The following is a 72,089-nucleotide window of genomic DNA, read 5'->3' on the forward strand; positions in this document are numbered from 1 at the left end:
AAGCAGTTTCTCAGAAAGCTTCTTTCCAGAGTTCATCTGGGATATTTCCTTTTTCACCATAGCCCTCTATGGGCTTCCAAATATCACTTTGCCAATTCCACAAGAACTGTCTTAGCGAAAGGCTTCTTGAGGGGAAAGCTGTAACTCTGTGAGATGATTTCACAGAACACAAAGAAGTTTCTCAGAAAGCTTCTTTTTCTTTGTTATCGGAGGATATTTTCTTTGGCCCTATAGTCTTCAAAGGGATCCGAAATATCTGTTCTCAGATTCCACAGAAATAAGGCTAGCAAAGAGATCCACGAAATACAGATGTAACTCTGTGAGATGAATTAACAGAACACTTAGCAGTTTCTCAGAAAGCTTCTTTCCAGATTTCATCTGAGGATATTTCCTTTTTCACCATAGCGCTCTATGAGCTTCCAAATATCACTTTGCCAATTCCACAAGAACTGTCTTAGCGAAACGCTTCTTGAGGGGAAACCTGTAACTCTGTGAGATGAATTCACAGAACACAAAGAAGTTTCTCAGAAAGCTTCTTTCTCTTAGTTATCGGAGGATATTTCCTTTGGCCCTATAGTCTTCAAAGGGATCCGAATTATCTGTTCTCAGATTCCACAGAAATAAGGCTACCAAAGAGATCCACGAAATACAGATGTAACTCTGTGAGATGAATTAACAGAACACTAAGCAGTTTCTCAGAAAGCTTCTTTCCAGATTTCATCTGAGGATATTTCCTTTTTCACCATAGCCCTCTATGGGGTTCCAAATATCACTTTGCCAATTCCACAAGAACTGTCTTACCGAAAGGCTTCTTGAGGGGAAAGCTGTAACTCTGTGAGATGATTTCACAGAACACAAAGAAGTTTCTCAGAAAGCTTCTTTCTCTTTGTTATCGGAGGATATTTCCTTTGGCCCTATAGTCTTCAAAGGGATCCGAAATATCTGTTCTCAGATTCCACAGAAATAAGGCTAGCAAAGAGATCCACGAAATATAGAAGTAACTCTGTGAGATGAATTAACAGAACACTAAGCAGTTTCTCAGAAAGCTTCTTTCCAGATTTCATCGGAGGATATTTCCTTTTTCACCATAACCCTCTATGAGCTTCCAAATATCACTTTGCCAATTCCACAAGAACTGTCTTAGCGAAAGGCTTCTTGAGGGGAAAGCTGTAACTCTGTGAGATGATTTCACAGAACACAAAGAAGTTTCTCAGAAAGCTTCTTTCTCTTTGTTATCGGAGGATATTTCCTTTGGCCCTATAGTCTTCAAAGGGATCCGAAATATCTGTTCTCAGATTCCACAGAAATAAGGCTAGCAAAGAGATCCACGAAATATAGAAGTAACTCTGTGAGATGAATTAACAGAACACTAAGCAGTTTCTCAGAAAGCTTCTTTCCAGATTTCATCGGAGGATATTTCCTTTTTCAACATAACCCTCTATGGGCTTCCAAATATCACTTTGCCAATTCCACAAGAACTGTCTTAGCGAAAGGCTTCTTGAGGGGAAAGCTGTAACTCTGTGAGATGATTTCACAGAACACAAAGAAGTTTCTCAGAAAGCTTCTTTCTCTTAGTTATCGGAGGATATATCCTTTGGCCCTATAGTCTTCAAAGGGATCCGAAATATCTGTTCTCAGATTCCACAGAAATAAGGCTAGCAAAGAGATCCACGATATATAGATGTAACTCTGTGAGATGAATTAACAGAACACTAAGCAGTTTCTCAGAAAGCTTCTTTCAAGATTTCATCTGGGATATTTCCTTTTTCACCATAGCCCTCTATGGGCTTCCAAATATCACTTTGCCAATTCCACAAGAACTGTCTTAGCGAAAGGCTTCTTCAGGGGAAAGCTGTAACTCTGTGAGATGATTTCACAGAACACAAAGAAGTTTCTCAGAAAGCTTCATTTTCTTTGTTATCGGAGGATATTTTCTTTGGCCCTATAGTCTTCAAAGGGATCCGAAATATCTGTTCTCAGATTCCACAGAAATAAGGCTAGCAAAGAGATCCACGAAATACAGATGTAACTCTGTGAGATGAATTAACAGAACACTTAGCAGTTTCTCAGAAAGCTTCTTTCCAGAATTCATCTGAGGATATTTCCTTTTTCACCATTGCGCTCTATGAGCTTCCAAATATCACTTTGCCAATTCCACAAGAACTGTCTTAGCGAAACGCTTCTTGAGGGGAAACCTGTAACTCTGTGCGATGATTTCACAGAACACAAAGAAGTTTCTCAGAAAGCTTCTTTCTCTTAGTTATCGGAGGATATTTCCTTTGGCCCTATAGTCTTCAAAGGGATCCGAATTATCTGTTCTCAGATTCCACAGAAATAAGGCTACCAAAGAGATCCACGAAACACAGATGTAACTCTGTGAGATGAATTAACAGAACACTAAGCAGTTTCTCAGAAAGCTTCTTCCCAGATTTCATCTGAGGATATTTCCTTTTTCACCATAGCCCTCTATGGGCTTCCAAATATCACTTTGCCAATTCCACAAGAACTGTCTTAGCGAAAGGCTTCTTGAGGGGAAAGCTGTAACTCTGTGAGATGATTTCACAGAACACAAAGAAGTTTCTCAGAAAGCTTCTTTCTCTTAGTTTTCGGAGGATATTTCCTTTGGCCCTATAGTCTTCAAAGGGATACGAAATATCTGTTCTCAGATTCCACAGAAATAAGGCTAGCAAAGAGATCCACGAAATATAGATGTAACTCTGTGAGATGAATTAACAGAACACTAAGCAGTTTCTCAGAAAGCTTCTTTCCAGATTTCATCTGAGGATATTTCCTTTTTCACCATAGCCCTCTATGGGCTTCCAAATATCACTTTGCCAATTCCACAAGAACTGTCTTAGCGAAAGGCTTCTTGAGGGGAAAGCTGTAACTCTGTGAGATGATTTCACAGAACACAAAGAAGTTTCTCAGAAAGCTTCTTTCTCTTAGTTATCGGAGGATATTTCCTTTGGCCCTATAGTCTTCAAAGGTATCCGAAATATCTGTTCTCAGTTTCCACAGAAATAAGGCTAGCAAAGAGATCCACGAAATATAGAAGTAACTCTGTGAGATGAATTAACAGAACACTAAGCAGTTTCTCAGAAAGCTTCTTTCCAGATTTCATCGGAGGATATTTAGTTCTTGACCGTAGCCCTCTATGGGCTTCCTAATATCACTTTGCCAATTCCACAAGAACTGTCCTAGCGAAAGGCTTCTTGAGGGGAAAGCTGTAACTCTGTGAGATGATTTCACAGAACACAAAGAAGTTTCTCAGAAAGCTTCTTTCTCTTAGTTTTCGGAGGATATTTCCTTTGGCCCTATAGTCTTCAAAGGGTTCCGAAATATCTGTTCTCAGATTCCACAGAAATAAGGCTAGCAAAGAGATCCACGAAATATAGAAGTAACTCTGTGAGATGAATTAACAGAACACTAAGCAGTTTCTCAGAAAGCTTCTTTCCAGATTTCATCTGAGGATATTTCCTTTTTCACCATAGCCCTCTATGGGCTTCCAAATATCACTTTGCCAAATCCACAAGAACTGTCTTACCGAAAGGCTTCTTGAGGGGAAAGCTGTAACTCTGTGAGATGATTTCACAGAACACAAAGAAGTTTCTCAGAAAGCTTCTTTCTCTTTCTTATCGGAGGATATTTCCTTTGGCCCTATAGTCTTCAAAGGGATCCGAAATATCTGTTCTCAGATTCCACAGAAATAAGGCTAGCAAAGAGATCCACGAAATATAGAAGTAACTCTGTGAGATGAATTAACAGAACACTAAGCAGTTTCTCAGAAAGCTTCTTTCCAGATTTCATCGGAGGATATTTCCTTTTTCAACATAACCCTCTATGGGCTTCCAAATATCACTTTGCCAATTCCACAAGAACTGTCTTGGTGAAAGGCTTCTTGAGGGGAAAGCTGTAACTCTGTGAGATGATTTCACAGAACACAAAGAAGTTTCTCAGAAAGCTTCTTTCTCTTAGTTATCGGAGGATATTTCCTTTGGCCCTATAGTCTTCAAAGGGATCCGAAATATCTGTTGTCAGATTCCACAGAAATAAGCCTAGCAAAGAGATCCACGAAATACAGATGTAACTCTGTGAGATGAATTAACAGAACACTAAGCAGTTTCTCAGAAAGCTTCTTTCCAGATTTCATCTGGGATATTTCCTTTTTCACCATAGCCCTCTATGGGCTTCCAAATATCACTTTGCGAATTCCTCAAGAACTGTCTTAGCGAAAGGCTTCTTGAGGGGAAAGCTGTAACTCTGTGAGATGATTACACAGAACACAAAGAAGTTTCTCAGAAAGCTTCTTTCTCTTTGTTATCGGAGGATATTTCCTTTGGCCCTATAGTCTTCAAAGGGATCCGAAATATCTGTTCTCAGATTCCACAGAAATAAGGCTAGCAAAGAGATCCACGAAATATAGAAGTAACTCTGTGAGATGAATTAACAGAACACTAAGCAGTTTCTCAGAAAGCTTCTTTCCAGATTTCATCGGAGGATATTTCCTTTTTCACCATAACCCTCTATGGGCTTCCAAATATCACTTTGCCAATTCCACAAGAACTGTCTTAGCGAACGGCTTCTTGAGGGGAAAGCTGTAACTCTGTGAGATGATTTCACAGAACACAAAGAAGTTTCTCAGAAAGCTTCTTTTTCTTTGTTATCGGAGGATATTTTCTTTGGCCCTATAGTCTTCAAAGGGATCCGAAATATCTGTTCTCAGATTCCACAGAAATAAGCCTAGCAAAGAGATCCACGAAATACAGATGTAACTCTGTGAGATGAATTAACAGAACACTTAGCAGTTTCTCAGAAAGCTTCTTTCCAGATTTTATCTGAGGATATTTCCTTTTTCACTATAGCGCTCTATGAGCTTCCAAATATCACTTTGCCAATTCCACAAGAACTGTCTTAGCGAAACGCTTCTTGAGGGGAAACCTGTAACTCTGTGAGATGATTTCACAGAACACAAAGAAGTTTCTCAGAAAGCTTCTTTCTCTTAGTTATCGGAGGATATTTCCTTTGGCCCTATAGTCTTCAAAGGGATCCGAATTATCTGTTCTCGGATTCCACAGAAATAAGGCTACCAAAGAGATCCACGAAATACAGATGTAACTCTGTGAGATGAATTAAGAGAACACTAAGCAGTTTCTCAGAAAGCTTCTTTCCAGATTTCATCTGAGGATATTTCCTTTTTCACCATAGCCCTCTATGGGCTTCCAAATATCACTTTGCCAATTCCACAAGAACTGTCTTACCGAAAGACTTCTTGAGGGGAAAGCTGTAACTCTGTGAGATGATTTCACAGAACACAAAGAAGTTTCTCAGAAAGCTTCTTTCTCTTTGTTATCGGAGGATATTTCCTTTGGCCCTATAGTCTTCAAAGGGATCCGAAATATCTGTTCTCAGATTCCACAGAAATAAGGCTAGCAAAGAGATCCACGAAATATAGAAGTAACTCTGTGAGATGAATTAACAGAACACTCAGCAGTTTCTCAGAAAGCTTCTTTCCAGATTTCATCTGAGGATATTTCCTTTTTCACCATAACCCTCTATGGGCTTCCAAATATCACTTTGCCAATTCCACAAGAACTGTCTTAGCGAAAGGCTTCTTGAGGGGAAAGCTGTAACTCTGTGAGATGATTTCACAGAACACAAAGAAGTTTCTCAGAAAGCTTCTTTCTCTTAGTTACCGGAGGATATTTCCTTTGGCCCTATAGTCTTCAAAGGGATCCGAAATATCTGTTCTCAGATTCCACAGAAATAAGGCTAGCAAAGAGATCCACGAAATACAGATGTAACTCTGTGAGATGAATTAACAGAACACTAAGCAGTTTCTCAGAAAGTTTCTTTCCAGATTTCATCTGAGGATATTTCCTTTTTCACCATAGCCCTCTATGGGCTTCCAAATATCACTTTGCCAATTCCACAAGAACTGTCTTAGCGAAAGGCTTCTTGAGGGGAAAGCTGTAACTCTGTGAGCTGATTTCACAGAACACAAAGAAGTTTTTCAGAAAGCTTCTTTCTCTTAGTTTTCGGAGGATATTTCCTTTGGCCCTATAGTCTTCAAAGGGATACGAAATATCTGTTCTCAGATTCCACAGAAATAAGGCTAGCAAAGAGATCCACGAAATATAGATGTAACTCTGTGGGATGAATTAACAGAACACTCAGCAGTTTCTCAGAAAGCTTCTTTCCAGATTTCATCTGAGGATATTTCCTTTTTCACCATAGCCCTCTATGGGCTTCCAAATATCACTTTGCCAATTCCACAAGAACTGTCTTAGCGAAAGGCTTCTTGAGGGGAAAGCTGTAACTCTGTGAGATGATTTCACAGAACACAAAGAAGTTTCTCAGAAAGCTTCTTTCTCTTAGTTATCGGAGGATATTTCCTTTGGCCCTATAGTCTTCAAAGGTATCCGAAATATCTGTTCTCAGATTCCACAGAAATAAGGCTAGCAAAGAGATCCACGAAATATAGAAGTAACTCTGTGAGATGAATTAACAGAACACTAAGCAGTTTCTCAGAAAGCTTCTTTCCAGATTTCATCGGAGGATATTTAGTTCTTGACCGTAGCCCTCTATGAGCTTCCAAATATCACTTTGCCAATTCCACAAGAACTGTCTTAGCGAAAGGCTTCTTGAGGGGAAAGCTGTAATTCTGTGAGATGATTTCACAGAACACAAAGAAGTTTCTCAGAAAGCTTCTTTCTCTTAGTTTTCGGAGGATATTTCCTTTGGCCCTATAGTCTTCAAAGGGTTCCGAAATATCTGTTCTCAGATTCCACAGAAATAAGGCTAGCAAAGAGATCCACGAAATATAGATGTAACTCTGTGAGATGAATTAACAGAACACTAAGCAGTTTCTCAGAAAGCTTCTTTCCAGATTTCATCGGAGGTTATTTCCTTTTTCACCATAGCCCTCTATGGGCTTCCAAATATCACTTTGCCAATTCCACAAGACCTGTCTTAGCGAAAGGCTTCTTGAGGGGAAAGCTGTAACTCTGTGAGATGATTTCACAGAACACAAAGAAGTTTCTCAGAAAGTTTCTTTCTCTTAGTTATCGGAGGATATTTCCTTTGGCCCTATAGTCTTCAAAGGATCCGAAATATCTGTTTTCAGATTCCACAGAAATAAGGCTAGCAAAGAGATCCACGAAATACAGATGTAACTCTGTGAGATGAATTAACAGAACACTAAGCAGTTTCTCAGAAAGCTTCTTTCCAGATTTCATCGGAGGATATTTCCTTTTTCACCATAGCCCTCTATGGGCTTCCAAATATCACTTTGCCAATTCCACAAGAACTGTCTTAGCGAAATGCTTCTTGAGGGGAAAGCTGTAACTCTGTGAGATGATTTCACAGAACACAAAGAAGTTTCTCAGAAAGCTTCTTTCTCTTAGTTATCGGAGGATATTTCCTTTGGCCCTATAGTCTTCAAAGGGATCCGAAATATCTGCTGTCAGATTCCACAGAAATAAGCCTAGCAAAGAGATCCACGAAATACAGATGTAACTCTGTGAGATGAATTAACAGAACACTAAGCAGTTTCTCAGAAAGCTTCTTTCCAGATTTCATCTGAGGGTATTTACTTTTTCACCATAGCCCTCTATGGGCTTCCAAATATCACTTTGCCAATTCCACCAGAACTGTCTTAGCGAAAGGCTTCTTGAGGGGAAAGCTGTAACTGTGAGCTGATTTCACAGAACACAAAGAAGTTTCTCAGAAAGCTTCTTTCTCTTAGTTTTCGGAGGATATTTCCTTTGGCCCTATAGTCTTCAAAGGGATACGAAATATCTGTTCTCAGATTCCACAGAAATAAGGCTAGCAAAGAGATCCACGAAATATAGATGTAACTCTGTGAGATGAATTAACAGAACACTCAGCAGTTTCTCAGAAAGCTTCTTTCCAGATTTCATCTGAGGATATTTCCTTTTTCACCATAGCCCTCTATGGGCTTCCAAATATCACTTTGCCAATTCCACAAGAACTGTCTTAGCGAAAGGCTTCTTGAGGGGAAAGCTGTAACTCTGTGAGATGATTTCACAGAACACAAAGAAGTTTCTCAGAAAGCTTCTTTCTCTTAGTTATCGGAGGATATTTCCTTTGGCCCTATAGTCTTCAAAGGGATCCGAAATATCTGTTCTCAGATTCCACAGAAATAAGGCTAGCAAAGAGATCCATGAAATATAGAAGTAACTCTGTGAGATGAATTAACAGAACACTAAGCAGTTTCTCAGAAAGCTTCTTTCCAGATTTCATCGGAGGATATTTAGTTCTTGACCGTAGCCCTCTATGGGCTTCCAAAGATCACTTTGCCAATTCCACAAGAAATGTCATAGCGAAAGGCTTCTTGAGGGGAAAGCTGTAACTCTGTGAGATGATTTCACAGAACACAAAGAAGTTTCTCAGAAAGCTTCTTTCTCTTAGTTTTCGGAGGATATTTCCTTTGGCCCTATAGTCTTCAAAGGGATCCGAAATATCTGTTCTCAGATTCCACAGAAATAAGGCTAGCAAAGAGATCCACGAAATATAAATGTAACTCTGTGAGATGAATTAACAGAACACTAAGCAGTTTCTCAGAAAGCTTCTTTCCAGATTACATCGGAGGATATTTCCTTTTTCAACATAGCCCTCTATGGGCTTCCAAATATCACTTTGCCAATTCCACAAGACCTGTCTTAGCGAAAGGCTTCTTGAGGGGAAAGCTGTAACTCTGTGAGATGATTTCACAGAACACAAAGAAGTTTCTCAGAAAGTTTCTTTCTCTTAGTTATCGGAGGATATTTCCTTTGGCCCTATAGTCTTCAAAGGATCCGAAATATCTGTTTTCAGATTCCACAGAAATAAGGCTAGCAAAGAGATCCACGAAATACAGATGTAACTCTGTCAGATGAATTAACAGAACACTAAGCAGTTTCTCAGAAAGCTTCTTTCCAGATTTCATCGATGGATATTTCCTTTTTCACCATAGCCCTATATGGGCTTCCAAATATCACTTTGCCAATTCCACAAGAACTGTCTTAGCGAAAGGCTTCTTGAGGGGAAAGCTGTAACTCTGTGAGATGATTTCACAGAACACAAAGAAGTTTCTCAGAAAGCTTCTTTCTCTTATTTATCGGAGGATATTTCCTTTGGCCCTATAGTCTTCAAAGGGATCCGAAATATCTGTTCTCAGATTCCACAGAAATAAGCCTAGCAAAGAGATCCACGAAATACAGATATAACTCTGTGAGATGAATTAACAGAACACTAAGCAGTTTCTCAGAAAGCTTCTTTCCAGATTTCATCGGAGGATATTTCCTTTTTGACCATAGCCCTCTATGGGCTTCCAAATATCACTTTGCCAATTCCACAAGAACTGTCTTAGCGAAAGGCTTCTTGAGGGGAAAGCTGTAACTCTGTGAGATGATTTCACAGAACACAAAGAAGTTTCTCAGAAAGCTTCTTTCTCTTAGTTATCGGAGGATATTTCCTTTGGCCCTATAGTCTTCAAAGGGATCCGAAATATCTGTTTTCAGATTCCACAGAAATAAGGCTAGCAAAGAGATCCACGAAATACAGATGTAACTCTGTGAGATGAATTAACAGAACACTGAGCAGTTTCTCAGAAAGCTTCTTTCCAGATTTCATCTGAGGATATTTCCTTTTTCACCATAGCGCTCTATGAGCTTCCAAATATCACTTTGCCAATTCCACAAGAACTGTCTTAGCGAAAGGCTTCTTGAGGGGAAAGCTGTAACTCTGTGAGATGATTTCACAGAACACAAAGAAGTTTCTCAGAAAGCTTCTTTCTCTTAGTTATCGGAGGATATTTCCTTTGGCCCTATACTCTTCAAAGGGATCCGAAATATCTGTTCTCAGATTCCACAGAAATAAGGCTAGCAAGGAGATACACGAAATATAGAAGTAACACTGTGAGATGAATTAACAGAACACTAAGCAGTTTCTCAGAAAGCTTCTTTCCAGATTTCATCGGAGGATATTTCCTTTTTCACCATAACCCTCTATGGGCTTCCAAATATCACTTTGCCAATTCCACAAGAACTGTCTTAGCGAAAGGCTTCTTGAGGGGAAAGCTGTAACTCTGTGAGATGATTTCACAGAACACAAAGAAGTTTCTCAGAAAGCTTCTTTCTCTTAGTTATCGGAGGATATTTCCTTTGGCCCTATAGTCTTCAAAGGGATCCGAAATATCTGTTGTCAGATTCCACAGAAATAAGGCTAGCAAAGAGATCCACGAAATACAGATGTAACTCTGTGAGATGAATTAACAGAACACTAAGCAGTTTCTCAGAAAGCTTCTTTCCAGATTTCATCTGAGGATATTTCCTTTTTCACCATAGGCCTCTATGGGCTTCCAAATATCACTTTGCCAATTCCACAAGAACTGTCTTAGCGAAAGGCTTCTTGAGGGGAAAGCTGTAACTCTGTGAGCTGATTTCACAGAACACAAAGTAGTTTCTCAGAAAGCTTCTTTCTCTTAGTTTTCGAAGGATATTTCCTTTGGCCCTATAGTCTTCAAAGGGATCCGAAATATCTGTTCTCAGATTCCACAGAAATAAGGCTAGCAAAGAGATCCACGAAATATAGAAGTAACTCTGTGAGATGAATTAACAGAACACTAAGCAGTTTCTCAGAAAGCTTCTTTCCAGATTTCATCTGAGGATATTTCCTTTTTGACCGTAGCCCTCTATGGGCTTCCAAATATCACTTTTCCAATTCCACAAGAAATGTCTTAGCGAAAGGCTTCTTGAGGGGAAAGCTGTAACTCTGTGAGATGATTTCACAGAACACAAAGAAGTTTCTCAGAAAGCTTCTTTCTCTTAGTTATCGGAGGATATTTCCTTTGGCCCTATAGTCTTCAAAGGGATCCGAAATATCTGTTCTCAGATTCCACAGAAATAAGCCTAGCAAAGAGATCCACGAAATACAGATGTAACTCTGTGAGATGAATTAACAGAACACTAAGCAGTTTCTCAGAAAGCTTCTTTCCAGATTTCATCGGAGGATATTTCCTTTTTCACCATAGACCTCTTTGGGCTTCCAAATGTCACTTTGCCAATTCCACAAGAACTGTCTTAGCGAAAGGCTTCTTGAGGGGAAAGCTGTAACTCTGTGAGCTCATTTCACAGAACACAAAGAAGTTTCTCAGAAAGCTTCTTTCTCTTTGTTATCGGAGGATATTTCCTTTGGCCCTGTAGTCTTCAAAGGGATCCGAAATATCTGTTCTCAGATTCCACAGAAATAAGGCTAGCAAAGAGATCCACGAAATATAGAAGTAACTCTGTGAGATGAATTAACAGAACACTAAGCAGTTTCTCAGAAAGCTTCTTTCCAGATTTCATCTGAGGATATTTCCTTTTTGACCGTAGCCCTCTATGGGCTTCCAAATATCACTTTTCCAATTCCACAAGAAATGTCTTACCGAAAGGCTTCTTGAGGGGAAAGCTGTAACTCTGTGAGATGATTTCACAGAACACAAAGAAGTTTCTCAGAAAGCTTCTTTCTCTTAGTTATCGGAGGATATTTCCTTTGGCCCTATAGTCTTCAAAGGGATCCGAAATATCTGTTCTCAGATTCCACAGAAATAAGCCTAGCAAAGAGATCCACGAAATACAGATGTAACTCTGTGAGATGAATTAACAGAACACTAAGCAGTTTCTCAGAAAGCTTCTTTCCAGATTTCATCGGAGGATATTTCCTTTTTCACCATAGACCTCTATGGGCTTCCAAATGTCACTTTGCCAATTCCACAAGAACTGTCTTAGCGAAAGGCTTCTTGAGGGGAAAGCTGTAACTCTGTGAGCTGATTTCACAGAACACAAAGAAGTTTCTCAGAAAGCTTCTTTCTCTTTGTTATCGGAGGATATTTCCTTTGGCCCTATAGTCTTCAAAGGGATCCGAAATATCTGTTCTCAGATTCCACAGAAATAAGGCTAGCAAAGAGATCCACGAAATATAGAAGTAACTCTGTGAGATGAATTAACAGAACACTAAGCATTTTCTCAGAAAGCTTCTTTCCAGATTTCATCGGAGGATATTTAGTTCTTGACCGTAGCCCTCTATGGGCTTCCAAATATCACTTTGCAAATTCCACAAGAACTGTCTTAGCGAAAGGCTTCTTGAGGGGAAAGCTGTAACTCTGTGAGATGATTTCACAGAACACAAAGAAGTTTCTCAGAAAGCTTCTTTCTCTTTGTTATCGGAGGATATTTCCTTTGGCCCTATAGTCTTCAAAGGGATCCGAAATATCTGTTCTCAGATTCCACAGAAATAAGGCTAGCAAAGAGATCCACGAAATATAGAAGTAACTCTGTGAGATGAATTAACAGAACACTAAGCAGTTTCTCAGAAAGCTTCTTTCCAGATTTCATCGGAGGATATTTAGTTCTTGACCGTAGCCCTCTATGGGCTTCCAAATATCACTTTGCCAATTCCACAAGAACTGTCTTAGCGAAAGGCTTCTTGAGGGGAAAGCTGTAACTCTGTGAGATGATTTCACAGAACACAAAGAAGTTTCTCAGAAAGCTTCTTTCTCTTTGTTATCGGAGGATATTTCCTTTGGCCCTATAGTCTTCAAAGGGATCCGAAATATCTGTTCTCAGATTCCACAGAAATAAGGCTAGCAAAGAGATCCACGAAATATAGAAGTAACTCTGTGAGATGAATTAACAGAACACTAAGCAGTTTCTCAGAAAGCTTCTTTCCAGATTTCATCGGAGGATATTTCCTTTTTCACCATAACCCTCTATGGGCTTCCAAATATCACTTTGCCAATTCCACAAGAACTGTCTTAGCGAAAGGCTTCTTGAGGGGAAAGCTGTAACTCTGTGAGATGATTTCACAGAACACAAAGAAGTTTCTCAGAAAGCTTCTTTCTCTTAGTTATCGGAGGATATTTCCTTTGGCCCTATAGTCTTCAAAGGGATCCGAAATATCTGTTGTCAGATTCCACAGAAATAAGGCTAGCAAAGAGATCCACGAAATACAGATGTAACTCTGTGAGATGAATTAACAGAACACTAAGCAGTTTCTCAGAAAGCTTCTTTCCAGATTTCATCGGAGGATATTTCCTTTTTCACCATAGCCCTCTATGGGCTTCCAAATATCACTTTGCCAATTCCACAAGAACTGTCTTAGCGAAAGGCTTCTTGAGGGGAAAGCTGTAACTCTGTGAGCTGATTTCACAAAACACAAAGTAGTTTCTCAGAAAGCTTCTTTCTCTTAGTTTTCGAAGGATATTTCCTTTGGCCCTATAGTCTTCAAAGGGATCCGAAATATCTGTTCTCAGATTCCACAGAAATAAGGCTAGCAAAGAGACCCAAGAAATATAGAAGTAACTCTGTGAGATGAATTAACAGAACACTAAGCAGTTTCTCAGAAAGCTTCTTTCCAGATTTCATCTGAGGATATTTCCTTTTTGACCGTAGCCCTCTATGGGCTTCCAAATATCACTTTTCCAATTCCACAAGAAATGTCTTAGCGAAAGGCTTCTTGAGGGGAAAGCTGTAACTCTGTGAGATGATTTCACAGAACACAAAGAAGTTTCTCAGAAAGCTTCTTTCTCTTAGTTATCGGAGGATATTTCCTTTGGCCCTATAGTCTTCAAAGGGATCCGAAATATCTGTTCTCAGATTCCACAGAAATAAGCCTAGCAAAGAGATCCACGAAATACAGATGTAACTCTGTGAGATGAATTAACAGAACACTAAGCAGTTTCTCAGAAAGCTTCTTTCCAGATTTCATCGGAGGATATTTCCTTTTTCACCATAGACCTCTATGGGCTTCCAAATGTCACTTTGCCAATTCCACAAGAACTGTCTTAGCGAAAGGCTTCTTGAGGGGAAAGCTGTAACTCTGTGAGCTGATTTCACAGAACACAAAGAAGTTTCTCAGAAAGCTTCTTTCTCTTTGTTATCGGAGGATATTTCCTTTGGCCCTATAGTCTTCAAAGGGATCCGAAATATCTGTTCTCAGATTCCACAGAAATAAGGCTAGCAAAGAGATCCACGAAATATAGAAGTAACTCTGTGAGACGAATTAACAGAACACTAAGCAGTTTCTCAGAAAGCTTCTTTCCAGATTTCATCGGAGGATATTTAGTTCTTGACCGTAGCCCTCTATGGGCTTCCAAATATCACTTTGCCAATTCCACAAGAACTGTCTTAGCGAAAGGCTTCTTGAGGGGAAAGCTGTAACTCTGTGAGATGATTTCACAGAACACAAAGAAGTTTCTCAGAAAGCTTCTTTCTCTTAGTTATCGGAGGATATTTCCTTTGGCCCTATAGTCTTCAAAGGGATCCGAAATATCTGTTCTCAGATTCCACAGAAATAAGGCTACCAAAGAGATCCACGAAATACAGATGTAACTCTGTGAGATGAATTAACAGAACACTAAGCAGTTTCTCAGAAAGCTTCTTTCCAGATTTCATCTGAGGATATTTCCTTTTTCACCATAGCCCTCTATGGGCTTCCAAATATCACTTTGCCAATTCCACAAGAACTGTCTTACCGAAAGGCTTCTTGAGGGGAAAGCTGTAACTCTGTGAGATGATTTCACAGAACACAAAGAAGTTTCTCAGAAAGCTTCTTTCTCTTTGTTATCGGAGGATATTTCCTTTGGCCCTATAGTCTTCAAAGGGATCCGAAATATCTGTTCTCAGATTCCACAGAAATAAGGCTAGCAAAGAGATCCACGAAATATAGAAGTAACTCTTTGAGATGAATTAACAGAACACTAAGCAGTTTCTCAGAAAGCTTCTTTCCAGATTTCATCGGAGGATATTTCCTTTTTCACCATAACCCTCTATGGGCTTCCAAATATCACTTTGCCAATTCCACAAGAACTGTCTTAGCGAAAGGCTTCTTGAGGGGAAAGCTGTAACTCTGTGAGATGATTTCACAGAACACAAAGAAGATTCTCAGAAAGCTTCTTTCTCTTAGTTATCGGAGGATATTTCCTTTGGCCCTATAGTCTTCAAAGGGATCCGAAATATCTGTTTTCAGATTCCACAGAAATAAGGCTAGCAAAGAGATCCACGAAATACAGATGTAACTCTGTGAGATGAATTAACAGAACACTAAGCAGTTTCTCAGAAAGCTTCTTTCCAGATTTCATCTGAGGATATTTCCTTTTTCACCATAGCCCTCTATGGGCTTCCAAATATCACTTTGCCAATTCCACAAGAACTGTCTTACCGAAAGGCTTCTTGAGGGGAAAGCTGTAACTCTGTGAGATGATTTCACAGAACACAAAGAAGTTTCTCAGAAAGCTTCTTTCTCTTTGTTATCGGAGGATATTTCCTTTGGCCCTATAGTCTTCAAAGGGATCCGAAATATCTGTTCTCAGATTCCACAGAAATAAGGCTAGCAAAGAGATCCACGAAATACAGATGTAACTCTGTGAGATGAATTAACAGAACACTAAGCAGTTTCTCAGAAAGCTTCTTTCCAGATTTCATCGGAGGATATTTCCTTTTTCACCATAGCCCTCTATGAGCTTCCAAATATCACTTTGCCAATTCCACAAGAACTGATTCAGCGAAAGGCTTCTTGAGGGGAAAGCTGTAACTCTGTGAGATGATTTCACAGAACACAAAGAAGTTTCTCAGAAAGCTTCTTTCTCTTAGTTATCGGAGGATATTTCCTTTGGCCCTATAGTCTTCAAAGGGATCCGAAATATCTGTTCTCAGATTCCACAGAAATAAGGCTAGCAAAGAGATCCACGAAATATAGAAGTAACTCTGTGAGATGAATTAACAGAACACTAAGCATTTTCTCAGAAAGCTTCTTTCCAGATTTCATCGGAGGATATTTAGTTCTTGACCGTAGCCCTCTATGGGCTTCCAAATATCACTTTGCAAATTCCACAAGAACTGTCTTAGCGAAAGGCTTCTTGAGGGGAAAGCTGTAACTCTGTGAGATGATTTCACAGAACACAAAGAAGTTTCTCAGAAAGCTTCTTTCTCTTTGTTATCGGAGGATATTTCCTTTGGCCCTATAGTCTTCAAAGGGATCCGAAATATCTGTTCTCAGATTCCACAGAAATAAGGCTAGCAAAGAGATCCACGAAATATAGAAGTAACTCTGTGAGATGAATTAACAGAACACTAAGCAGTTTCTCAGAAAGCTTCTTTCCAGATTTCATCGGAGGATATTTAGTTCTTGACCGTAGCCCTCTATGGGCTTCCAAATATCACTTTGCCAATTCCACAAGAACTGTCTTAGCGAAAGGCTTCTTGAGGGGAAAGCTGTAACTCTGTGAGATGATTTCACAGAACACAAAGAAGTTTCTCAGAAAGCTTCTTTCTCTTTGTTATCGGAGGATATTTCCTTTGGCCCTATAGTCTTCAAAGGGATCCGAAATATCTGTTCTCAGATTCCACAGAAATAAGGCTAGCAAAGAGATCCACGAAATATAGAAGTAACTCTGTGAGATGAATTAACAGAACACTAAGCAGTTTCTCAGAAAGCTTCTTTCCAGATTTCATCGGAGGATATTTCCTTTTTCACCATAACCCTCTATGGGCTTCCAAATATCACTTTGCCAATTCCACAAGAACTGTCTTAGCGAAAGGCTTCTTGAGGGGAAAGCTGTAACTCTGTGAGATGATTTCACAGAACACAAAGAAGTTTCTCAGAAAGCTTCTTTCTCTTAGTTATCGGAGGATATTTCCTTTGGCCCTATAGTCTTCAAAGGGATCCGAAATATCTGTTGTCAGATTCCACAGAAATAAGGCTAGCAAAGAGATCCACGAAATACAGATGTAACTCTGTGAGATGAATTAACAGAACACTAAGCAGTTTCTCAGAAAGCTTCTTTCCAGATTTCATCGGAGGATATTTCCTTTTTCACCATAGCCCTCTATGGGCTTCCAAATATCACTTTGCCAATTCCACAAGAACTGTCTTAGCGAAAGGCTTCTTGAGGGGAAAGCTGTAACTCTGTGAGCTGATTTCACAAAACACAAAGTAGTTTCTCAGAAAGCTTCTTTCTCTTAGTTTTCGAAGGATATTTCCTTTGGCCCTATAGTCTTCAAAGGGATCCGAAATATCTGTTCTCAGATTCCACAGAAATAAGGCTAGCAAAGAGACCCAAGAAATATAGAAGTAACTCTGTGAGATGAATTAACAGAACACTAAGCAGTTTCTCAGAAAGCTTCTTTCCAGATTTCATCTGAGGATATTTCCTTTTTGACCGTAGCCCTCTATGGGCTTCCAAATATCACTTTTCCAATTCCACAAGAAATGTCTTAGCGAAAGGCTTCTTGAGGGGAAAGCTGTAACTCTGTGAGATGATTTCACAGAACACAAAGAAGTTTCTCAGAAAGCTTCTTTCTCTTAGTTATCGGAGGATATTTCCTTTGGCCCTATAGTCTTCAAAGGGATCCGAAATATCTGTTCTCAGATTCCACAGAAATAAGCCTAGCAAAGAGATCCACGAAATACAGATGTAACTCTGTGAGATGAATTAACAGAACACTAAGCAGTTTCTCAGAAAGCTTCTTTCCAGATTTCATCGGAGGATATTTCCTTTTTCACCATAGACCTCTATGGGCTTCCAAATGTCACTTTGCCAATTCCACAAGAACTGTCTTAGCGAAAGGCTTCTTGAGGGGAAAGCTGTAACTCTGTGAGCTGATTTCACAGAACACAAAGAAGTTTCTCAGAAAGCTTCTTTCTCTTTGTTATCGGAGGATATTTCCTTTGGCCCTATAGTCTTCAAAGGGATCCGAAATATCTGTTCTCAGATTCCACAGAAATAAGGCTAGCAAAGAGATCCACGAAATATAGAAGTAACTCTGTGAGACGAATTAACAGAACACTAAGCAGTTTCTCAGAAAGCTTCTTTCCAGATTTCATCGGAGGATATTTAGTTCTTGACCGTAGCCCTCTATGGGCTTCCAAATATCACTTTGCCAATTCCACAAGAACTGTCTTAGCGAAAGGCTTCTTGAGGGGAAAGCTGTAACTCTGTGAGATGATTTCACAGAACACAAAGAAGTTTCTCAGAAAGCTTCTTTCTCTTAGTTATCGGAGGATATTTCCTTTGGCCCTATAGTCTTCAAAGGGATCCGAAATATCTGTTCTCAGATTCCACAGAAATAAGGCTACCAAAGAGATCCACGAAATACAGATGTAACTCTGTGAGATGAATTAACAGAACACTAAGCAGTTTCTCAGAAAGCTTCTTTCCAGATTTCATCTGAGGATATTTCCTTTTTCACCATAGCCCTCTATGGGCTTCCAAATATCACTTTGCCAATTCCACAAGAACTGTCTTACCGAAAGGCTTCTTGAGGGGAAAGCTGTAACTCTGTGAGATGATTTCACAGAACACAAAGAAGTTTCTCAGAAAGCTTCTTTCTCTTTGTTATCGGAGGATATTTCCTTTGGCCCTATAGTCTTCAAAGGGATCCGAAATATCTGTTCTCAGATTCCACAGAAATAAGGCTAGCAAAGAGATCCACGAAATATAGAAGTAACTCTGTGAGATGAATTAACAGAACACTAAGCAGTTTCTCAGAAAGCTTCTTTCCAGATTTCATCGGAGGATATTTCCTTTTTCACCATAACCCTCTATGGGCTTCCAAATATCACTTTGCCAATTCCACAAGAACTGTCTTAGCGAAAGGCTTCTTGAGGGGAAAGCTGTAACTCTGTGAGATGATTTCACAGAACACAAAGAAGATTCTCAGAAAGCTTCTTTCTCTTAGTTATCGGAGGATATTTCCTTTGGCCCTATAGTCTTCAAAGGGATCCGAAATATCTGTTTTCAGATTCCACAGAAATAAGGCTAGCAAAGAGATCCACGAAATACAGATGTAACTCTGTGAGATGAATTAACAGAACACTAAGCAGTTTCTCAGAAAGCTTCTTTCCAGATTTCATCTGAGGATATTTCCTTTTTCACCATAGCCCTCTATGGGCTTCCAAATATCACTTTGCCAATTCCACAAGAACTGTCTTACCGAAAGGCTTCTTGAGGGGAAAGCTGTAACTCTGTGAGATGATTTCACAGAACACAAAGAAGTTTCTCAGAAAGCTTCTTTCTCTTTGTTATCGGAGGATATTTCCTTTGGCCCTATAGTCTTCAAAGGGATCCGAAATATCTGTTCTCAGATTCCACAGAAATAAGGCTAGCAAAGAGATCCACGAAATACAGATGTAACTCTGTGAGATGAATTAACAGAACACTAAGCAGTTTCTCAGAAAGCTTCTTTCCAGATTTCATCGGAGGATATTTCCTTTTTCACCATAGCCCTCTATGAGCTTCCAAATATCACTTTGCCAATTCCACAAGAACTGATTCAGCGAAAGGCTTCTTGAGGGGAAAGCTGTAACTCTGTGAGATGATTTCACAGAACACAAAGAAGTTTCTCAGAAAGCTTCTTTCTCTTAGTTATCGGAGGATATTTCCTTTGGCCCTATAGTCTTCAAAGGGATCCGAAATATCTGTTCTCAGATTCCACAGAAATAAGGCTAGCAAAGAGATCCACGAAATATAGAAGTAACTCTGGGAGATGAATTGACAGAACACTAAGCAGTTTCTCATAAAGCTTCTTTCCAGATTTCATCGGAGGATATTTCCTTTTTGACCGTAGTCCTCTATGGGCTTCCAAATATCTCTTTGCCAATTCCACAAGAAATGTCTTAGCGAAAGGCTTCTTGAGGGGAAAGCTGTAACTCTGTGAGATGATTTCACAGAACACAAAGAAGTTTCTCAGAAAGCTTCTTTCTCTTAGTTATCGGAGGATATTTCCTTTGGCCCTATAGTCTTCAAAGGGATCCGAAATATCTGTTCTCAGATTCCACAGAAATAAGGCTAGCAAGGAGATACGCGAAATATAGAAGTAACTCTGTGAGATGAATTAACAGAACACTAAGCAGTTTCTCAGAAAGCTTCTTTCCAGATTTCATCGGAGGATATTTCCTTTTTCACCATAACCCTCTATGGGCTTCCAAATATCACTTTGCCAATTCCACAAGAACTGTCTTAGCGAAAGGCTTCTTGAGGGGAAAGCTGTAACTCTGTGAGATGATTTCACAGAACACAAAGAAGTTTCTCAGAAAGCTTCTTTCTCTTAGTTATCGGAGGATATTTCCTTTGGCCCTATAGTCTTCAAAGGGATCCGAAAAATCTGTTGTCAGATTCCACAGAAATAAGGCTAGCAAAGAGATCCACGAAATACAGATGTAACTCTGTGAGATGAATTAACAGAACACTAAGCAGTTTCTCAGAAAGCTTCTTTCCAGATTTCATCTGAGGATATTTCCTTTTTCACCATAGCCCTCTATGGGCTTCCAAATATCACTTTGCCAATTCCACAAGAACTGTCTTAGCGAAAGGCTTCCTGAGGGGAAAGCTGTAACTCTGTGAGCTGATTTCACAGAACACAAAGTAGTTTCTCAGAAAGCTTCTTTCTCTTAGTTTTCGAAGGATATTTCCTTTGGCCCTATAGTCTTCAAAGGGATCCGAAATATCTGTTCTCAGATTCCACAGAAATAAGGCTAGCAAAGAGATCCACGAAATATAGAAGTAACTCTGTGAGATGAATTAACAGAACACTAAGCAGTTTCTCAGAAAGCTTCTTTCCAGATTTCATCTGAGGATATTTCCTTTTTGACCGTAGCCCTTTATGGGCTTCCAAATATCACTTTTCCAATTCCACAAGAAATGTCTTAGCGAAAGGCTTCTTGAGGGGAAAGCTTTAACTCTGTGAGATGATTTCACAGAACACAAAGAAGTTTCTCAGAAAGCTTCTTTCTCTTAGTTATCGGAGGATATTTCCTTTGGCCCTATAGTCTTCAAAGGGATCCGAAATATCTGTTCTCAGATTCCACAGAAATAAGCCTAGCAAAGAGATCCACGAAATACAGATGTAACTCTGTGAGATGAATTAACAGAACACTAAGCAGTTTCTCAGAAAGCTTCTTTCCAGATTTCATCGGAGGATATTTCCTTTTTCACCATAGACCTCTATGGGCTTCCAAATGTCACTTTGCCAATTCCACAAGAACTGTCTTAGCGAAAGGCTTCTTGAGGGGAAAGCTGTAACTCTGTGAGCTGATTTCACAGAACACAAAGAAGTTTCTCAGAAAGCTTCTTTCTCTTTGTTATCGGAGGATATTTCCTTTGGCCCTATAGTCTTCAAAGGGATCCGAAATATCTGTTCTCAGATTCCACAGAAATAAGGCTAGCAAAGAGATCCACGAAATATAGAAGTAACTCTGTGAGATGAATTAACAGAACACTAAGCAGTTTCTCAGAAAGCTTCTTTCCAGATTTCATCGGAGGATATTTAGTTCTTGACCGTAGCCCTCTATGGGCTTCCAAATATCACTTTGCCAATTCCACAAGAACTGTCTTAGCGAAAGGCTTCTTGAGGGGAAAGCTGTAACTCTGTGAGATGATTTCACAGAACACAAAGAAGTTTCTCAGAAAGCTTCTTTCTCTTAGTTATCGGAGGATATTTCCTTTGGCCCTATAGTCTTCAAAGGGATCCGAAATATCTGTTCTCAGATTCCACAGAAATAAGGCTACCAAAGAGATCCACGAAATACAGATGTAACTCTGTGAGATGAATTAACAGAACACTAAGCAGTTTCTCAAAAAGCTTCTTTCCAGATTTCATCTGAGGATATTTCCTTTTTCACCATAGCCCTCTATGGGCTTCCAAATATCACTTTGCCAATTCCACAAGAACTGTCTTACCGAAAGGCTTCTTGAGGGGAAAGCTGTAACTCTGTGAGATGATTTCACAGAACACAAAGAAGTTTCTCAGAAAGCTTCTTTCTCTTTGTTATCGGAGGATATTTCCTTTGGCCCTATAGTCTTCAAAGGGATCCGAAATATCTGTTCTCAGATTCCACAGAAATAAGGCTAGCAAAGAGATCCACGAAATATAGAAGTAACTCTGTGAGATGAATTAACAGAACACTAAGCAGTTTCTCAGAAAGCTTCTTTCCAGATTTCATCGGAGGATATTTCCTTTTTCACCATAACCCTCTATGGGCTTCCAAATATCACTTTGCCAATTCCACAAGAACTGTCTTAGCGAAAGGCTTCTTGAGGGGAAAGCTGTAACTCTGTGAGATGATTTCACAGAACACAAAGAAGTTTCTCAGAAAGCTTCTTTCTCTTAGTTATCGGAGGATATTTCCTTTGGCCCTATAGTCTTCAAAGGGATCCGAAATATCTGTTGTCAGATTCCACAGAAATAAGGCTAGCAAAGAGATCCACGAAATACAGATGTAACTCTGTGAGATGAATTAACAGAACACTAAGCAGTTTCTCAGAAAGCTTCTTTCCAGATTTCATCTGAGGATATTTCCTTTTTCACCATAGCCCTCTATGGGCTTCCAAATATCACTTTGCCAATTCCACAAGAACTGTCTTAGCGAAAGGCTTCTTGAGGGGAAAGCTGTAACTCTGTGAGATGATTTCACAGAACACAAAGTAGTTTCTCAGAAAGCTTCTTTCTCTTAGTTTTCGAAGGATATTTCCTTTGGCCCTATAGTCTTCAAAGGGATCCGAAATATCTGTTCTCAGATTCCACAGAAATAAGGCTAGCAAAGAGACCCAAGAAATATAGAAGTAACTCTGTGAGATGAATTAACAGAACACTAAGCAGTTTCTCAGAAAGCTTCTTTCCAGATTTCATCTGAGGATATTTCCTTTTTGACCGTAGCCCTCTATGGGCTTCCAAATATCACTTTTCCAATTCCACAAGAAATGTCTTAGCGAAAGGCTTCTTGAGGGGAAAGCTGTAACTCTGTGAGATGATTTCACAGAACACAAAGAAGTTTCTCAGAAAGCTTCTTTCTCTTAGTTATCGGAGGATATTTCCTTTGGCCCTATAGTCTTCAAAGGGATCCGAAATATCTGTTCTCAGATTCCACAGAAATAAGCCTAGCAAAGAGATCCACGAAATACAGATGTAACTCTGTGAGATGAATTAACAGAACACTAAGCAGTTTCTCAGAAAGCTTCTTTCCAGATTTCATCGGATGATATTTCCTTTTTCACCATAGACCTCTATGGGCTTCCAAATGTCACTTTGCCAATTCCACAAGAACTGTCTTAGCGAAAGGCTTCTTGAGGGGAAAGCTGTAACTCTGTGAGCTGATTTCACAGAACACAAAGAAGTTTCTCAGAAAGCTTCTTTCTCTTTGTTATCGGAGGATATTTCCTTTGGCCCTATAGTCTTCAAAGGGATCCGAAATATCTGTTCTCAGATTCCACAGAAATAAGGCTAGCAAAGAGATCCACGAAATATAGAAGTAACTCTGTGAGATGAATTAACAGAACACTAAGCAGTTTCTCAGAAAGCTTCTTTCCAGATTTCATCGGAGGATATTTAGTTCTTGACCGTAGCCCTCTATGGGCTTCCAAATATCACTTTGCCAATTCCACAAGAACTGTCTTAGCGAAAGGCTTCTTGAGGGGAAAGCTGTAACTCTGTGAGATGATTTCACAGAACACAAAGAAGTTTCTCAGAAAGCTTCTTTCTCTTAGTTATCGGAGGATATTTCCTTTGGCCCTATAGTCTTCAAAGGGATCCGAAATATCTGTTCTCAGATTCCACAGAAATAAGGCTACCAAAGAGATCCACGAAAAACAGATGTAACTCTGTGAGATGAATTAACAGAACACTAAGCAGTTTCTCAGAAAGCTTCTTTCCAGATTTCATCTGAGGATATTTCCTTTTTCACCATAGCCCTCTATGGGCTTCCAAATATCACTTTGCCAATTCCACAAGAACTGTCTTAGCGAAAGGCTTCTTGAGGGGAAAGCTGTAACTCTGTGAGATGATTTCACAGAACACAAAGAAGTTTCTCAGAAAGCTTCTTTCTCTTAGTTATCGGAGGATATTTCCTTTGGCCCTATACTCTTCAAAGGGATCCGAAATATCTGTTCTCAGATTCCACAGAAATAAGGCTAGCAATGAGATACGCGAAATATAGAAGTAACTCTGTGAGATGAATTAACAGAACACTAAGCAGTTTCTCAGAAAGCTTCTTTCCAGATTTCATCGGAGGATATTTCCTTTTTCACCATAACCCTCTATGGGCTTCCAAATATCACTTTGCCAATTCCACAAGAACTGTCTTAGCGAAAGGCTTCTTGAGGGGAAAGCTGTAACTCTGTGAGATGATTTCACAGAACACAAAGAAATTTCTCAGAAAGCTTCTTTCTCTTAGTTATCGGAGGATATTTCCTTTGGCCCTATAGTCTTCAAAGGGATCCGAAATATCTGTTGTCAGATTCCACAGAAATAAGGCTAGCAAGGAGATCCACGAAATACAGATGTAACTCTGTGAGATGAATTAACAGAACACTAAGCAGTTTCTCAGAAAGCTTCTTTCCAGATTTCATCTGAGGATATTTCCTTTTTCACCATAGCCCTCTATGGGCTTCCAAATATCACTTTGCCAATTCCACAAGAACTGTCTTAGCGAAAGGCTTCTTGAGGGGAAAGCCGTAACTCTGTGAGCTGATTTCACAGAACACAAAGTAGTTTCTCAGAAAGCTTCTTTCTCTTAGTTTTCGAAGGATATTTCCTTTGGCCCTATAGTCTTCAAAGGGATCCGAAATATCTGTTCTCAGATTCCACAGAAATAAGGCTAGCAAAGAGATCCACGAAATATAGAAGTAACTCTGTGAGATGAATTAACAGAACACTAAGCAGTTTCTCAGAAAGCTTCTTTCCAGATTTCATCTGAGGATATTTCCTTTTTGACCGTAGCCCTTTATGGGCTTCCAAATATCACTTTTCCAATTCCACAAGAAATGTCTTAGCGAAAGGCTTCTTGAGGGGAAAGCTGTAACTCTGTGAGATGATTTCACAGAACACAAAGAAGCTTCTCAGAAAGCTTCTTTCTCTTAGTTATCGGAGGATATTTCCTTTGGCCCTATAGTCTTCAAAGGGATCCGAAATATCTGTTCTCAGATTCCAAAGAAATAAGCCTAGCAAAGAGATCCACGAAATACAGATGTAACTCTGTGAGATGAATTAACAGAACACTAAGCAGTTTCTCAGAAAGCTTCTTTCCAGATTTCATCGGAGGATATTTCCTTTTTCACCATAGACCTCTATGGGCTTCCAAATGTCACTTTGCCAATTCCACATGAACTGTCTTAGCGAAAGGCTTCTTGAGGGGAAAGCTGTAACTCTGTGAGCTGATTTCACAGAACACAAAGAAGTTTCTCAGAAAGCTTCTTTCTCTTTGTTATCGGAGGATATTTCCTTTGGCCCTATAGTCTTCAAAGGGATCCGAAATATCTGTTCTCAGATTCCACAGAAATAAGGCTAGCAAAGAGATCCACGAAATATAGAAGTAACTCTGTGAGATGAATTAACAGAACACTAAGCAGTTTCTCAGAAAGCTTCTTTCCAGATTTCATCGGAGGATATTTAGTTCTTGACCGTAGCCCTCTATGGGCTTCCAAATATCACTTTGCCAATTCCACAAGAACTGTCTTAGCGAAAGGCTTCTTGAGGGGAAAGCTGTAACTCTGTGAGATGATTTCACAGAACACAAAGAAGTTTCTCAGAAAGCTTCTTTCTCTTAGTTATCGGAGGATATTTCCTTTGGCCCTATAGTCTTCAAAGGGATCCGAAATATCTGTTCTCAGATTCCACAGAAATAAGGCTACCAAAGAGATCCACGAAATACAGATGTAACTCTGTGAGATGAATTAACAGAACACTAAGCAGTTTCTCAGAAAGCTTCTTTCCAGATTTCATCTGAGGATATTTCCTTTTTCACCATAGCCCTCTATGGGCTTCCAAATATCACTTTGCCAATTCCACAAGAACTGTCTTACCGAAAGGCTTCTTGAGGGGAAAGCTGTAACTCTGTGAGATGATTTCACAGAACACAAAGAAGTTTCTCAGAAAGCTTCTTTCTCTTTGTTATCGGAGGATATTTACTTTGGCCCTATAGTCTTCAAAGGGATCCGAAATATCTGTTCTCAGATTCCACAGAAATAAGGCTAGCAAAGAGATCCACGAAATATAGAAGTAACTCTGTGAGATGAATTAACAGAACACTAAGCGGTTTCTCAGAAAGCTTCTTTCCAGATTTCATCGGAGGATATTTCCTTTTTCACCATAACCCTCTATGGGCTTCCAAATATCACTTTGCCAATTCCACAAGAACTGTCTTAGCGAAAGGCTTCTTGAGGGGAAAGCTGTAACTCTGTGAGATGATTTCACAGAACACAAAGAACTTTCTCAGAAAGCTTCTTTCTCTTAGTTATCGGAGGATATTTCCTTTGGCCCTATAGTCTTCAAAGGGATCCGAAATATCTGTTGTCAGATTCCACAGAAATAAGGCTAGCAAAGAGATCCACGAAATACAGATGTAACTCTGTGAGATGAATTAACAGAACACTAAGCAGTTTCTCAGAAAGCTTCTTTCCAGATTTCATCTGAGGATATTTCCTTTTTCACCATAGCCCTCTATGGGCTTCCAAATATCACTTTGCCAATTCCACAAGAACTGTCTTAGCGAAAGGCTTCTTGAGGGGAAAGCTGTAACTCTGTGAGATGATTTCACAGAACACAAAGTAGTTTCTCAGAAAGCTTCTTTCTCTTAGTTTTCGAAGGATATTTCCTTTGGCCCTATAGTCTTCAAAGGGATCCGAAATATCTGTTCTCAGATTCCACAGAAATAAGGCTAGCAAAGAGACCCAAGAAATATAGAAGTAACTCTGTGAGATGAATTAACAGAACACTAAGCAGTTTCTCAGAAAGCTTCTTTCCAGATTTCATCTGAGGATATTTCCTTTTTGACCGTAGCCCTCTATGGGCTTCCAAATATCACTTTTCCAATTCCACAAGAAATGTCTTAGCGAAAGGCTTCTTGAGGGGAAAGCTGTAACTCTGTGAGATGATTTCACAGAACACAAAGAAGTTTCTCAGAAAGCTTCTTTCTCTTAGTTATCGGAGGATATTTCCTTTGGCCCTATAGTCTTCAAAGGGATCCGAAATATCTGTTCTCAGATTCCACAGAAATAAGCCTAGCAAAGAGATCCACGAAATACAGATGTAACTCTGTGAGATGAATTAACAGAACACTAAGCAGTTTCTCAGAAAGCTTCTTTCCAGATTTCATCGGAGGATATTTCCTTTTTCACCATAGACCTCTATGGGCTTCCAAATGTCACTTTGCCAATTCCACAAGAACTGTCTTAGCGAAAGGCTTCTTGAGGGGAAAGCTGTAACTCTGTGAGCTGATTTCACAGAACACAAAGAAGTTTCTCAGAAAGCTTCTTTCTCTTTGTTATCGGAGGATATTTCCTTTGGCCCTATAGTCTTCAAAGGGATCCGAAATATCTGTTCTCAGATTCCACAGAAATAAGGCTAGCAAAGAGATCCACGAAATATAGAAGTAACTCTGTGAGATGAATTAACAGAACACTAAGCAGTTTCTCAGAAAGCTTCTTTCCAGATTTCATCGGAGGATATTTAGTTCTTGACCGTAGCCCTCTATGGGCTTCCAAATATCACTTTGCCAATTCCACAAGAACTGTCTTAGCGAAAGGCTTCTTGAGGGGAAAGCTGTAACTCTGTGAGATGATTTCACAGAACACAAAGAAGTTTCTCAGAAAGCTTCTTTCTCTTAGTTATCGGAGGATATTTCCTTTGGCCCTATAGTCTTCAAAGGGATCCGAAATATCTGTTCTCAGATTCCACAGAAATAAGGCTACCAAAGAGATCCACGAAATACAGATGTAACTCTGTGAGATGAATTAACAGAACACTAAGCAGTTTCTCAGAAAGCTTCTTTCCAGATTTCATCTGAGGATATTTCCTTTTTCACCATAGCCCTCTATGGGCTTCCAAATATCACTTTGCCAATTCCACAAGAACTGTCTTACCGAAAGGCTTCTTGAGGGGAAAGCTTTAACTCTGTGAGATGATTTCACAGAACACAAAGAAGTTTCTCAGAAAGCTTCTTTCTCTTTGTTATCGGAGGATATTTCCTTTGGCCCTATAGTCTTCAAAGGGATCCGAAATATCTGTTCTCAGATTCCACAGAAATAAGGCTAGCATAGAGATCCACGAAATATAGAAGTAACTCTGTGAGATGAATTAACAGAACACTAAGCAGTTTCTCAGAAAGCTTCTTTCCAGATTTCATCGGAGGATATTTCCTTTTTCACCATAACCCTCTATGGGCTTCCAAATATCACTTTGCCAATTCCACAAGAACTGTCTTAGCGAAAGGCTTCTTGAGGGGAAAGCTGTAACTCTGTGAGATGATTTCACAGAACACAAAGAAGTTTCTCAGAAAGCTTCTTTCTCTTAGTTATCGGAGGATATTTCCTTTGGCCCTATAGTCTTCAAAGGGATCCGAAATATCTGTTGTCAGATTCCACAGAAATAAGGCTAGCAAAGAGATCCACGAAATACAGATGTAACTCTGTGAGATGAATTAACAGAACACTAAGCAGTTTCTCAGAAAGCCTCTTTCCAGATTTCATCTGAGTATATTTCCTTTTTCACCATAGCCCCCTATGGGCTTCCAAATATCACTTTGCCAATTCCACAAGAACTGTCTTAGCGAAAGGCTTCTTGAGGGGAAAGCTGTAACTCTGTGTGATGATTTCACAGAACACAAAGAAGTTTCTCAGAAAGCTTCTTTCTCTTAGTTATCGGAGGATATTTCCTTTGGCCCTATAGTCTTCAAAGGGATCCGAAATATCTGTTGTCAGATTCCACAGAAATAAGGCTAGCAAAGAGATCCACGAAATACAGATGTAACTCTGTGAGATGAATTAACAGAACACTAAGCAGTTTCTCAGAAAGCTTCTTTCCAGAATTCATCGGAGAATATTTCTTTTTTCACCATAGCCCTCTATGGGCTTCCAAATATCACTTTGCCAATTCCACAAGAACTGTCTTAGCGAAAGGCTTCTTGAGGGGAAAGCTGTAACTCTGTGAGATGATTTCACAGAACACAAAGTAGTTTCTCAGAAAGCTTCTTCCTCTTAGTTTTCGAAGGATATTTCCTTTGGCCCTATAGTCTTCAAAGGGATCCGAAATATCTGTTCTCAGATTCCACAGAAATAAGGCTAGCAAAGAGATCCAAGAAATATAGAAGTAACTCTGTGAGATGAATTAACAGAACACTAAGCAGTTTCTCAGAAAGCTTCTTTCCAGATTTCATCTGAGGATATTTCCTTTTTGACCGTAGCCCTCTATGGGCTTCCAAATATCACTTTTCCAATTCCACAAGAAATGTCTTAGCGAAAGGCTTCTTGAGGGGAAAGCTGTAACTCTGTGAGATGATTTCACAGAACACAAAGAAGTTTCTCAGAAAGCTTCTTTCTCTTAGTTATCGGAGGATATTTCCTTTGGCCCTATAGTCTTCAAAGGGATCCGAAATATCTGTTCTCAGATTCCACAGAAATAAGCCTAGCAAAGAGATCCACGAAATACAGATGTAACTCTGTGAGATGAATTAACAGAACACTAAGCAGTTTCTCAGAAAGCTTCTTTCCAGATTTCATCGGAGGATATTTCCTTTTTCACCATAGACCTCTATGGGCTTCCAAATGTCACTTTGCCAATTCCACAAGAACTGTCTTAGCGAAAGGCTTCTTGAGGGGAAAGCTGTAACTCTGTGAGCTGATTTCACAGAACACAAAGAAGTTTCTCAGAAAGCTTCTTTCTCTTTGTTATCGGAGGATATTTCCTTTGGCCCTATAGTCTTCAAAGGGATCCGAAATATCTGTTCTCAGATTCCACAGAAATAAGGCTAGCAAAGAGATCCACGAAATATAGAAGTAACTCTGTGAGATGAATTAACAGAACACTAAGCAGTTTCTCAGAAAGCTTCTTTCCAGATTTCATCGGAGGATATTTAGTTCTTGACCGTAGCCCTCTATGGGCTTCCAAATATCACTTTGCCAATTCCACAAGAACTGTCTTAGCGAAAGGCTTCTTGAGGGGAAAGCTGTAACTCTGTGAGATGATTTCACAGAACACAAAGAAGTTTCTCAGAAGGCTTCTTTCTCTTAGTTATCGGAGGATATTTCCTTTGGCCCTATAGTCTTCAAAGGGATCCGAAATATCTGTTCTCAGATTCCACAGAAATAAGGCTACCAAAGAGATCCACGAAATACAGATGTAACTCTGTGAGATGAATTAACAGAACACTAAGCAGTTTCTCAGAAAGCTTCTTTCCAGATTTCATCTGAGGATATTTCCTTTTTCACCATAGCCCTCTATGGGCTTCCAAATATCACTTTGCCAATTCCACAAGAACTGTCTTAGCGAAAGGCTTCTTGAGGGGAAAGCTGTAACTCTGTGAGATGATTTCACAGAACACAAAGAAGTTTCTCAGAAAGCTTCTTTCTCTTTGTTATCGGAGGATATTTCCTTTGGCCCTATAGTCTTCAAAGGGATCCGAAATATCTGTTCTCAGATTCCACAGAAATAAGGCTAGCAAAGAGATCCACGAAATATAGAAGTAACTCTGTGAGATGAATTAACAGAACACTAAGCAGTTTCTCAGAAAGCTTCTTTCCAGATTTCATCGGAGGATATTTCCTTTTTCACCATAACCCTCTATGGGCTTCCAAATATCACTTTGCCAATTCCACAAGAACTGTCTTAGCGAAAGGCTTCTTGAGGGGAAAGCTGTAACTCTGTGAGATGATTTCACAGAACACAAAGAAGTTTCTCAGAAAGCTTCTTTCTCTTAGTTGTCGGAGGATATTTCCTTTGGCCCTATAGTCTTCAAAGGGATCCGAAATATCTGTTGTCAGATTCCACAGAAATAAGGCTAGCAAAGAGATCCACGAAATACAGATGTAACTCTGTGAGATGAATTAACAGAACACTAAGCAGTTTCTCAGAAAGCCTCTTTCCAGATTTCATCTGAGTATATTTCCTTTTTCACCATAGCCCTCTATGGGCTTCCAAATATCACTTTGCCAATTCCACAAGAACTGTCTTAGCGAAAGGCTTCTTGAGGGGAAAGCTGTAACTCTGTGAGCTGATTTCACAGAACACAAAGAAGTTTCTCAGAAAGCTTCTTTCTCTTTGTTATCGGAGGATATTTCCTTTGGCCCTATAGTCTTCAAAGGGATCCGAAATATCTGTTCTCAGATTCCACAGAAATAAGGCTAGCAAAGAGATCCACGAAATACAGATGTAACTCTGTGACATGAATTAACAGAACACTAAGCAGTTTCTCAGAAAGCTTCTTTCCAGATTTCATCGGAGGATATTTCCTTTTTCACCATAGCCCTCTATGAGCTTCCAAATATCACTTTGCCAATTCCACAAGAACTGATTCAGCGAAAGGCTTCTTGAGGGGAAAGCTGTAACTCTGTGAGATGATTTCACAGAACACAAAGAAGTTTCTCAGAAAGCTTCTTTCTCTTAGTTATCGGAGGATATTTCCTTTGGCCCTATAGTCTTCAAAGGGATCCGAAACATCTGTTCTCAGATTCCACAGAAATAAGGTTAGCAAAGAGATCCACGAAATACAGATGTAACTGTGAGATGAATTAACAGAACACTAAGCAGTTTCTCAGAAAGCTTCTTTCCAGATTTCATCTGGGATATTTCCTTTTTCACCATAGCCCTCTATGGGCTTCCAAATATCACATTGCCAATTCCACAAGAACTGTCTTAGCGAAAGGCTTCTTGAGGGGAAAGCTATAACTCTGTGAGATGATTTCACAGAACACAAAGAAGTTTCTCAGAAAGCTTCTTTCTCCTAGTTATCGGAGGATATTTCCTTTGGCACTATAGTCTTCAAAGGGATCCGAAATATCTGTTCTCAGATTCCACAGAAATAAGCCTAGCAAAGAGATCCACGAAATACAGATGTAACTCTGTGAGATGAATTAACAGAACACTAAGCAGTTTCTCAGAAAGCTTCTTTCCAGATTTCATCGGAGGATATTTCCTTTTTCACCATAGCCCTCTATGGGCTTCCAAATATCACTTTGCCAATTACACAAGAACTGTCTTAGCGAAAGGCTTCTTGAGGGGAAAGCTGTAACTCTGTGAGCTGATTTCACAGAACACAAAGAAGTTTCTCAGAAAGCTTCTTTCTCTTAGTTTTCGGAGGATATTTCCTTTGGCCCTATAGTCTTCAAATGGATCCGAAATATCTGTTCTCAGATTCCACAGAAATAAGGCTAGCAAAGAGATCCACGAAATATAGATGTAACTCTGTGAGATGAATTAACAGAACACTAAGCAGTTTCTCAGGAAGCTTCTTTCCAGATTTCATCGGAGGATATTTCCTTTTTCAACATAGCCCTCTAAGGGCTTCCAAATATCACTTGGCCAATTCCACAAGACCTGTCTTAGCGAAAGGCTTCTTGAGGGGAAAGCTGTAACTCTGTGAGATGATTTCACAGAACACAAAGAAGTTTCTCAGAAAGCTTCTTTCTCTTAGTTATCGGAGGATATTTCCTTTGGCCCTATAGTCTTCACAGGGATCCGAAATATCTGTTCTCAGATTCCACAGAAATAAGGCTAGCAAAGAGATCCACGAAATACAGAAGTAACTCTGTGAGATGAATTAACAGAACACTAAGCAGTTTCTCAGAAAGCTTCTTTCCAGATTTCATCGGAGGATATTTCCTTTTTGACCGTAGCCCTCTATGGGCTTCCAAATATCTCTTTGCCAATTCCACAAGAAATGTCTTAGCGAAAGGCTTCTTGAGGGGAAAGCTGTAACTCTGTGAGATGATTTCACAGAACACAAAGAAGTTTCTCAGAAAGCTTCTTTCTCTTAGTTATCGGAGGATATTTCCTTGGCCCTATAGTCTTCAAAGGGATCCGAAATATCTCTTTTCAGATTCCACAGATATAAGGCTAGCAAAGAGATCCACGAAATACAGATGTAACTCTGTGAGATGAATTAACAGAACACTAAGCAGTTTCTCAGAAAGCTTCTTTCCAGATATCATCTGAGGATATTTCCTTTTTCACCATAGCCCTCTATGGGCTTCCAAATATCACTTTGCCAATTCCACAAGAACTGTCTTAGCGAAAGGCTTCTTGAGGGGAAAGCTGTAACTCTGTGAGATGATTTCACAGAACACAAAGAAGTTTCTCAGAAAGCTTCTTTCTCTTAGTTATCGGAGGATATTTCCTTTGGCCCTATAGTCTTCAAAGGGATCCAAAATATCTGTTCTCAGATTCCACAGAAATAAGGCTACCAAAGAGATCCACGAAATACAGATGTAACTCTGTGAGATGAATTAACAGAACACTAAGCAGTTTCTCAGAAAGCTTCTTTCCAGATTTCATCGGAGGATATTTCCTTTTTCACCATAGCCCTCTATGGGCTTCCAAATATCACTTTGCCAATTCCACAAGAACTGTCTTAGCGAAAGGCTTCTTGAGGGGAAAGCTGTAACTCTGTGAGATGATTTCACAGAACACAAAGAAGTTTCTCAGAAAGCTTCTTTCTCTTAGTTATCGGAGGATATTTCCTTTGGCCCTATAGTCTTCAAAGGGATCCGAATTATCTGTTCTCAGATTCCACAGAAACAAGGCTACCAAAGAGATCCACGAAATACAGATGTAACTCTGTGAGATGAATTAACAGAACACTAAGCAGTTTCTCAGAAAGCTTCTTTCCAGATTTCATCTGAGGATATTTCCTTTTTCACCATAGCCCTCTATGGGCTTCCAAATATCACTTTGCCAATTCCACAAGAACTGTCTTACCGAAAGGCTTCTTGAGGGGAAAGCTGTAACTCTGTGAGATGATTTCACAGAACACAAAGAAGTTTCTCAGAAAGCTTCTTTCTCTTTGTTATCGGAGGATATTTCCTTTGGCCCTAAAATCTTCAAAGGGATCCGAAATATCTGTTCTCAGATTCCACAGATATAAGGCTAGCAAAGAGATCCACGAAATATAGAAGTAACTCTGTGAGATGAATTAACAGAACACTAAGCAGTTTCTCAGAAAGCTTCTTTCCAGATTTCATCGGAGGATATTACCTTTTTCACCATAACCCTCTATGGGCTTCCAAATATCCCTTTGCCAATTCCACAAGAACTGTCTTAGTGAAAGGCTTCTTGAGGGGAAAGCTGTAACTCTGTGAGATGATTTCACAGAACACAAAGAAGTTTCTCAGAAAGCTTCTTTCTCTTAGTTATCGGAGGATATTTCCTTTGGCCCTATAGTCTTCAAAGGGATCCGAAATATCTGTTGTCAGATTCCACAGAAATAAGCCTAGCAAAGAGATCCACGAAATACAGATGTAACTCTGTGAGATGAATTAACAGAACACTAAGCATTTTCCCAGAAAGCTTCTTTCAAGATTTCATCTGAGGATATTTCCCTTTTCACCATAGCCCTCTATGGGCTTCCAAATATCACTTTGCCAATTCCACAAGAACTGTCTTAGCGAAAGGCTTCTTGAGGGGAAAGCTGTAACTCTGTGAGCTGATTTCACAGAACACAAAGAAGTTTCTCAGAAAGCTTCTTTCTCTTAGTTATCGGAGGATATTTCCTTTGGCCCTATAGTCTTCAAAGGGATCCGAAATATCTGTTCTCAGATTCCACAGAAATAAGGCTAGCAAAGAGATCCACGAAATATAGAAGTAACTCTGTGAGATGAATTAACAGAACACTAAGCAGTTTCTCAGAAAGCTTCTTTCCAGATTTCATCGGAGGATATTTAGTTCTTGACCGTAGCCCTCTATGGGCTTCCAAATATCACTTTGCCAATTCCACAAGAAATGTCTTAGCGAAAGGCTTCTTGAGGGGAAAGCTGTAACTCTGTGAGATGATTTCACAGAACACAAAGAAGTTTCTCAGAAAGCTTCTTTCTCTTAGTTTTCGGAGGATATTTCCTTTGGCCCTATAGTCTTCAAAGGGTTCCGAAATATCTGTTCTCAGATTCCACAGAAATAAGGCTAGCAAAGAGATCCACGAAATATAGATGTAACTCTGTGAGATGAATTAACAGAACACTAAGCAGTTTCTCAGAAAGCTTCTTTCCAGATTTCTTCGGAGGATATTTCCTTTTTCACCATAGCCCTCTATGGGCTTCCAAATATCACTTTGCCAATTCCACAAGACCTGTCTTAGCGAAAGGATTCTTGAGGGGAAAGCTGTAACTCTGTGAGATGATTTCACAGAACACAAAGAAGTTTCTCAGAAAGTTTCTTTCTCTTAGTTATCGGAGGATATTTCCTTTGGCCCTATAGTCTTCAAAGGATCCGAAATATCTGTTTTCAGATTCCGCAGAAATAAGGCTAGCAACGAGATCCACGAAATAGAGATGTAACTCTGTGAGATGAATTAACAGAACACTAAGCAGTTTCTCAGAAAGCTTCTTTCAAGATTTCATCTGAGGATATTTCCTTTTTCACCATAGCCCTCTATGGGCTTCCAAATATCACTTTGCCAATTCCACAAGAACTGTCTTAGCGAAAGGCTTCTTTAGGGGAAAGCTGTAACTCTGTGAGCTGATTTCTCAGTACACAAAGAAGTTTCTCAGAAAACTTCTTTCTCTTAGTTATCGGAGGATATTTCCTTTGGCCCTATAGTCTTCAAAGGGATCCGAAATATCTGTTCTCAGATTCCACAGAAATAAGGCTAGCAAAGAGATCCACGAAATACAGATGTAACTCTGTGAGATGAATTAACAGAACACTAAGCAGTTTCTCAGAAAGCTTCTTTCCAGATTTCATCTGGGATGTTTCCTTTTTCACCATAGCCCTCTATGGGCTTCCAAATATCACTTTGCCAATTCCACAAGAACTGTCTTAGCGAAAGGCTTCTTGAGGGGAAAGCTGTAACTCTGTGAGATGATTTCACAGAACACAAAGAAGTTTCTCAGAAAGCTTCTTTCTCTTAGTTATCGGAGGATATTTCCTTTGGCCCTATAGTCTTCAAAGGGATCCGAAATATTTGTTCTCAGATTCCACAGAAATAAGGCTACCAAAGAGATCCACGAAATACAGATGTAACTCTGTGAGATGAATTAACAGAACACTAAGTAGTTTCTCAGAAAGCTTCTTTCCAGATTTCATCTGAGGATATTTCCTTTTTCACCATAGCCCTCTATGGGCTTCCAAATATCACTTTGCCAATTCCACAAGAACTGTCTTACCGAAAGGCTTCTTGAGGGGAAAGCTGTAACTCTGTGAGATGATTTCACAGAACACAAAGAAGTTTCTCAGAAAGCTTCTTTCTCTTTGTTATCGGAGGATATTTCCTTTGGCCCTATAGTCTTCAAAGGGATCCGAAATATCTGTTCTCAGATTCCACAGAAATAAGGCTAACAAAGAGATCCACGAAATATAGAAGTAACTCTGTGAGATGAATTAACAGAACACTAAGCAGTTTCTCAGAAAGCTTCTTTCCAGATTTCATTGGAGGATATTTCCTTTTTCACCATAACCCTCTATGGGCTTCCAAATATCACTTTGCCAATTCCACAAGAACTGTCTTAGCGAAAGGCTTCTTGAGGGGAAAGCTGTAACTCTGTGAGATGATTTCACAGAACACAAAGAAGTTTCTCAGAAAGCTTCTTTCTCTTAGTTATCGGAGGATATTTCCTTTGGCCCTATAGTCTTCAAAGGGATCCGAAATATCTGTTCTCAGATTCCACAGAAATAAGCCTAGCAAAGAGATCCACGAAATACAGATGTAACTCTGTGAGATGAATTAACAGAACACTAAGCAGTTTCTCAGAAAGCTTCTTTCCAGATTTCATCTGAGGGTATTTCCTTTTTCACCATAGCCCTCTATGGGATTCCAAATATCACTTTGCCAATTCCACAAGAACTGTCTTAGCGAAAGGCTTCTTGAGGGGAAAGCTGTAACTCTGTGAGCTGATTTCACAGAACACAAAGAAGTTTCTCAGAAAGCTTCTTTCTCTTAGTTTTCGGAGGATATTTCCTTTGGCCCAATAGTCTTCAAAGGGATCCGAAATATCTGTTCTCAGATTCCACAGAAATAAGGCTAGCAAAGAGATCCACGAAATATAGAAGTAACTCTGTGAGATGAATTAACAGAACACTAAGCAGTTTCTCAGAAAGCTTCTTTCCAGATTTCATCGGAGGATATTTAGTTCTTGACCGTAGCCCTCTATGGGCTTCCAAATATCACTTTGCCAATTCCACAAGAAATGTCTTAGCGAAAGGCTTCTTGAGGGGAAAGCTGTAACTCTGTGAGATGATTTCACAGAACACAAAGAAGTTTCTCAGAAAGCTTCTTTCTCTTAGTTTTCGGAGGATATTTCCTTTGGCCCTATAGTCTTCAAAGGGTTCCGAAATATCTGTTCTCAGATTCCAAAGAAATAAGGCTAGCAAAGAGATCCACGAAATATAGATGTAACTCTGTGAGATGAATTAACAGAACACTAAGTTGTTTCTCAGAAAGCTTCTTTCCAGATTTCATCGGAGGATATTTCCTTTTTCACCATAGCCCTCTATGGGCTTCCAAATATCACTTTGCCAATTCCACAAGACCTGTCTTAGCGAAAGGCTTCTTGAGGGGAAAGCTGTAACTCTGTGAGATGATTTCACAGAACACAAAGACGTTTCTCAGAAAGTTTCTTTCTCTTAGTTATCGGAGGATATTTCCTTTGGCCCTATAGTCTTCAAAGGATCCGAAATATCTGTTTTCAGATTCCACAGAAATAAGGCTACCAAAGAGATCCACGAAATACAGATGTAACGCTGTGAGATGAATTAACAGAACACTAAGCAGTTTCTCAGAAAGCTTCTTTCAAGATTTCATCTGAGGATATTTCCTTTTTCAACATAGCCCTCTATGGGCTTCCATATATCACTTTGCCAATTCCACAAGAACTGTCTTAGCGAAAGGCTTCTTGAGGGGAAAGCTGTAACTCTGTGAGCTGATTTCTCAGTACACAAAGAAGTTTCTCAGAAAACTTCTTTCTCTTAGTTATCGGAGGATATTTCCTTTGGCCCTATAGTCTTCAAAGGGATCCGAAATATCTGTTCTCAGATTCCACAGAAATAAGGCTAGCAAAGAGATCCACGAAATACAGATGTAACTCTGTGAGATGAATTAACAGAACACTAAGCAGTTTCTCAGAAAGCTTCTTTCCAGATTTCATCTGGGATGTTTCCTTTTTCACCATAGCCCTCTATGGGCTTCCAAATATCACTTTGCCAATTCCACAAGAACTGTCTTAGCGAAAGGCTTCTTGAGGGGAAAGCTGTAACTCTGTGAGATGATTTCACAGAACACAAAGAAGTTTCTCAGAAAGCTTCTTTCTCTTAGTTATCGGAGGATATTTCCTTTGGCCCTATAGTCTTCAAAGGGATCCGAAATATTTGTTCTCAGATTCCACAGAAATAAGGCTACCAAAGAGATCCACGAAATACAGATGTAACTCTGTGAGATGAATTAACAGAACACTAAGTAGTTTCTCAGAAAGCTTCTTTCCAGATTTCATCTGAGGATATTTCCTTTTTCACCATAGCCCTCTATGGGCTTCCAAATATCACTTTGCCAATTCCACAAGAACTGTCTTACCGAAAGGCTTCTTGAGGGGAAAGCTGTAACTCTGTGAGATGATTTCACAGAACGCAAAGAAGTTTCTCAGAAAGCTTCTTTCTCTTTGTTATCGGAGGATATTTCCTTTGGCCCTATAGTCTTCAAAGGGATCCGAAATATCTGTTCTCAGATTCCACAGAAATAAGGCTAGCAAAGAGATCCACGAAATATAGAAGTAACTCTGTGAGATGAATTAACAGAACACTAAGCAGTTTCTCAGAAAGCTTATTTCCAGATTTCATCGGAGGATATTTCCTTTTTGACCGTAGCCCTCTATGGGCTTCCAAATATCTCTATGCCAATTCCACAAGAAATGTCTTAGCGAAAGGCTTCTTGAGGGGAAAGCTGTAACTCTGTGAGATGATTTCACAGAACACAAAGAAGTTTCTCAGAAAGCTTCTTTCTCTTAGTTATCGGAGGATATTTCCTTTGGCCCTGTAGTCTTCAAAGGGATCCGAAATATCTGTTCTCAGATTCCACAGAAATAAGGTTAGCAAAGAGATCCACGAAATACAGATGTAACTCTGTGAGATGAATTAACAGAACACTAAGCAGTTTCTCAGAAAGCTTCTTTCTAGATTTCATCTGGGATATTTCCTTTTTCACCATAGCCCTCTATGGGCTTCCAAATATCACTTTGCCAATTCCACAAGAACTGTCTTAGCGAAAGGCTTCTTGAGGGGAAAGCTGTAACTCTGTGAGCTGATTTCACAGAACACAAAGAAGTTTCTCAGAAAGCTTCTTTCTCTTAGTTATCGGAGGATATTTCCTTTGGCCCTATAGTCTTCAAAGGTTTCCGAAATATCTGTTCTTAGATTCCACAGAAATAAGGTTAGCAAAGAGATCCACGAAATACAGATGTAACTGTGAGATGAATTAACAGAACACTAAGCAGTTTCTCAGAAAGCTTCTTTCTAGATTTCATCTGGGATATTTCCTTTTTCACTATAGCCCTCTATGGGCTTCCAAATATCACTTTGCCAATACCACAAGAACTGTCTTAGCGAAAGGCTTCTTGAGAGGAAAGCTGTAACTCTGTGAGATGATTTCACAGAACACAAAGAAGTTTCTCAGAAAGCTTCTTTCTCCTAGTTATCGGAGGATATTTACTTTGGCACTATAGTCTTCAAAGGGATCCGAAATATCTGTTCTCAGATTCCACAGAAATAAGGCTACCAAAGAGATCCACGAAATACAGATGTAACTCTGTGAGATGAATTAACAGAACACTAAGCAGTTTCTCAGAAACCTTCTTTCCAGATTTCATCTGAGGATATTTCCTTTTTCACCATAGCCCTCTATGGGCTTCCAAATATCTCTTTTCCAATTCCACAAGAACTGTCTTACCGAAAGGCTTCTTGAGGGGAAAGCTGTAACTCTGTGAGATGATTTCACAGAACACAAAGAAGTTTCTCATAAAGCTTCTTTCTCTTTGTTATCGGAGGATATTTCCTTTGGCCATATAGTCTTCAAAGGGATCCGAAATATCTGTTCTCAGATTCCACAGAAATAAGGCTAGCAAAGAGATCCACGAAATATAGAAGTAACTCTGTGAGATGAATTAACAGAACACTAAGCAGTTTCTCAGAAAGCTTCTTTCCAGATTTCATCGGAGGATATTTCCTTTTTCACCATAACCCTCTATGGGCTTCCAAATATCACTTTGCCAATTCCACAAGAACTGTCTTAGCGAAAGGCTTCTTGAGGGGAAAGCTGTAACTCTGTGAGATGATTTCACAGAACACAAAGAAGTTTCTCAGAAAGCTTCTTTCTCTTAGTTATCGGAGGATATTTCCTTTGGCCCTATAGTCTTCAAAGGGATCCGAAATATCTGTTCTCAGATTCCACAGAAATAAGCCTAGCAAAGAGATCCACGAAATACAGATGTAACTCTGTGAGATGAATTAACAGAACACTAAGCAGTTTCTCAGAAAGCTTCTTTCCAGATTTCATCGGAGGATATTTCCTTTTTCACCACAGCCCTCTATGGGCTTCCAAATATCACTTTGCCAATTCCACAAGAACTGTCTTAGCGAAAGGCTTCTTGAGGGGAAAGCTGTAACTCTGTGAGCTGATTTCACAAAACACAAAGAAGTTTCTCAGAAAGCTTCTTTCTCTTAGTTTTCGGAGGATATTTCCTTTGGCCCTATAGTCTTCATATGGATCCGAAATATCTGTTCTCAGATTCCACAGAAATAAGGCTATCAAAGAGATCCACGAAATATAGATGTAACTGTGTGAGATGAATTAACAGAACACTAAGCAGTTTCTCAGGAAGCTTCTTTCCAGATTTCATCGGAGGATATTTCCTTTTTCAACATAGCCCTCTAAGGGCTTCCAAATATCACTTGGCCAATTCCACAAGAACTGTCTTAGCGAAAGGCTTCTTGAGGGGAAAGCTGTAACTCTGTTAGATGATTTCACAGAACACAAAGAAGTTTCTCAGAAAGCTTCTTTCTCTTTGTTATCGGAGGATATTTCCTTTGGCCCTCTAGTCTTCAAAGGGATCCGAAATATCTGTTCTCAGATTCCACAGAAATAAGGCTAGCAAAGAGATCCACGAAATATAGAAGTAACTCTGTGAGATGAATTAACAGAACACTAAGCAGTTTCTCAGAAAGCTTCTTTTCAGATGTCATCTGAGGATATTTCCTTTTTCACCATAGCCCTCTATGGGCTTCCAAATATCACTTTGCCAATTCCACAAGAATTGTCTTAGCGAAAGGCTTCTTGAGGGGAAAGCTGTAACTCTGTGAGATGATTTCACAGAACACAAAGAAGTTTCTCAGAAAGCTTCTTTCTGTTAGTTATCGGAGGATATTTCCTTTGGCCCTATAGTCTTCAAAGGGATCCGAAATATCTGTTCTCAGATTCCACAGAAATAAGGCTAGCAAAGAGATCCACGAAATAGAGATGTAACTCTGTGAGATGAATCAACAGAACACTAAGCAGTTTCTCAGAAAGCTTCTTTCCAGATTTCATCTGAGGATATTTCCTTTTTCACCATAGCCCTCTATGGGCTTCCAAATATCACTTTGCCAATTCCACAAGAACTGTCTTAGCGAAAGGCTTCTTGAGGGGAAAGCTGTAACTCTGTGAGATGATTTCACAGAACACAAAGAAGTTTCTCAGAAAGCTTCTTTCTCCTAGTTATCGGAGGATATTTATTTTGGCACTATAGTCTTCAAAGGGATCCGAAATATCTGTTCTCAGATTCCACAGAAATAAGGCTACCAAAGAGATCCACGAAATACAGATGTAACTCTGTGAGATGAATTAACAGAACACTAAGCAGTTTCTCAGAAACCTTCTTTCCAGATTTCAACTGAGGATATTTCCTTTTTCACCATAGCCCTCTATGGGCTTCCAAATATCACTTTTCCAATTCCACAAGAACTGTCTTAGCGAAAGGCTTCTTGAAGGGAAAGCTGTAACTCTGTGAGATGATTTCACAGAACACAAAGAAGTTTCTCAGAAAGCTTCTTTCTCTTTGTTATCGGAGGATATTTCCTTTGGCCCTATAGTCTTCAAAGGGATCCGAAATATCTGTTCTCAGATTCCACAGAAATAAGGTTAGCAAAGAGATCCACGAAATACAGATGTAACTGTGAGATGAATTAACAGAACACTAAGCAGTTTCTCAGAAAGCTTCTTTCTAGATTTCATCTGGGATATTTCCTTTTTCACCATAGCCCTCTATGGGCTTCCAAATATCACTTTGCCAATTCCACAAGAACTGTCTTACCGAAAGGCTTCTTGAGGGGAAAGCTGTAACTCTGTGAGATGATTTCACAGAACACAAAGAAGTTTCTCAGAAAGCTTCTTTCTCCTAGTTATCGGAGGATATTTACTTTGGCACTATAGTCTTCAAAGGGATCCGAAATATCTGTTCTCAGATTCCACAGAAATAAGGCTACCAAAGAGATCCACGAAATACAGATGTAACTCTGTGAGATGAATTAACAGAACACTAAGCAGTTTCTCAGAAACCTTCTTTCCAGATTTCATCTGAGGATATTTCCTTTTTCACCATAGCCCTCTATGGGCTTCCAAATATCACTATGCCAATTCCACAAGAACTGTCTTAGCGAAAGGCTTCTTGAGGGGAAAGCTGTAACTCTGTGAGATGATTTCACAGAACACAAAGAAGTTTCTCAGAAAGCTTTTTTCTCTTAGTTATCGGAGGATATTTCCTTTGGCCCTATAGTCTTCAAAGGGATCCGAAATATCTGTTCTCAGATTCCACAGAAATAAGCCTAGCAAAGAGATCCACGAAATACAGATGTAACTCTGTGAGATGAATTAACAGAACACTAAGCAGTTTCTCAGAAAGCTTCTTTCCAGATTTCATCTGAGGGTATTTCCTTTTTCACCATAGCCCTCTATGGGCTTCCAAATATCACTTTGCCAATTCCACAAGAACTGTCTTAGCGAAAGGCTTCTTGAGGGGAAAGCTGTAACTCTGTGAGCTGATTTCACAGAACACAAAGAAGTTTCTCAGAAAGCTTCTTTCTCTTAGTTTTCGGAGGATATTTCCTTTGGCCCTATAGTCTTCAAAGGGATCCGAAATATATGTTCTCAGATTCCACAGAAATAAGGCTAGCAAAGAGATCCACGAAATACAGATGTAACTCTGTGAGATGAATTAACAGAACACTAAGCAGTTTCTCAGAAAGCTTCTTTCCAGATTTCATCTGAGGATATTTCCTTTTTCACCATAGCCCTCTATGGGCTTCCAAATATCACTTTGCCAATTCCACAAGAACTGTCTTAGCGAAAGGCTTCTTGAGGGGAAAGCTGTAACTCTGTGAGCTGATTTCACAGAACACAAAGAAGTTTCTCAGAAAGCTTCTTTCTCTTAGTTTTCGGAGGATATTTCCTTTGGCCCTATAGTCTTCAAAGGGTTCCGAAATATCTGTTCTCAGATTCCACAGAAATAAGGCTAGCAAAGAGATCCACGAAATATAGATGTAACTCTGTGAGATGAATTAACAGAACACTAAGCAGTTTCTCAGAAAGCTTCTTTCCAGATATCATCGGAGGATATTTCCTTTTTCACCATAGCCCTCTATGGGCTTCCAAATATCACTTAGCCAATTCCACAAGACCTGTCTTAGCGAAAGGCTTCTTGAGGGGAAAGCTGTAACTCTGTGAGATGATTTCACAGAACACAAAGAAGTTTCTCAGAAAGCTTCTTTCTCTTAGTTATCGGAGGATATTTCCTTTGGCCCTATAGTCTTCAAAGGGATCCGAAATATCTGTTCTCAGATTCCACAGAAATAAGGCTAGCAAAGAGATCCACGAAATATAGAAGTAACTCTGTGAGATGAATTAACAGAACACTAAGCAGTTTCTCAGAAAGCTTCTTTCCAGATTTCATCGGAGGATATTTCCTTTTTGACCGTAGCCCTCTATGGGCTTCCAAATATCTCTTTGCCAATTCCACAAGAAATGTCTTAGCGAAAGGCTTCTTGAGGGGAAAGGTGTAACTCTGTGAGATGATTTCACAGAACACAAAGAAGTTTCTCAGAAAGCTTCTTTCTCTTAGTTATCGGAGGATATTTCCTTTGGCCCTATAGTCTTCAAAGGGATCCGAAATATCTGTTCTCAGATTCCACAGAAATAAGGTTAGCAAAGAGATCCACGAAATACAGATGTAACTCTGTGAGATGAATTAACAGAACACTAAGCAGTTTCTCAGAAAGCTTCTTTCTAGATTTCATCTGGGATATTTCCTTTTTCACCATAGCCCTCTATGGGCTTCCAAATATCACTTTGCCAATTCCACAAGAACTGTCTTAGCGAAAGGCTTCTTGAGGGGAAAGCTGTAACTCTGTGAGATGATTTCACAGAACACAAAGAAGTTTCTCAGAAAGCTTCTTTCTCCTAGTTATCGGAGGATATTTACTTTGGCACTATAGTCTTCAAAGGGATCCGAAATATCTGTTCTCAGATTCCACAGAAAAAAGGCTACCAAAGAGATCCACGAAATACAGATGTAACTCTGTGAGATGAATTAACAGAACACTAAGCAGTTTCTCAGAAACCTTCTTTCCAGATTTCATCTGAGGATATTTCCTTTTTCACCATAGCCCTCTATGGGCTTCCAAATATCACTTTTCCAATTCCACAAGAACTGTCTTACCGAAAGGCTTCTTGAGGGGAAAGCTGTAACTCTGTGAGATGATTTCACAGAACACAAAGAAGTTTCTCAGAAAGCTTCTTTCTCTTTGTTATCGGAGGATATTTCCTTTGGCCCTCTAGTCTTCAAAGGGATCCGAAATATCTGTTCTCAGATTTCACAGAAATAAGGCTAGCAAAGAGATCCACGAAATATAGATGTAACTCTGTGAGATGAATTAACAGAACACTAAGCAGTTTCTCAGAAAGCTTCTTTCCAGATTTCATCGGAGGATATTTCCTTTTTCACCATAGCCCTCTATGGGCTTCCAAATATCACTTTTCCAATTCCACAAGAACTGTCTTAGCGAAAGGCTTCTTGAGGGGAAAGCTGTAACTCTGTGAGATGATTTCACAGAACACAAAGAAGTTTCTCAGAAAGCTTCTTTCTCTTTGTTATCGGAGGATATTTCCTTTGGCCATATAGTCTTCAAAGGGATCCGAAATATCTGTTCTCAGATTCCACAGAAATAAGGCTAGCAAAGAGATCCACGAAATATAGAAGTAACTCTGTGAGATGAATTAACAGAACACTAAGCAGTTTCTCAGAAAGCTTCTTTCCAGATTTCATCGGAGGATATTTCCTTTTTCACCATAACCCTCTATGGGCTTCCAAATATCACTATGCCAATTCCACAAGAACTGTCTTAGCGAAAGGCTTCTTGAGGGGAAAGCTGTAACTCTGTGAGATGATTTCACAGAACACAAAGAAGTTTCTCAGAAAGCTTCTTTCTCTTAGTTATCGGAGGATATTTCCTTTGGCCCTATAGTCTTCAAAGGGATCCGAAATATCTGTTCTCAGATTCCACAGAAATAAGCCTAGCAAAGAGATCCACGAAATACAGATGTAACTCTGTGAGATGAATTAACAGAACACTAAGAAGTTTCTCAGAAAGCTTCTTTCCAGATTTCATCTGAGGATATTTCCTTTTTCACCACAGCCCTCTATGGGCTTCCAAATATCACTTTGCCAATTCCACAAGAACTGTCTTAGCGAAAGGCTTCTTGAGGGGAAAGCTGTAACTCTGTGAGCTGATTTCACAGAACACAAAGAAGTTTCTCAGAAAGCTTCTTTCTCTTAGTTTTCGGAGGATATTTCCTTTGGCCCTATAGTCTTCAAATGGATCCGAAATATCTGTTCTCAGATTCCACAGAAATAAGGCTATCAAAGAGATCCACGAAATATAGATGTAACTGTGTGAGATGAATTAACAGAACACTAAGCAGTTTCTCAGGAAGCTTCTTTCCAGATTTCATCGGAGGATATTTCCTTTTTCAACATAGCCCTCTAAGGGCTTCCAAATATTACTTGGCCAATTCCACAAGAACTGTCTTAGCGAAAGGCTTCTTGAGGGGAAAGCTGTAACTCTGTTAGATGATTTCACAGAACACAAAGAAGTTTCTCAGAAAGCTTCTTTCTCTTAGTTATCGGAGGATATTTCCTTTGGCCCTATAGTCTTCAAAGGGATCCGAAATATCTGTTCTCAGATTCCACAGAAATAAGGCTACCAAAGAGATCCAAGAAATATAGAAGTAACTCTGTGAGATGAATTAACAGAACACTAAGCAGTTTCTCAGAAAGCTTCTTTCCAGATTTCATCGGAGGATATTTCCTTTTTGACCGTAGCCCTCTATGGGCTTCCAAATATCTCTTTGCCAATTCCACAAGAAATGTCTTAGCGAAAGGCTTCTTGAGGGGAAAGCTGTAACTCTGTGAGATGATTTCACAGAACACAAAGAAGTTTCTCAGAAAGCTTCTTTCTCTTAGTTATCGGAGGATATTTCCTTGGCCCTATAGTCTTCAAAGGGATCCGAAATATCTCTTTTCAGATTCCACAGAAATAAGGCTAGCAAAGAGATCCACGAAATACAGATGTAACTCTGTGAGATGAATTAACAGAACACTAAGCAGTTTCTCAGAAAGCTTCTTTTCAGATGTCATCTGAGGATATTTCCTTTTTCACCATAGCCCTCTATGGGCTTCCAAATATCACTTTGCCAATTCCACAAGAACTGTCTTAGCGAAAGGCTTCTTGAGGGGAAAGCTGTAACTCTGTGAGATGATTTCACAGAACACAAAGAAGTTTCTCAGAAAGCTTCTTTCTCTTAGTTATCGGAGGATATTTCCTTTGGCCCTATAGTCTTCAAAGGGATCCGAAATATCTGTTCTCAGATTCCACAGAAATAAGGCTAGCAAAGAGATCCACGAAATAGAGATGTAACTCTGTGAGATGAATTAACAGAACACTAAGCAGTTTCTCAGAAAGCTTCTTTCCAGATTTCATCGGAGGATATTTCCTTTTTCACCATAGCCCTCTATGGGCTTCCAAATATCACTTTGCCAATTCCACAAGAACTGTCTTAGCGAAAGGCTTCTTGAGGGGAAAGCTGTAACTCTGTGAGATGATTTCACAGAACACAAAGAAGTTTCTCAGAAAGCTTCTTTCTCCTAGTTATCGGAGGATATTTACTTTGGCACTATAGTCTTCAAAGGGATCCGAAATATCTGTTCTCAGATTCCACAGAAATAAGGCTACCAAAGAGATCCACGAAATACAGATGTAACTCTGTGAGATGAATTAACAGAACACTAAGCAGTTTCTCAGAAACCTTCTTTCCAGATTTCATCTGAGGATATTTCCTTTTTCACCATAGCCCTCTGTGGGCTTCCAAATATCACTATGCCAATTCCACAAGAACTGTCTTAGCGAAAGGCTTCTTGAGGGGAAAGCTGTAACTCTGTGAGATGATTTCACAGAACACAAAGAAGTTTCTCAGAAAGCTTCTTTCTCTTAGTTATCGGAGGATATTTCCTTTGGCCCTATAGTCTTCAAAGGGATCCGAAATATCTGTTCTCAGATTCCACAGAAATAAGGCTAGCAAAGAGATCCACGAAATACAGATGTAACTCTGTGAGATGAATTAACAGAACACTAAGCAGTTTCTCAGAAAGCTTCTTTCCAGATTTCATCTGAGGATATTTCCTTTTTCACCATAGCCCTCTATGGGCTTCCAAATATCACTTTGCCAATTCCACAAGAACTGTCTTAGCGAAAGGCTTCTTGAGGGGAAAGCTGTAACTCTGTGAGCTGATATCACAGAACACAAAGAAGTTTCTCAGAAAGCTTCTTTCTCTTAGTTTTCGGAGGATATTTCCTTTGGCCCTATAGTCTTCAAATGGATCCGAAATATCTGTTCTCAGATTCCACAGAAATAAGGCTATCAAAGAGATCCACGAAATATAGATGTAACTCTGTGAGATGAATTAACAGAACACTAAGCAGTTACTCAGGAAGCTTCTTTCCAGATTTCATCGGAGGATATTTCCTTTTTCAACATAGCCCTCTAAGGGCTTCCAAATATCACTTGGCCAATTCCACAAGAACTGTCTTAGCGAAAGGCTTCTTGAGGGGAAAGCTGTAACTCTGTTAGATGATTTCACAGAACACAAAGAAGTTTCTCAGAAAGCTTCTTTCTCTTTGTTATCGGAGGATATTTCCTTTGGCCCTCTAGTCTTCAAAGGGATCCGAAATATCTGTTCTCAGATTCCACAGAAATAAGGCTAGCAAAGAGATCCACGAAATATAGAAGTAACTCTGTGAGATGAATTAACAGAACACTAAGCAGTTTCTCAGAAAGCTTCTTTCCAGATTTCATCGGAGGATATTTCCTTTTTCACCATAACCCTCTATGGGCTTCCAAATATCACTATGCCAATTCCACAAGAACTGTCTTAGCGAAAGGCTTCTTGAGGGGAAAGCTGTAACTCTGTGAGATGATTTCACAGAACACAAAGAAGTTTCTCAGAAAGCTTCTTTCTCTTAGTTATCGGAGGATATTTCCTTTGGCCCTATAGTCTTCAAAGGGATCCGAAATATCTGTTCTCAGATTCCACAGAAATAAGGCTAGCAAAGAGATCCACGAAATACAGATGTAACTCTGTGAGATGAATTAACAGAACACTAAGCAGTTTCTCAGAAAGCTTCTTTCCAGATTTCATCGGAGGATATTTCCTTTTTCACCATAGCCCTCTATGGGCTTCCAAATATCACTTTGCCAATTCCACAAGAACTGTCTTAGCGAAAGGCTTCTTGAGGGGAAAGCTGTAACTCTGTGAGATGATTTCACAGAACACAAAGAAGTTTCTCAGAAAGCTTCTTTCTCTTAGTTATCGGAGGATATTTCCTTTGGCCCTATAGTCTTCAAAGGGATCCGAAATATCTGTTCTCAGATTCCACAGAAATAAGCCTAGCAAAGAGATCCACGAAATACAGATGTAACTCTGTGAGATGAATTAACAGAACACTAAGCAGTTTCTCAGAAAGCTTCTTTCCAGATTTCATCTGAGGATATTTCCTTTTTCACCATAGCCCTCTATGGGCTTCCAAATATCACTTTGCCAATTCCTCAAGAAATGTCTTAGCGAAAGGCTTCTTGAGGGGAAAGCTGTAACTCTGTGAGATGATTTCACAGAACACAAAGAAGTTTCTCAGAAAGCTTCTTTCTCTTAGTTATCGGAGGATATTTCCTTTGGCCCTATAGTCTTCAAAGGGATCCGAAATATCTGTTCTCAGATTCCACAGAAATAAGGCTAGCAAAGAGATCCACGAAATAGAGATGTAACTCTGTGAGATGAATTAACAAAATACTAAGCAGTTTCTCAGAAAGCTTCTTTCCAGATTTCATCGGAGGATATTTCCTTTTTCACCATGGCCCTCTATGGGCTTCCAAATATCACTTTGCCAATTCCACAAGAACTGTCTTAGCGAAAGGCTTCTTGAGGTGAAAGCTGTAACTCTGTGAGATGATTTCACAGAACACAAAGAAGTTTCTCAGAAAGCTTCTTTCTCTTAGTTATCGGAGGATATTTACTTTGGCACTATAGTCTTCAAAGGGATCCGAAATATCTGTTCTCAGATTCCACAGAAATAAGGCTACCAAAGAGATCCACGAAATACAGATGTAACTCTGTGAGATGAATTAACAGAACACTAAGCAGTTTCTCAGAAACCTTCTTTTCAGATTTCATCTGAGGATATTTCCTTTTTCACCATAGCCCTCTATGGGCTTCCAAATATCACTTTTCCAATTCCACAAGAACTGTCTTAGCGAAAGGCTTCTTGAGGGGAAGCTGTAACTCTGTGAGATGATTTCACAGAACACAAAGAAGTTTCTCAGAAAGCTTATTTCTCTTTGTTATTGGAGGATATTTCCTTTGGCCCTATAGTCTTCAAAGGGATCCGAAATATCTGTTCTCAGATTCCACAGAAATAAGGTTAGCAAAGAGATCCACGAAATACAGATGTAACTGTGAGATGAATTAACAGAACACTAAGCAGTTTCTCAGAAAGCTTCTTTCTAGATTTCATCTGGGATATTTCCTTTTTCACCATAGCCCTCTATGGGCTTCCAAATATCACTTTGCCAATTCCACAAGAACTGTCTTAGCGAAAGGCTTCTTGAGGGGAAAGCTGTAACTCTGTGAGATGATTTCACAGAACACAAAGAAGTTTCTCAGAAAGCTTCTTTCTCCTAGTTATCGGAGGATATTTCCTTTGGCACTATAGTCTTCAAAGGGATCCGAAATATCTGTTCTCAGATTCCACAGAAATAAGGCTACCAAAGAGATCCACGAAATACAGATGTAACTCTGTGAGATGAATTAACAGAACACTAAGCAGTTTCTCAGAAACCTTCTTTCCAGATTTCATCTGAGGATATTTCCTTTTTCACCATAGCCCTCTATGGGCTTCCAAATATCACTATGCCAATTCCACAAGAACTGTCTTAGCGAAAGGCTTCTTGAGGGGAAAGCTGTAACTCTGTGAGATGATTTCACAGAACACAAAGAAGTTTCTCAGAAAGCTTCTTTCTCTTAGTTATCGGAGGATATTTCCTTTGGCCCTATAGTCTTCAAAGGGATCCCAAATATCTGTTCTCAGATTCCACAGAAATAAGCCTAGCAAAGAGATCCACGAAATACAGATGTAACTCTGTGAGATGAATTAACAGAACACTAAGCAGTTTCTCAGAAAGCTTCTTTCCAGATTTCATCTGAGGATATTTCCTTTTTCACCATAGCCCTCTATGGGCTTCCAAATATCACTTTGCCAATTCCACAAGAACTGTCTTAGCGAAAGGCTTCTTGAGGGGAAAGCTGTAACTCTGTGAGATGATTTCACAGAACACAAAGAAGTTTCTCAGAAAGCTTCTTTCTCTTAGTTTTCGGAGGATATTTCCTTTGGCCCTATAGTCTTCAAATGGATCTGAAATATCTGTTCTCAGATTCCACAGAAATAAGGCTATCAAAGAGATCCACGAAATATAGATGTAACTGTGTGAGATGAATTAACAGAACACTAAGCAGTTTCTCAGGAAGCTTCTTTCCAGATTTCATCGGAGGATATTTCCTTTTTCAACATAGCCCTCTAAGGGCTTCCAAATATCACTTGGCCAATTCCACAAGAACTGTCTTAGCGAAAGGCTTCTTGAGGGGAAAGCTGTAACTCTGTTAGATGATTTCACAGAACACAAAGAAGTTTCTCAGAAAGCTTCTTTCTCTTAGTTATCGGAGGATATTTCCTTTGGCACTATAGTCTTCAAAGGGATCAGAAATATCTGTTCTCAGATTCCACAGAAATAAGGCTAGCAAAGAGATCCAAGAAATATAGAAGTAACTCTGTGAGATGAATTAACAGAACACTAAGCAGTTTCTCAGAAAGCTTCTTTCCAGATTTCATCGGAGGATATTTCCTTTTTGACCGTAGCCCTCTATGGGCTTCCAAATATCTCTTTGCCAATTCCACAAGAAATGTCTTAGCGAAAGGCTTCTTGAGGGGAAAGCTGTAACTCTGTGAGATGATTTCACAGAACACAAAGAAGTTTCTCAGAAAGCTTCTTTCTCTTAGTTATCGGAGGATATTTCCTTGGCCCTATAGTCTTCAAAGGGATCCGAAATATCTCTTTTCAGATTCCACAGAAATAAGGCTAGCAAAGAGATCCACGAAATACAGATGTAACTCTGTGTGATGAATTAACAGAACACTAAGCAGTTTCTCAGAAAGCTTCTTTTCAGATGTCATCTGAGGATATTTCCTTTTTCACCATAGCCCTCTATGGGCTTCCAAATATCACTTTGCCAATTCCACAAGAACTGTCTTAGCGAAAGGCTTCTTGAGGGGAAAGCTGTAACTCTGTGAGATGATTTCACAGAACACAAAGAAGTTTCTCAGAAAGCTTCTTTCTCTTAGTTATCGGAGGATATTTCCTTTGGCCCTATAGTCTTCAAAGGGATCCGAAATATATGTTCTCAGATTCCACAGAAATAAGGCTAGCAAAGAGATCCACGAAATACAGATGTAACTCTGTGAGATGAATTAACAGAACACTAAGCAGTTTCTCAGAAAGCTTCTTTCCAGATTTCATCTGAGGATATTTCCTTTTTCACCATAGCCCTCTATGGGCTTCCAAATATCACTTTGCCAATTCCACAAGAACTGTCTTAGCGAAAGGCTTCTTGAGGGGAAAGCTGTAACTCTGTGAGCTGATTTCACAGAACACAAAGAAGTTTCTCAGAAAGCTTCTTTCTCTTAGTTTTCGGAGGATATTTCCTTTGGCCCTATAGTCTTCAAAGGGTTCCGAAATATCTGTTCTCAGATTCCACAGAAATAAGGCTAGCAAAGAGATCCACGAAATATAGATGTAACTCTGTGAGATGAATTAACAGAACACTAAGCAGTTTCTCAGAAAGCTTCTTTCCAGATATCATCGGAGGATATTTCCTTTTTCACCATAGCCCTCTATGGGCTTCCAAATATCACTTAGCCAATTCCACAAGACCTGTCTTAGCGAAAGGCTTCTTGAGGGGAAAGCTGTAACTCTGTGAGATGATTTCACAGAACACAAAGAAGTTTCTCAGAAAGCTTCTTTCTCTTAGTTATCGGAGGATATTTCCTTTGGCCCTATAGTCTTCAAAGGGATCCGAAATATCTGTTCTCAGATTCCACAGAAATAAGGCTAGCAAAGAGATCCACGAAATATAGAAGTAACTCTGTGAGATGAATTAACAGAACACTAAGCAGTTTCTCAGAAAGCTTCTTTCCAGATTTCATCGGAGGATATTTCCTTTTTGACCGTAGCCCTCTATGGGCTTCCAAATATCTCTTTGCCAATTCCACAAGAAATGTCTTAGCGAAAGGCTTCTTGAGGGGAAAGGTGTAACTCTGTGAGATGATTTCACAGAACACAAAGAAGTTTCTCAGAAAGCTTCTTTCTCTTAGTTATCGGAGGATATTTCCTTAGGCCCTATAGTCTTCAAAGGGATCCGAAATATCTGTTCTCAGATTCCACAGAAATAAGGTTAGCAAAGAGATCCACGAAATACAGATGTAACTCTGTGAGATGAATTAACAGAACACTAAGCAGTTTCTCAGAAAGCTTCTTTCTAGATTTCATCTGGGATATTTCCTTTTTCACCATAGCCCTCTATGGGCTTCCAAATATCACTTTGCCAATTCCACAAGAACTGTCTTAGCGAAAGGCTTCTTGAGGGGAAAGCTGTAACTCTGTGAGATGATTTCACAGAACACAAAGAAGTTTCTCAGAAAGCTTCTTTCTCCTAGTTATCGGAGGATATTTACTTTGGCACTATAGTCTTCAAAGGGATCCGAAATATCTGTTCTCAGATTCCACAGAAATAAGGCTACCAAAGAGATCCACGAAATACAGATGTAACTCTGTGAGATGAATTAACAGAACACTAAGCAGTTTCTCAGAAACCTTCTTTCCAGATTTCATCTGAGGATATTTCCTTTTTCACCATAGCCCTCTATGGGCTTCCAAATATCACTTTTCCAATTCCACAAGAACTGTCTTACCGAAAGGCTTCTTGAGGGGAAAGCTGTAACTCTGTGAGATGATTTCACAGAACACAAAGAAGTTTCTCAGAAAGCTTCTTTCTCTTTGTTATCGGAGGATATTTCCTTTGGCCCTCTAGTCTTCAAAGGGATCCGAAATATCTGTTCTCAGATTTCACAGAAATAAGGCTAGCAAAGAGATCCACGAAATATAGATGTAACTCTGTGAGATGAATTAACAGAACACTAAGCAGTTTCTCAGAAAGCTTCTTTCCAGATTTCATCGGAGGATATTTCCTTTTTCACCATAGCCCTCTATGGGCTTCCAAATATCACTTTTCCAATTCCACAAGAACTGTCTTAGCGAAAGGCTTCTTGAGGGGAAAGCTGTAACTCTGTGAGATGATTTCACAGAACACAAAGAAGTTTCTCAGAAAGCTTCTTTCTCTTTGTTATCGGAGGATATTTCCTTTGGCCATATAGTCTTCAAAGGGATCCGAAATATCTGTTCTCAGATTCCACAGAAATAAGGCTAGCAAAGAGATCCACGAAATATAGAAGTAACTCTGTGAGATGAATTAACAGAACACTAAGCAGTTTCTCAGAAAGCTTCTTTCCAGATTTCATCGGAGGATATTTCCTTTTTCACCATAACCCTCTATGGGCTTCCAAATATCACTATGCCAATTCCACAAGAACTGTCTTAGCGAAAGGCTTCTTGAGGGGAAAGCTGTAACTCTGTGAGATGATTTCACAGAACACAAAGAAGTTTCTCAGAAAGCTTCTTTCTCTTAGTTATCGGAGGATATTTCCTTTGGCCCTATAGTCTTCAAAGGGATCCGAAATATCTGTTCTCAGATTCCACAGAAATAAGCCTAGCAAAGAGATCCACGAAATACAGATGTAACTCTGTGAGATGAATTAACAGAACACTAAGAAGTTTCTCAGAAAGCTTCTTTCCAGATTTCATCTGAGGATATTTCCTTTTTCACCACAGCCCTCTATGGGCTTCCAAATATCACTTTGCCAATTCCACAAGAACTGTCTTAGCGAAAGGCTTCTTGAGGGGAAAGCTGTAACTCTGTGAGCTGATTTCACAGAACACAAAGAAGTTTCTCAGAAAGCTTCTTTCTCTTAGTTTTCGGAGGATATTTCCTTTGGCCCTATAGTCTTCAAATGGATCCGAAATATCTGTTCTCAGATTCCACAGAAATAAGGCTATCAAAGAGATCCACGAAATATAGATGTAACTGTGTGAGATGAATTAACAGAACACTAAGCAGTTTCTCAGGAAGCTTCTTTCCAGATTTCATCGGAGGATATTTCCTTTTTCAACATAGCCCTCTAAGGGCTTCCAAATATTACTTGGCCAATTCCACAAGAACTGTCTTAGCGAAAGGCTTCTTGAGGGGAAAGCTGTAACTCTGTGAGATGATTTCACAGAACACAAAGAAGTTTCTCAGAAAGCTTCTTTCTCTTAGTTATCGGAGGATATTTCCTTTGGCCCTATAGTCTTCAAAGGGATCCGAAATATCTGTTCCCAGATTCCACAGAAATAAGGCTACCAAAGAGATCCAAGAAATATAGAAGTAACTCTGTGAGATGAATTAACAGAACACTAAGCAGTTTCTCAGAAAGCTTCTTTCCAGATTTCATCGGAGGATATTTCCTTTTTGACCGTAGCCCTCTATGGGCTTCCAAATATCTCTTTGCCAATTCCACAAGAAATGTCTTAGCGAAAGGCTTCTTGAGGGGAAAGCTCTAACTCTGGGAGATGATTTCACAGAACACAAAGAAGTTTCTCAGAAAGCTTCTTTCTCTTAGTTATCGGAGGATATTTCCTTGGCCCTATAGTCTTCAAAGGGATCCGAAATATCTCTTTTCAGATTCCACAGAAATAAGGCTAGCAAAGAGATCCACGAAATACAGATGTAACTCTGTGAGATGAATTAACAGAACACTAAGCAGTTTCTCAGAAAGCTTCTTTTCAGATGTCATCTGAGGATATTTCCTTTTTCACCATAGCCCTCTATGGGCTTCCAAATATCACTTTGCCAATTCCACAAGAACTGTCTTAGCGAAAGGCTTCTTGAGGGGAAAGCTGTAACTCTGTGAGATGATTTCACAGAACACAAAGAAGTTTCTCAGAAAGCTTCTTTCTCTTAGTTATCGGAGGATATTTCCTTTGGCCCTATAGTCTTCAAAGGGATCCGAAATATCTGTTCTCAGATTCCACAGAAATAAGGCTAGCAAAGAGATCCACGAAATAGAGATGTAACTCTGTGAGATGAATTAACAGAACACTAAGCAGTTTCTCAGAAAGCTTCTTTCCAGATTTCATCGGAGGATATTTCCTTTTTCACCATAGCCCTCTATGGGCTTCCAAATATCACTTTGCCAATTCCACAAGAACTGTCTTAGCGAAAGGCTTCTTGAGGGGAAAGCTGTAACTCTGTGAGATGATTTCACAGAACACAAAGAAGTTTCTCAGAAAGCTTCTTTCTCCTAGTTATCGGAGGATATTTACTTTGGCACTATAGTCTTCAAAGGGATCCGAAATATCTGTTCTCAGATTCCACAGAAATAAGGCTACCAAAGAGATCCACGAAATACAGATGTAACTCTGTGAGATGAATTAACAGAACACTAAGCAGTTTCTCAGAAACCTTCTTTCCAGATTTCATCTGAGGATATTTCCTTTTTCACCATAGCCCTCTGTGGGCTTCCAAATATCACTATGCCAATTCCACAAGAACTGTCTTAGCGAAAGGCTTCTTGAGGGGAAAGCTGTAACTCTGTGAGATGATTTCACAGAACACAAAGAAGTTTCTCAGAAAGCTTCTTTCTCTTAGTTATCGGAGGATATTTCCTTTGGCCCTATAGTCTTCAAAGGGATCCGAAATATCTGTTCTCAGATTCCACAGAAATAAGGCTAGCAAAGAGATCCACGAAATACAGATGTAACTCTGTGAGATGAATTAACAGAACACTAAGCAGTTTCTCAGAAAGCTTCTTTCCAGATTTCATCTGAGGATATTTCCTTTTTCACCATAGCCCTCTATGGGCTTCCAAATATCACTTTGCCAATTCCACAAGAACTGTCTTAGCGAAAGGCTTCTTGAGGGGAAAGCTGTAACTCTGTGAGCTGATATCACAGAACACAAAGAAGTTTCTCAGAAAGCTTCTTTCTCTTAGTTTTCGGAGGATATTTCCTTTGGCCCTATAGTCTTCAAATGGATCCGAAATATCTGTTCTCAGATTCCACAGAAATAAGGCTATCAAAGAGATCCACGAAATATAGATGTAACTCTGTGAGATGAATTAACAGAACACTAAGCAGTTACTCAGGAAGCTTCTTTCCAGATTTCATCGGAGGATATTTCCTTTTTCAACATAGCCCTCTAAGGGCTTCCAAATATCACTTGGCCAATTCCACAAGAACTGTCTTAGCGAAAGGCTTCTTGAGGGGAAAGCTGTAACTCTGTTAGATGATTTCACAGAACACAAAGAAGTTTCTCAGAAAGCTTCTTTCTCTTTGTTATCGGAGGATATTTCCTTTGGCCCTCTAGTCTTCAAAGGGATCCGAAATATCTGTTCTCAGATTCCACAGAAATAAGGCTAGCAAAGAGATCCACGAAATATAGAAGTAACTCTGTGAGATGAATTAACAGAACACTAAGCAGTTTCTCAGAAAGCTTCTTTCCAGATTTCATCGGAGGATATTTCCTTTTTCACCATAACCCTCTATGGGCTTCCAAATATCACTATGCCAATTCCACAAGAACTGTCTTAGCGAAAGGCTTCTTGAGGGGAAAGCTGTAACTCTGTGAGATGATTTCACAGAACACAAAGAAGTTTCTCAGAAAGCTTCTTTCTCTTAGTTATCGGAGGATATTTCCTTTGGCCCTATAGTCTTCAAAGGGATCCGAAATATCTGTTCTCAGATTCCACAGAAATAAGGCTAGCAAAGAGATCCACGAAATACAGATGTAACTCTGTGAGATGAATTAACAGAACACTAAGCAGTTTCTCAGAAAGCTTCTTTCCAGATTTCATCGGAGGATATTTCCTTTTTCACCATAGCCCTCTATGGGCTTCCAAATATCACTTTGCCAATTCCACAAGAACTGTCTTAGCGAAAGGCTTCTTGAGGGGAAAGCTGTAACTCTGTGAGATGATTTCACAGAACACAAAGAAGTTTCTCAGAAAGCTTCTTTCTCTTAGTTATCGGAGGATATTTCCTTTGGCCCTATAGTCTTCAAAGGGATCCGAAATATCTGTTCTCAGATTCCACAGAAATAAGCCTAGCAAAGAGATCCACGAAATACAGATGTAACTCTGTGAGATGAATTAACAGAACACTAAGCAGTTTCTCAGAAAGCTTCTTTCCAGATTTCATCTGAGGATATTTCCTTTTTCACCATAGCCCTCTATGGGCTTCCAAATATCACTTTGCCAATTCCACAAGAACTGTCTTAGCGAAAGGCTTCTTGAGGGGAAAGCTGTAACTCTGTGAGCTGATTTCACAGAACACAAAGAAGTTTCTCAGAAAGCTTCTTTCTCTTAGTTATCGGAGGATATTTCCTTTGGCCCTATAGTCTTCAAAGGGTTCCGAAATATCTGTTCTTAGATTCCACAGAAATAAGGCTAGCAAAGAGATCCACGAAATATAGATGTAACTCTGTGAGATGAATTAACAGAACACTAAGCAGTTTCTCAGAAAGCTTCTTTCCAGATTTCATCGGAGGATATTTCCTTTTTCACCATAGCCCTCTATGGGCTTCCAAATATCACTTTGCCAATTCCACAAGACCTGTCTTAGCGAAAGGCTTCTTGAGGGGAAAGCTGTAACTCTGTGAGATGATTTCACAGAACACAAAGAAGTTTCTCAGAAAGTTTCTTTCTCTTAGTTATCGGAGGATATTTCCTTTGGCCCTATAGTCTTCAAAGGGATCCGAAATATCTGTTGTCAGATTCCACAGAAATAAGGCTAGCAAAGAGATCCACGAAATATAGATGTAACTGTGTGAGATGAATTAACAGAACACTAAGCAGTTTCTCAGGAAGCTTCTTTCCAGATTTCATCGGAGGATATTTCCTTTTTCAACATAGCCCTCTAAGGGCTTCCAAATATCACTTGGACAATTCCACAAGAACTGTCTTAGCGAAAGGCTTCTTGAGGGGAAAGCTGTAACTCTGTTAGATGATTTCACAGAACACAAAGAAGTTTCTCAGAAAGCTTCTTTCTCTTAGTTATCGGAGGATATTTCCTTTGGCCCTATAGTCTTCAAAGGGATCCGAAATATCTGTTCTCAGATTCCACAGAAATAAGGTTAGCAAAGAGATCCACGAAATACAGATGTAACTGTGAGATGAATTAACAGAACACTAAGCAGTTTCTCAGAAAGCTTCTTTCTAGATTTCATCTGGGATATTTCCTTTTTCACCATAGCCCTCTATGGGCTTCCAAATATCACTTTGCCTATTCCACAAGAACTGTCTTAGCGAAAGGCTTCTGGAGAGGAAAGCTGTAACTCTGTGAGATGATTTCACAGAACACAAAGAAGTTTCTCAGAAAGCTTCTCTCTCCTAGTTATCGGAGGATATTTACTTTGGCACTATAGTCTTCAAAGGGATCCGAAATATCTGTTCTCAGATTCCACAGAAATAAGGCTACCAAAGAGATCCACGAAATACCGATGTAACTCTGTGAGATGAATTAACAGAACACTAAGCAGTTTCTCAGAAACCTTCTTTCCAGATTTCATGTGAGGATATTTCCTTTTTCACCATAGCCCTCTATGGGCTTCCAAATATCACTTTTCCAATTCCACAAGAACTGTCTTACCGAAAGGCTTCTTGAGGGGAAAGCTGTAACTCTGTGAGATGATTTCACAGAACACAAAGAAGTTTCTCAGAAAGCTTCTTTCTCTTTGTTATCGGAGGATATTTCCTTTGGCCCTATAGTCTTCAAAGGGATCCGAAATATCTGTACTCAGATTCCACAGAAATAAGGCTAGCAAAGAGATCCACGAAATATAGAAGTAACTCTGTGAGATGAATTAACAGAACACTAAGCAGTTTCTCAGAAAGCTTCTTTCCAGATTTCATCGGAGGATATTTCCTTTTTCACCATAACCCTCTATGGGCTTCCAAATATCACTATGCCAATTCCACAAGAACTGTCTTAGCGAAAGGCTTCTTGAGGGGAAAGCTGTAACTCTGTGAGATGATTTCACAGAATACAAAGAAGTTTCTCAGAAAGCTTCTTTCTCTTAGTTATCGGAGGATATTTCCTTTGGCCCTATAGTCTTCAAAGGGATCCGAAATATCTGTTCTCAGATTCCACAGAAATAAGCCTAGCAAAGAGATCCATGAAATACAGATGTAACTCTGTGAGATGAATTAACAGAACACTAAGCAGTTTCTCAGAAAGCTTCTTTCCAGATTTCATCTGAGGATATTTCCTTTTTCACCATAGCCCTCTATGGGCTTCCAAATATCACTTTGCCAATTCCACAAGAACTGTCTTAGCGAAAGGCTTCTTGAGGGGAAAGCTGTAACTCTGTGAGCTGATTTCACAGAACACAAAGAAGTTTCTCAGAAAGCTTCTTTCTCTTAGTTTTCGGAGGATATTTCCTTTGGCCCTATAGTCTTCAAAGGGATCCGAAATATCTGTTCTCAGATTCCACAGAAATAAGGCTATCAAAGAGATCCACGAAATATAGATGTAACTGTGTGAGATGAATTAACAGAACACTAAGCAGTTTCTCAGGAAGCTTCTTTCCAGATTTCATCGGAGGATATTTCCTTTTTCAACATAGCCCTCTAAGGGCTTCCAAATATCACTTGGCCAATTCCACAAGAACTGTCTTAGCGAAAGGCTTCTTGAGGGGAAAGCTGTAACTCTGTTAGATGATTTCACAGAACACAAAGTAGTTTCTTAGAAAGCTTCTTTCTCTTAGTTATCGGAGGATATTTCCTTTGGCCCTATAGTCTTCAAATGGATCCGAAATATCTGTTCTCAGATTCCACAGAAATAAGGCTAGCAAAGAGATCCAAGAAATATAGAAGTAACTCTGTGAGATGAATTAACAGAACACTAAGCAGTTTCTCAGAAAGCTTCTTTCCAGATTTCATCGGAGGATATTTCCTTTTTGACCGTAGCCCTCTATGGGCTTCCAAATATCTCTTTGCCAATTCCACAAGAAATGTCTTAGCGAAAGGCTTCTTGAGGGGAAAGCTGTAACTCTCTGAGATGATTTCACAGAACACAAAGAAGTTTCTCAGAAAGCTTCTTTCTCTTAGTTATCGGAGGATATTTCCTTGGCCCTATAGTCTTCAAAGGGATCCGAAATATCTCTTTTCAGATTCCACAGAAATAAGGCTAGCAAAGAGATCCACGAAATACAGATGTAACTCTGTGAGATGAATTAACAGAACACTAAGCAGTTTCTCAGAAAGCTTCTTTTCAGATGTCATCTGAGGATATTTCCTTTTTCACCATAGCCCTCTATGGGCTTCCAAATATCACTTTGCCAATTCCTCAAGAAATGTCTTAGCGAAAGGCTTCTTGAGGGGAAAGCTGTAACTCTGTGAGATGATTTCACAGAACACAAAGAAGTTTCTCAGAAAGCTTCTTTCTCTTAGTTATCGGAGGATATTTCCTTTGGCCCTATAGTCTTCAAAGGGATCCGAAATATCTGTTCTCAGATTCCACAGAAATAAGGCTAGCAAAGAGATCCACGAAATAGAGATGTAACTCTGTGAGATGAATTAACAAAATACTAAGCAGTTTCTCAGAAAGCTTCTTTCCAGATTTCATCGGAGGATATTTCCTTTTTCACCATGGCCCTCTATGGGCTTCCAAATATCACTTTGCCAATTCCACAAGAACTGTCTTAGCGAAAGGCTTCTTGAGGTGAAAGCTGTAACTCTGTGAGATGATTTCACAGAACACAAAGAAGTTTCTCAGAAAGCTTCTTTCTCTTAGTTATCGGAGGATATTTACTTTGGCACTATAGTCTTCAAAGGGATCCGAAATATCTGTTCTCAGATTCCACAGAAATAAGGCTACCAAAGAGATCCACGAAATACAGATGTAACTCTGTGAGATGAATTAACAGAACACTAAGCAGTTTCTCAGAAACCTTCTTTTCAGATTTCATCTGAGGATATTTCCTTTTTCACCATAGCCCTCTATGGGCTTCCAAATATCACTTTTCCAATTCCACAAGAACTGTCTTAGCGAAAGGCTTCTTGAGGGGAAGCTGTAACTCTGTGAGATGATTTCACAGAACACAAAGAAGTTTCTCAGAAAGCTTATTTCTCTTTGTTATTGGAGGATATTTCCTTTGGCCCTATAGTCTTCAAAGGGATCCGAAATATCTGTTCTCAGATTCCACAGAAATAAGGTTAGCAAAGAGATCCACGAAATACAGATGTAACTGTGAGATGAATTAACAGAACACTAAGCAGTTTCTCAGAAAGCTTCTTTCTAGATTTCATCTGGGATATTTCCTTTTTCACCATAGCCCTCTATGGGCTTCCAAATATCACTTTGCCAATTCCACAAGAACTGTCTTAGCGAAAGGCTTCTTGAGGGGAAAGCTGTAACTCTGTGAGATGATTTCACAGAACACAAAGAAGTTTCTCAGAAAGCTTCTTTCTCCTAGTTATCGGAGGATATTTCCTTTGGCACTATAGTCTTCAAAGGGATCCGAAATATCTGTTCTCAGATTCCACAGAAATAAGGCTACCAAAGAGATCCACGAAATACAGATGTAACTCTGTGAGATGAATTAACAGAACACTAAGCAGTTTCTCAGAAACCTTCTTTCCAGATTTCATCTGAGGATATTTCCTTTTTCACCATAGCCCTCTATGGGCTTCCAAATATCACTATGCCAATTCCACAAGAACTGTCTTAGCGAAAGGCTTCTTGAGGGGAAAGCTGTAACTCTGTGAGATGATTTCACAGAACACAAAGAAGTTTCTCAGAAAGCTTCTTTCTCTTAGTTATCGGAGGATATTTCCTTTGGCCCTATAGTCTTCAAAGGGATCCCAAATATCTGTTCTCAGATTCCACAGAAATAAGCCTAGCAAAGAGATCCACGAAATACAGATGTAACTCTGTGAGATGAATTAACAGAACACTAAGCAGTTTCTCAGAAAGCTTCTTTCCAGATTTCATCTGAGGATATTTCCTTTTTCACCATAGCCCTCTATGGGCTTCCAAATATCACTTTGCCAATTCCACAAGAACTGTCTTAGCGAAAGGCTTCTTGAGGGGAAAGCTGTAACTCTGTGAGCTGATTTCACAGAACACAAAGAAGTTTCTCAGAAAGCTTCTTTCTCTTAGTTTTCGGAGGATATTTCCTTTGGCCCTATAGTCTTCAAATGGATCTGAAATATCTGTTCTCAGATTCCACAGAAATAAGGCTATCAAAGAGATCCACGAAATATAGATGTAACTGTGTGAGATGAATTAACAGAACACTAAGCAGTTTCTCAGGAAGCTTCTTTCCAGATTTCATCGGAGGATATTTCCTTTTTCAACATAGCCCTCTAAGGGCTTCCAAATATCACTTGGCCAATTCCACAAGAACTGTCTTAGCGAAAGGCTTCTTGAGGGGAAAGCTGTAACTCTGTTAGATGATTTCACAGAACACAAAGAAGTTTCTCAGAAAGCTTCTTTCTCTTAGTTATCGGAGGATATTTCCTTTGGCACTATAGTCTTCAAAGGGATCAGAAATATCTGTTCTCAGATTCCACAGAAATAAGGCTAGCAAAGAGATCCAAGAAATATAGAAGTAACTCTGTGAGATGAATTAACAGAACACTAAGCAGTTTCTCAGAAAGCTTCTTTCCAGATTTCATCGGAGGATATTTCCTTTTTGACCGTAGCCCTCTATGGGCTTCCAAATATCTCTTTGCCAATTCCACAAGAAATGTCTTAGCGAAAGGCTTCTTGAGGGGAAAGCTGTAACTCTGTGAGATGATTTCACAGAACACAAAGAAGTTTCTCAGAAAGCTTCTTTCTCTTAGTTATCGGAGGATATTTCCTTGGCCCTATAGTCTTCAAAGGGATCCGAAATATCTCTTTTCAGATTCCACAGAAATAAGGCTAGCAAAGAGATCCACGAAATACAGATGTAACTCTGTGTGATGAATTAACAGAACACTAAGCAGTTTCTCAGAAAGCTTCTTTTCAGATGTCATCTGAGGATATTTCCTTTTTCACCATAGCCCTCTATGGGCTTCCAAATATCACTTTGCCAATTCCACAAGAACTGTCTTAGCGAAAGGCTTCTTGAGGGGAAAGCTGTAACTCTGTGAGATGATTTCACAGAACACAAAGAAGTTTCTCAGAAAGCTTCTTTCTCTTAGTTATCGGAGGATATTTCCTTTGGCCCTATAGTCTTCAAAGGGATCCGAAATATCTGTTCTCAGATTCCACAGAAATAAGGCTAGCAAAGAGATCCACGAAATAGAGATGTAACTCTGTGAGATGAATTAACAGAACACTAAGCAGTTTCTCAGAAAGCTTCTTTCCAGATTTCATCGGAGGATATTTCCTTTTTCACCATAGCCCTCTATGGGCTTCCAAATATCACTTTGCCAATTCCACAAGAACTGTCTTGGCGAAAGGCTTCTTGAGGGGAAAGCTGTAACTCTGTGAGATGATTTCACAGAACACAAAGAAGTTTCTCAGAAAGCTTCTTTCTCCTAGTTATCGGAGGATATTTACTTTGGCACTATAGTCTTCAAAGGGATCCGAAATATCTGTTCTCAGATTCCACAGAAATAAGGCTACCAAATAGATCCACGAAATACAGATGTAACTCTGTGAGATGAATTAACAGAACACTAAGCAGTTTCTCAGAAACCTTCTTTCCAGATTTCATCTGAGGATATTTCCTTTTTCACCATAGCCCTCTATGGGCTTCCAAATATCACTTTTCCAATTCCACAAGAACTGTCTTAGCGAAAGGCTTCTTGAAGGGAAAGCTGTAACTCTGTGAGATGATTTCACAGAACACAAAGAAGTTTCTCAGAAAGCTTCTTTCTCTTTGTTATCGGAGGATATTTCCTTTGGCCCTATAGTCTTCAAAGGGATCCGAAATATCTGTTCTCAGATTCCACAGAAATAAGGTTAGCAAAGAGATCCACGAAATACAGATGTAACTGTGAGATGAATTAACAGAACACTAAGCAGTTTCTCAGAAAGCTTCTTTCTAGATTTCATCTGGGATATTTCCTTTTTCACCATAGCCCTCTATGGGCTTCCAAATATCACTTTGCCAATTCCACAAGAACTGTCTTAGCGAAAGGCTTCTTGAGGGGAAAGCTGTAACTCTGTGAGATGATTTCACAGAACACAAAGAAATTTCTCAGAAAGCTTCTTTCTCCTAGTTATCGGAGGATATTTACTTTGGCACTATAGTCTTCAAAGGGATCCGAAATATCTGTTCTCAGATTCCACAGAAATAAGGCTACCAAAGAGATCCACGAAATACAGATGTAACTCTGTGAGATGAATTAACAGAACACTAAGCAGTTTCTCAGAAACCTTCTTTCCAGATTTCATCTGAGGATATTTCCTTTTTCACCATAGCCCTCTATGGGCTTCCAAATATCACTATGCCAATTCCACAAGAACTGTCTTAGCGAAAGGCTTCTTGAGGGGAAAGCTGTAACTCTGTGAGATGATTTCACAGAACACAAAGAAGTTTCTCAGAAAGCTTTTTTCTCTTAGTTATCGGAGGATATTTCCTTTGGCCCTATAGTCTTCAAAGGGATCCGAAATATCTGTTCTCAGATTCCACAGAAATAAGCCTAGCAAAGAGATCCACGAAATACAGATGTAACTCTGTGAGATGAATTAAGAGAACACTAAGCAGTTTCTCAGAAAGCTTCTTTCCAGATTTCATCTGAGGGTATTTCCTTTTTCACCATAGCCCTCTATGGGCTTCCAAATATCACTTTGCCAATTCCACAAGAACTGTCTTAGCGAAAGGCTTCTTGAGGGGAAAGCTGTAACTCTGTGAGCTGATTTCACAGAACACAAAGAAGTTTCTCAGAAAGCTTCTTTCTCTTAGTTTTCGGAGGATATTTCCTTTGGCCCTATAGTCTTCAAAGGGATCCGAAATATCTGTTCTCAGATTCCACAGAAATAAGGCTAGCAAAGAGATCCACGAAATACAGATGTAACTCTGTGAGATGAATTAACAGAACACTAAGCAGTTTCTCAGAAAGCTTCTTTCCAGATTTCATCTGAGGATATTTCCTTTTTCACCATAGCCCTCTATGGGTTTCCAAATATCACTTTGCCAATCCACAAGAACTGTCTTAGCGAAAGGCTTCTTGAGGGGAAAGCTGTAACTCTGTGAGCTGATTTCACAGAACACAAAGATGTTTCTCAGAAAGCTTCTTTCTCTTAGTTTTCGGAGGATATTTCCTTTGGCCCTATAGTCTTCAAAGGGTTCCGAAATATCTGTTCTCAGATTCCACAGAAATAAGGCTAGCAAAGAGATCCACGAAATATAGATGTAACTCTGTGAGATGAATTAACAGAACACTAAGCAGTTTCTCAGATAGCTTCTTTCCAGATTTCATCGGAGGATATTTCCTTTTTCACCATAGCCCTCTATGGGCTTCCAAATATCACTTTGCCAATTCCACAAGACCTGTCTTAGCGAAAGGCTTCTTGAGGGGAAAGCTGTAACTCTGTGACATGATTTCACAGAACACAAAGAAGTTTCTCAGAAAGCTTCTTTCTCTTAGTTATCGGAGGATATTTCCTTTGGCCCTATAGTCTTCAAAGGGATCCGAAATATCTGTTCTCAGATTCCACAGAAATAAGGCTAGCAAAGAGATCCACGAAATATAGAAGTAACTCTGTGAGATGAATTAACAGAACACTAAGCAGTTTCTCAGAAAGCTTCTTTCCAGATTTCATCGGAGGATATTTCCTTTTTGACCGTAGCCCTCTATGGGCTTCCAAATATCTCTTTGCCAATTCCACAAGAAATGTCTTAGCGAAAGGCTTCTTGAGGGGAAAGCTGTAACTCTGTGAGATGATTTCACAGAACACAAAGAAGTTTCTCAGAAAGCTTCTTTCTCTTAGTTATCGGAGGATATTTCCTTTGGCCCTATAGTCTTCAAAGGGATCCGAAATATCTGTTCTCAGATTCCACAGAAATAAGGTTAGCAAAGAGATCCACGAAATACAGATGTAACTCTGTGAGATGAATTAACAGAACACTAAGCAGTTTCTCAGAAAGCTTCTTTCTAGATTTCATCTGGGATATTTCCTTTTTCACCATAGCCCTCTATGGGCTTCCAAATATCACTTTGCCAATTCCACAAGAACTGTCTTAGCGAAAGGCTTCTTGAGGGGAAAGCTGTAACTCTGTGAGATGATTTCACAGAACACAAAGAAGTTTCTCAGAAAGCTTCTTTCTCCTAGTTATCGGAGGATATTTACTTTGGCACTATAGTCTTCAAAGGGATCCGAAATATCTGTTCTCAGATTCCACAGAAATAAGGCTACCAAAGAGATCCACGAAATACAGATGTAACTCTGTGAGATGAATTAACAGAACACTAAGCAGTTTCTCAGAAACCTTCTTTCCAGATTTCATCTGAGGATATTTCCTTTTTCACCATAGCCCTCTATGGGCTTCCAAATATCACTTTTCCAATTCCACAAGAACTGTCTTACCGAAAGGCTTCTTGAGGGGAAAGCTGTAACTCTGTGAGATGATTTCACAGAACACAAAGAAGTTTCTCAGAAAGCTTCTTTCTCTTTGTTATCGGAGGATATTTCCTTTGGCCCTCTAGTCTTCAAAGGGATCCGAAATATCTGTTCTCAGATTCCACAGAAATAAGCCTAGCAAAGAGATCCACGAAATACAGATGTAACTGTGAGATGAATTAACAGAACACTAAGCAGTTTCTCAGAAAGCTTCTTTCTAGATTTCATCTGGGATATTTCCTTTTTCACCATAGCCCTCTATGGGCTTCCAAATATCACTTTGCCAATTCCACAAGAACTGTCTTAGCGAAAGGCTTCTTGAGAGGAAAGCTGTAACTCTGTGAGATGATTTCACAGAACACAAAGAAGTTTCTCAGAAAGCTTCTTCCTCCTAGTTATCGGAGGATATTTACTTTGGCACTATAGTCTTCAAAGGGATCCGAAATATCTGTTCTCAGATTCCACAGAAATAAGGCTACCAAAGAGATCCACGAAATACAGATGTAACTCTGTGAGATGAATTAAGAGAACACTAAGCAGTTTCTCAGAAACCTTCTTTCCAGATTTCATCTGAGGATATTTCCTTTTTCACCATAGCCCTCTATGGGCTTCCAAATATCACTTTGCCAATTCCACAAGAACTGTCTTACCGAAAGGCTTCTTGAGGGGAAAGCTGTAACTCTGTGAGATGATTTCACAGAACACAAAGAAGTTTCTCAGAAAGCTTCTTTCTCTTTGTTATCGGAGGATATTTCCTTTGGCCATATAGTCTTCAAAGGGATCCGAAATATCTGTTCTCAGATTCCACAGAAATAAGGCTAGCAAAGAGATCCACGAAATATAGAAGTAACTCTGTGAGATGAATTAACAGAACACTAAGCAGTTTCTCACAAAGCTTCTTTCCAGATTTCATCGGAGGATATTTCCTTTTTCACCATAACCCTCTATGGGCTTCCAAATATCACTATGCCAATTCCACAAGAACTGTCTTAGCGAAAGGCTTCTTGAGGGGAAAGCTGTAACTCTGTGAGATGATTTCACAGAACACAAAGAAGTTTCTCAGAAAGCTTCTTTCTCTTAGTTATCGGAGGATATTTCCTTTGGCCCTATAGTCTTCAAAGGGATCCGAAATATCTGTTCTCAGATTCCACAGAAATAAGCCTAGCAAAGAGATCCACGAAATACAGATGTAACTCTGTGAGATGAATTAACAGAACACTAAGCAGTTTCTCAGAAAGCTTCTTTCCAGATTTCATCTGAGGATATTTCCTTTTTCACCACAGCCCTCTATGGGCTTCCAAATATCACTTTGCCAATTCCACAAGAACTGTCTTAGCGAAAGGCTTCTTGAGGAGAAAGCTGTAACTCTGTGAGCTGATTTCACAGAACACAAAGAAGTTTCTCAGAAAGCTTCTTTCTCTTAGTTTTCGGAGGATATTTCCTTTGGCCCTATAGTCTTCAAATGGATCCGAAATATCTGTTCTGAGATTCCACAGAAATAAGGCTATCAAAGAGATCCACGAAATATAGATGTAACTGTGTGAGATGAATTAACAGAACACTAAGCAGTTTCTCAGGAAGCTTCTTTCCAGATTTCATCGGAGGATATTTCCTTTTTCAACATAGCCCTCTAAGGGCTTCCAAATATCACTTGGCCAATTCCACAAGAACTGTCTTAGCGAAAGGCTTCTTGAGGGGAAAGCTGTAACTCTGTTAGATGATTTCACAGAACACAAAGAAGTTTCTCAGAAAGCTTCTTTCTCTTAGTTATCGGAGGATATTTCCTTTGGCCCTATAGTCTTCAAAGGGATCCGAAATATCTGTTCTCAGATTCCACAGAAATAAGGCTAGCAAAGAGATCCAAGAAATATAGAAGTAACTCTGTGAGATGAATTAACAGAACTCTAAGCAGTTTCTCAGAAAGCTTCTTTCCAGATTTCATCGGAGGATATTTCCTTTTTGACCGTAGCCCTCTATGGGCTTCCAAATATCTCTTTGCCAATTCCACAAGAACTGTCTTAGCGAAAGGCTTCTTGAGGGGAAAGCTGTAACTCTGTGAGATGATTTCACAGAACACAAAGAAGTTTCTCAGAAAGCTTCTTTCTCTTAGTTATCGGAGGATATTTCCTTGGCCCTATAGTCTTCAAAGGGATCCGAAATATCTCTTTTCAGATTCCACAGAAATAAGGCTAGCAAAGAGATCCACGAAATACAGATGTAACTCTGTGAGATGAATTAACAGAACACTAAGCAGTTTCTCAGAAAGCTTCTTTCCAGATTTCTTCGGAGGATATTTCCTTTTTCACCATAGCCCTCTATGGGCTTCCAAATATCACTTTGCCAATTCCACAAGAACTGTCTTAGCGAAAGGCTTCTTGAGGGGAAAGCTGTATCTCTGTGAGATGATTTCACAGAACACAAAGAAGTTTCTCGGAAAGCTTCTTTCTCTTAGTTATCGGAGGATATTCCCTTGGCCCTATAGTCTTCAAAGGGATCCGAAATATCTGTTCTCAGATTCCACAGAAATAAGGCTAGCATAGAGATCCACGAAATAGAGATGTAACTGTGTGAGATGAATTAACAGAACACTAAGCAGTTTCTCAGAAAGCTTCTTTCCAGATTTCATCTGGGATATTTCCTTTTTCACCATAGCCTTCTATGGGCTTCCAAATATCACTTTACGAATTCCTCAAGAACTGTCTTAGCGAAAGGCTTCTTGAGGGGAAAGCGGTAACTCTGTGAGATGATTTCACAGAACACAAAGAAGTTTCTCAGAAAGCTTCTTTCTCTTTGTTTTCGGAGGATATTTCCTTTGGCCCTATAGTCTTCAAAGGGATCCGAAATATCTGTTCTCAGATTCCACAGAAATAAGGCTAGCAAAGAGATCCACGAAATATAGATGTAACTCTGTGAGATGAATTAACAGATCACTAAGCAGTTTCTCAGAAAGCTTCTTTCCAGATTTCATCTGAGGATATTTCCTTTTTCACCATAGCCCTCTATGGGCTTCCAAATATCACTTTGCCTATTCCACAAGAACTGTCTTAACGAAAAGCTTCTTGAGGGGAAAGCGGTAACTCTGTGAGATGATTTCACAGAACACAAAGAAGTTTCTCAGAAAGCTTCTTTCTCTTAGTTATCGGAGGATATTTCCTTTGGCCCTATAGTCTTCAAAGGGATCCGAAATATCTGTTTTCAGATTCCACAGAAATAAGGCTAGCAAAGAGATCAACGAAATACAGATCTAACTCTGTGAGTGGATGTCACACATCACAGAGCAGTTTCTCAGAAAGCTTCTTTCCAGATTTCATCTGAGGATATTTCCTTTTTCACCATAGCCCTCTATGGGCTTCCAAATATCACTTTGCCAATTCCCCAAGAACTGTCTTAGCGAAAGGCTTCTTGAGGGGAAAGCTGTAACTCTGTGAGATGATTTCAAAGAACACAAAGAAGTTTCTCAGAAAGCTTCTTTCTCTTAATTATCGGAGGATATTTCCATTGGCCCTATAGTCTTTAAAAGGATCCGAAATATCTGTTTTCAGATTCCACAGAAATAAGGCTAGCAAAGAGATCCACGAAATACAGATGTAACTCTGTGAGATGAATTAACAGAACACTAAGCAGTTTCTCAGAAACCTTCTTTCCAGATTTCATCTGAGGATATTTCCTTTTTCACCATAGCCCTCTATGGGCTTCCAAATATCACTTTGCCAATTCCACAAGAACTGTCTTAGCGAAAGGCTTCTTGAGGGGAAAGCTGTAACTCTGTGAGCTCATTTCACAGAACACAAAGAATTTTCTCAGAAAGCTTCTTTCTCTTAGTTATCGGAGGTTATTTCCTTTGGCCCTATAGTCTTCAAAGGGATCCGAAATATCTGTTCTCAGATTCCACAGAAATAAGGCTAGCCAAGTGATCCACGAAATACAGATGTAACTCTGTGAGATGAATTAACAGAACACTAAGCAGTTTCTCAGAAAGCTTCTTTCCAGATTTCATCTGAGGATATTTCCTTTTTCAACATAGCCCTCTATGGGCTTCCAAATATCACTTTGCCAATTCCACAAGAACTGTCTTAGCGAAAGGCTTCTTGAGGGGAAAGCTGTAACTCTGTGAGCTCATTTCACAGAACACAAAGAAGTTTCTCAGAAAGCTTCTTTCTCTTAGTTTTCGGAGGATATTTCCTTTGGCCCTATAGTCTTCAAAGGGATCCGAAATATCTGTTCTCAGATTCCACAGAAATAAGGCTAGCAAAGAGATCCACGAAATATAGATGTAACTCTGTGAGATGAATTAACAGAACACTAAGCAGTTTCTCAGAAAGCTTCTTTCCAGATTTCATCGGAGGATATTTCCTTTTTCACCATAGCCCTCTATGGGCTTCCAAATATCACTTTGCCAATTCCACAAGAACTGTCTTAGCGAAAGGCTTCTTGAGGGGAAAGCTGTAACTCTGTGAGATGATTTCACAGAACACAAAGAAGTTTCTCAGAAAGCTTCTTTCTCTCAGTTATCGGAGGATATTTCCTTTGGCCCTATAGTCTTCAAAGGGATCCGAAATATCTGTTGTCAGATTCCACAGAAATAAGGCTAGCAAAGATATCCACGAAATACAGATGTAACTCTGTGAGATGAATTAACAGAACACTAAGCAGTTTCTCAGAAAGCTTTCCAGATTTCATCTCAGGACATTTCCTTTTCCACCATAGCCCTCTATGGGCTTCCAAATATCACTTTCCCAATTCCACAAGAACTGTCT

Source organism: Macaca nemestrina, chromosome 6 (genome assembly GCF_043159975.1).
Source record: "Macaca nemestrina isolate mMacNem1 chromosome 6, mMacNem.hap1, whole genome shotgun sequence".
Lineage (NCBI taxonomy): Eukaryota > Metazoa > Chordata > Mammalia > Primates > Cercopithecidae > Macaca > Macaca nemestrina.